We start from the raw sequence: 63739 nt of genomic DNA, 5'->3' as shown, positions 1-63739 counted from the left end.
GGTTCACTCCCCGAATGGCCGCGTCAGGCAGGTGTTGGCCAGGAGGCAGGAGCACCAGCTGGGTCTCCCATGAGTGGCAGCGGTGCAAGTACCTGGACCCTCTGCTGCCCTCCCAAGTGCATCAGCAAGAAGCCAATCAGAAGCGGGGCCATAATCTGCCGTTCCACAAGGCCGGGCCCTGAACACTTCTGCTGCACACCTCCATCCGGGCTTTGGGGTGGCCAAAGCAGCAGTATTTTCAAAGAAACCATTTTTTCCTGAGTGGTTCTCAACAGCGGGCTTAGAATATCCAGCACACCAGGTTGTAACACCGATGTGCTGTCACCCCGGCTTTGCTGTTCACTCGTGGAGATGGGCAGATCAGAGCTGGGGCGACCGAAGGGACTGGGGGGTTTTCACAGTGGTCAGTGAACACTGGCTCTTAGCCACCAGCTGCGAGCTGGCAGATTTCTGGCAATCCATGCCCTAGACGCATCTCCCCTCATCTTGCCCACTAAAAGCTCACGGCCTGGTGCAGCCTCTATCCCCGCTCCGTCTCCGGGTAACCTGCTGTGTTAGAGACACGGCTTCCTTCCTTCCACCTCAGGGACCGCCCTCTGCCCGCTTCAAACTCCCTGCAGCCTCCGTACCCCTCCAAGCCTTGACAGGTGAAGGCAGGGCTCACTGGGGGTTAGGCTTCGGCTCAAGGCAACGTTGCGCATGGCGTGACTTATCCAGGCCTTTAACACTTGCTCCGTGCCAGCTCTAGAACGTGGTTTCTTACCATTCATGGCCTCACTGCAGCAGCGTTTTTGCTTTTCACAAAGTTCACATGTAGTGTTTCCACTGGTTCACTCCCAATGGGCCCCTGCAGCCAGGCTAAGCCAGGAGCCTGGCACTCCTTCTGGGTCTCCCACGTGGGCAGCAGGGGCCCAAGCACTCGAATCATCTTCTGTTACCTCCCAGAACGCGTTAGCAAGAAGCTGGACCGGAAGCGAGGTAACCAGGGCTTGAACCAGCACGCCGGCACGGGAAGCAGGCGTCCAGGCAGAGGCCTAGCCCACTGCACACAAAGCCCACCCAAGGAGAAGCAGTTTTTTTTTTTTTTTTTGACAGGCAGAGTGGACAGTGAGAGAGAGAGAGACAGAGAGAAAGGTGGTCTTCCTTTTGCCGTTGGTTCACCCTCCAATGGCCGCCGCGGTAGCGCGCTGCGGCCGGCGCACCGCGCTGTTCCGATGGCAGGAGCCAGGTGCTTCTCCTGGTCTCCCATGGGGTGCAGGGCCCAAACACTTGGGCCATCCTCCACTGCACTCCCTGGCCACAGCAGAGAGCTGGCCTGGAAGAGGGGCAACCGGGACAGGATCGGTACCCCGACCGGGACTAGAACCCGGTGTGCCGGCGCCGCAAGGCAGAGGATTAGCCTGTTGAGCCACGGCGCCGGCCAGGAGAAGCAGTTTTAATTTCCTTCAAGAACTCCTGCTTAGCATTCACAACGTGGCAGCCTGGCACGGGCCTGGCTTTTCGCCCAGCTCGGCTTTCACGACCTCACTAGGCTCAGTCAATTCTAGCTTCTGGTTTAACCTGAGACACAAGACTCTTCCTTGCATCTGAACAGAGAAGGCCACTAAAGGGGTAGCACCTGGCCTGCTGCCAGCACTGTGTCTCGGGACAGGGAGCCACGGAGACAGAGGTGGGAAAGGGCTGCTTGGCAGAGGCGTCAGCACACACACATACCCAGTCTGCTGTCCTGTATGGGCATGGTTCGCGCTGCCTGTACAATAGTAACATCGGTAACCACTGGTCACCGAACACAGAACAACAATCTTTTATTCGTTTGAAAGGCAGAGGGCGAGTTTTTCCATCCACTGGCTCATTCCCCAACCAGCCGCAATGCCCGGGCTGGTCCTGGCCGTTGCCAAGGGCCTGAAAACTCCATCTGGGTCTCCCATGTGGACGTCAGAGGCACAAGCACGTGGGCCGTCTTCCACGGCTTTCCCAGGCGCATCGGCAGGGAGCTGGATCGGAAGTGGAGCAGCCAGGACACTGATGCTCCAATGTGGGATGCTGGCGTTGCGGCTTAACCCACTGTGCCACAACGCCAGCCCCAGACTTCTGAAATACTGAGAATTACCAAAATGCTGGTGGAAAACCAGCACCTGTAGACAGTTGCCACAATCCTTCAATTTGCAGGGAAAAAAATAAATAAAGCAAGCAATGCCGGCAAAGCATGACAACGCGAAGTGTGATGGAACGAGCGATGCTCGTGGCGTCGTCATTCTCCTTGAAGGAACTCCCCGCAGACAGCACAGTCAGGTCACGGGGTCACGCTCCAAACACCCGCAGTGGCCAAGGCGCCCAAGTCCCCATCTGCCCCCAGGACCTGCGTCAGTAGGAAGCTGACGCAGGACACCGCTACTTAACCCGCGTCTCAGCTACCAGGCAAACGCCCATCCTGCAGTGTGATCTAGGACTTCTTTCTTTATTGGAAAGGCAGAGAGGTCTTCCATCCGCTGGTTCACTCCCCCAGATGGCCACGACGGCCAGAGCTGGGCTGATCGGAAGCCAGGAGCCAGGTGTTTCCCCTGGGTCCTCCACATGGGTGCAGGGGCACAAACACTACTGGTTTCCCAGGCCATGGCAGAGAGCTGGCTCGGAGACTGGGATGCCGGCGCTGCAGGCGGCGGCTTTACCGCTCTGCCACAGCGCCGCCCCCAGGTACGTTTTAACCAGTGTATCTCGATCAGTCGCAGTCAATACACCAAGTAAAAGGTTGAGGCTCAAGTCTCCCTTCCATCTCATTTTACTCCTTTCAGCCTTCCCGAGGGATACCTGAACTTCTTAAAATTCCACTTGACCTAGAGCGCCTTGGAGTGCATTCTCACGCTTCTAGTGGCTGCTCCAGGAACCACACTGTCTGTGCACAATGACCAGAACCGCTGCTGCCGCTTTACATGCATGCCAGTTCCCACGGTGTACGAACCTTCTCTACACCTCTGGCCCTCACTCGTGCCATAATTTAGAGTTTCCTCTACACACACTGAGAACCACATCAGATAGTGGTGTAAAAACTTTGGCCTTGGCCATCAACCATATTTAGAAAACTCAGGAGAAAACTGTTCAAATGGTTTTTCCCCCAGAGGCTGTCTTTCCCTTGCTGCTTTCGAGGGCGTGTGGATTTCTGTCTAATTTTCAGAACTCTGTGATGTGATGTGGTGTGAGCTTCTCTGATCCTGCTTGAGGCTCACCAGGCCTCTTGACTCTGCAGGTTTCTATCTCTTGTCATTTCTGGGCATTCTGCTGCCATCATTCCTCCAACTGCTCACCACATCCTCCTTTTTTATTTCTGAGGCCTCAACACTGAGTGTACATTTTTGTTTACATTACCATAGATCTTTTTTTATTTTTTAAAAGATTTATTTTATTTGAAAGACAGAGTTACAGAGAGAGGTAGAGACACAGAGAGATCTTCCATCTGCTGGTCTACAACCAAATGGCCACGATAGCCAGAGTTGTGCCAATCTGAAGTCAGGAGCCAGGAGCCTCTTCTGGGTCTCCCACATGGGTGCAGGGGCTCAAGCACTTGGACCACCATCTGCTTTCCCAGGCCATAGCAGGGAGCTGGATCGGAAGTGGAGCAGCTGGGACTTGAACCTGCACCCATACAGGATGCTGGCGCCAAAGGCCAGGGCTTTAACCCCTGTGTCACAGTGCTGGCCCCTACCATAGGTCTCTGAGTTCCTTTGTTTTTTTAAAGCCCATTTTCGGGGCTGGTGCTGTGGCGTGGTGGGGAAAGCCGCTGTCTGCAGTGCCGGCATCCCACTTCCTATCCAGCTCCCTGCTATGGCCTGGGAAAGCAGTAGAAGATGGCCCAAGTGCTTGGGCCCCTGCACCCATGTGGGAGACCTGGAAGAAGCTCCTGGCTCCTAGCTTTGGATTGGCCCAGTTCTGGCCGTTGCAGCCATTTGGGGAGCAAACCAGCGGATATAAGACTTCTCTCTTCCTCTGCCTCTCTGTAACTACCTTTCAAATAAATACATAAATCTTTAAATTAAAAAAAAAAAAAAAAAAGCCCATTTTCAGGGCCAGTGCTGTGGTGTAGCAGGTAAAGTGGCCACCTGAGACTCCAGCATCCCATATGGGTCCCAACTGCTTCACTTCTGATCCAGCTCCCTGCTATCGCCTGGAAAAGCAGCAGAAGATGGCCAAGTGCTTAGACCCTGCACCCACTTGGGAGCCCTAGATGGAGTTCCAGGCTGCTGCCTGCGGCTATTTGGGGAATCAACCAGCAGAGGAAACCTCTCTCTCAACTCTGCCTTTCAAATAACAAAAAAATTAAAAGTAAACCTTGAGAAGGATGTTTGCGAGGGAGACTGCCAGAAGACCGCCATCTCCCGTCTGCTGATGCCCTCCCCAGGTGCCCACCGCTGGATCTGGGCCAGGCTGAAGCCAGCGCCGGAAGCTCACGAGTCTCCCACGTGGATGGCAGGGGCCCAGGCTCTTGAGTCATCAGTGCTGCTCCCAGGGTGCACACCGGCAGGAGGCTGAAATCGGCAGAGCAAGGCCCTCACTCAGGCCCTCCCGCACGGGGTGCGGGCACGCCAATAGGGCTCAACTGTCAGCTCAGACGCCAGCCCCCAGTCCATTTTCTTCTTAAGATTTTGTACTATCTCCACTGCCTTCCCAGGCCACAGGCAGAGAGCAGGATCAGAAGTGGAGCATCCCTGACATGAGCCAGGGCCCATATGGAATGCCGGTGCCACAGGCGGAGGCTCAACCTACGTCACAGCAGCGCTGGCCTCAATACTTTTTTTTCCTTTTAGATTTATTTATTTTGAGGCAGAGTTAGAGAGGAAGGGGGAGACACACACACACACACATACACACACAGATCTGTGATTTACTCCTTAAATAGCTACAATGGCCACGGCTGGTCCAGGCCAAAGCCGAGAGCCTGGAACTCCCTCCCACATGGGTGCAGAGGCCCAAGAACTCGTGCCGTCTTCCGCCGCTTCTCCAGGCACATCAGCAGGAAGCTGCATCAGAAGTGAAGCAGCCGAGACTCAAATGGTACCCGTACAGGATGCCAGCACTGCAGATGGCAGCTCAGCCCACTGTGCCAGCACCAGCCTCCCAGTCCACTTGCAATACCATAATGGAAATCAACCACAACCAACCAGTTTCTTCTTTCCTGAAGTGTATTACACCCATGAATGGAACTTCCGGCGAGGCGTTGGGCATGGTGGGCCCAGGAGCGCCGAGTCACCGCCAGACGCCTCCCAGACATTAGCGCTCACGTCCTCTCCGCGGCCACGGTGCCGCGAGCCCCGGGAGCCAGTGTGCAGGCCTGGGGCGGACAAGCAGAGAAGCCAAGGCAGATGCCCGTTTCCTGGCATCAAACCCCACAAAGGCCACTTCACACGTTTTAAGAAGCAACTGCTCCAAGATAGGAATAACAAACATTTATTCAGAAATGGGTCATACAGTCATCCCCTTCCCTTCCCTCCTCCTGGACAAGAGATGGACAGCTCATGAGGGCGGGCGGTGGAGGATGACGCTTGGCCCTGTTTCCCAAGATGACAACCTGTGAGCAGGGGAGGCAGCAGCCCTTCCTGCCTCAATGTACCGTACGGTCACCCAGGGCCACGAGGTCCCGAGGCCAGGCGGTGTCAGCCGAGCTCAGGGGAACTGTGCTAACCAGAGCCGCATGGCCTGGGAGTCTCAGGCGAGGCCCTGGCACATTTCCACCGGCACCCTCAGCAGAGTCCAAGCAGAAATCGGACCGCTGCCAGTGCCGGAGAAACCCAGGCCTACTGCTTCTGGGTGTTCTCGTGGGCCAGGAAGGGTCGGGTGGGAGGAATGTCTTCCAGCTGCTAAGAATTAGGTCTGTACCCACTGACGGGGGCAGGGGAAAGAGCAGCCATCTTTGAGGAACCAGGAAGTGGAGCGCGGCCAGGAAGCCTTCCTGGACCTCCCTGGCCTGGGCGCCTCAGGGCTGGAGGGCTGAAACAGGGGTCAGACGCTGGCTCCTTGCTGCCTGACGGATTTCTAGCTGCGGGAACCCCAACCTCCCCAGTGTGCCTTGCTGGGCCGGCACCAGGTGAGTCCTGAGAGGCTCTGAGCGCGTGGCTACGCTTTGCTCTTCGGCCTGCTCCCCAGCTCCCTCCAGCTCTGCCCGAGTCCCTCTATGATCCCCACAAACCAGCAGGGTGCTGCCGAATGACAGCAGGAGCAACATCACCTGGGCTTTACACTGTTCTAGAAACAACTGAGGCAAGAGACAGGAGCAAGCTAACAACTCTCATTTAAATAATCCCCCAAAGCCATGATGTTGAAAAAGAGGCGGAGCTCTGGATAGGCCCAGCTAGCTTTTGCACCCAAACTGGGGTGTATGAGGGCTACACTGGATGAGAACTGTGAGGCCAACACGCAAGGTCCCCCAGCAGGCTAAGAGGACACAGGGAGGACACAGGCACAGTGCAGGATCTCACTCTGGGCTGCTCCAGACAGCCCTGGCCTCCACTCCCGGAGCCTGGTGCAGTCTTCCTGGCAGGGCCTGGAGCCCCTCGTGCTAGGACAGGAGGCCTGTGCCCGGATCCCCACCCATAAGGTAGTGGTGGGCTCATGGCTCCCATCAGGACGGCGGAGTTCCCACGCACAGCTCTGCAATGCTAAGTAACAAAGGGAAGACACTGTCCCTCAACACCTCCTGCCCGCAAGCCAGTGGGGCTCGCACCAACGGGGTAAGAAATCTGCCTGGGGCTGAAGGGAGGGGAGGAACACCCAGAGAAACTCAAGCCTACCTTAGTGATGATGTGGAAGGGAGGAAACGCACTACAGGACATGTTAACATACAGGAGGGCGCAGGTGAACACAGCGTGGAATGGCCGGTCCCATCCAGTGAGGAAGCTCCACCCCTGGCGGCCTGCCCCGCTCGGGGGGCTGCAGTCCAACGGCCCCTTGGTCACGAGCTTTGCCTGGGGAGACAGGGCCACCCTCCTCTGCCTCACCCCCCTGCTCAGAGTTTGATTTTGAACTCTGTGGGCTGTGTGGTGGCCGAGGCTCCGGAGGACTTGAAGAGCGCCTTCAGGATGGTGTCCGGGTCCACTTCCGCTGCGGGGCTGGAGGAGGCAGCGTTCACCCTGCGGGGCAGCTCAGGGTCCCTTTTCACTGAGGGGCTGTCACTCAGTCGCCTGTGGGGAGCACAGAGTTAGGGCCTTCGTCAGTTTCTCCTGCGATGGGGAGGGCCGTCACTGAGTGTCTGTACGAGCAGGTTCCCGGCACAGATGGCCCTGGTCTCACTCCATCTCCCAGCCAGCATGTCACTTTCCTTATTTACTGCTGAGAAAACCGAGAGGCGGCTGCCGGGGCCTGGGTTAAGTGCAGGAAGCACTGCGTGCCCCTCCTCGCTGTAACACACTCTAGCCTATCGCACAACCCGAGACGCCTGAAGGGAAGAAATCCATTTACTCAGGTTAGCCCAGTGATTCCCAAACTTACTAGGTCACAAAACCCTAAGGCACGTTTTTAGAACGTAACTTTACACTTGGAACACGGTTTAAGAAACTTGTCCAAACCACGTAATTCACTGCCTAGGGTTCAGAGTCCGGCCTTTTCTATCTCAGTCTGGTTCAGGGCTGCCCACACGATCCCACCCACCCTGGCGGTGCAGCCTCCTCTTTGGAAACGCCGTCCTGCCATCGACAGTACATGCATCTCATCAACAGTCCTCAGTGTGGGTCAGGCGTGTGTGCTCCGGTGGCCAACGAAGTAACGGACCGCACCGCGCACTGTCCCGTCAGTGCCGTCATCCAGAGGATGCACACGCGTGCAAAGCAGGACACGAGGGACCTGCTCTCCACTTCCCTCCCAGAGTCTCAGCTACAAGGGGGGAACAAGGTCAGGATGCCACCCCTCAGTGTCCACCGGGGAAATGGAGACATAAACCATGCTGACTCAAAGCTGCACCAAGACAGGAGAGGGAATGGAATGGAAGACGGAGGCAGGCGCGAGACAGGCGTCTGTCCTCCATCAGGAGGAGACGGTGAGCAGTGCGTGAGCAGAGCGGCGCTGCACCCCAGCCCGGCCTTTGGGACTTACAGCAGGATGGGCTGGTCTGACGTGATGACGTTCCCGTTCATGTGAAGGTTGCACTTCATTGGCTGCCCTGCAGAACCAAAGAAAGAAAAGGCTCTGCTCTGGGGTCTCAGCCCCCCTCACCAAGGACAGGGCTGCCAGACACCAAGGAGCTCCCAGGAGCCGCCCTCAGCAAGCATGGCGGGCGCCAGGAAGCCAAGTGGCAACACATTCTGCTTCTCAGCCAGTGGGAGAGCAGCGAGAGAGAAACGGCGGCGTGCCCGCCCACTGTGAAGCCAGCAGTAGGGGCAGCTACAGGCAGAGCTGAGCGAGGAGAGGCTGCCACGGTCAGACTCTCCACGAAGGAGGCCAGGATGAGGGGTGTCCGCTGCGGCCGCTGCCCACCGTACCGTCCAGACACCGGTTGTTGTATTTCTTGTATGCGGTGATGGCATCGTCCTTCTTCACAAAGACCACCTCTGCGACCCCAGGATGGACCAGCCGAGCCCGCTTGAGGGCTCCACACACACAGAAAAGCTCCTGTAAAGAACAAGAGGGGATGGGGTCAGGAGGTCATTTCTGACGGCCTGTAGCTCGCACCCTCGACACAGGACTGGCTGAGGGGCAAGTTGTACTAGCAGGGAGAGGTCGCTCTGGGTGTCCGTGCCACCTCCTCAAGAGGGTCACTGTCACAGCCTTTCTCCCAGAGCTGTCCGGGAGAGAGAAGGCGGGCTCAACACCAACAGCTAATATGTCACCTGAGAGTCTGTGCGAACAGGACTCCGGGGTTCTACCCAGGACGACCACAGTCCTGGTGTGGCCAGAGATCTCCCAGAGCAGTCTGGGAGAGAGCAGGTGGGCTCAACACCAACAGCTAATATGTCACCTGAGAGTCTGTGCGAACAGGACTCCGGGGTTCTACCCAGGACGACCACAGTCCTGGTGTGGCCGGAGATCTCCCAGAGCAGTCTGGGAGAGAGCAGGCGGGCTCAACACCAACAGCTAATATGTCACCTGAGAGTCTGTGCGAACAGGACTCCGGGGTTCTACCCAGGACGACCACAGTCCTGGTGTGGCCGGAGATCTCCCAGGACACGGAAGCTGACGCCGAGACGAACGACAGAGGCCGACCAGCACTCAGCTCGCCTCTTCATCTGCCTGTCCCGGCTGTCATCGGGACCAATGCGGCTTCCGCAAGGTCCCTCAACAACTTGTTTTTAACAAAAGGAAACACGTTTACATCAAAACTGAAACGTCAGGTGTGAGCCCAATTTTCCTGTTGTTCCTTTACTGTTGCCTGTTTGGGCAGAACAGGAGGCAGAGCGCGTGCTCCTGGCACGTTCCTGAGTGGGGATGCTTCCAGGCGCTTAGTTTCTCACCATTAAGCATTTTCCAAGACCCTGCATGCCACGTGCCTGGCCAGTACTTCTGTAATGGAACGTGTTTAATTTCTATCATTTGTCGAGCATCAGGCAAGCAGGCGAGCTCTCCCTTCCCGCATGGGCTGTTCACCGCACCGCCAGAGCAGGAGAGTCCAGGCAGCTCGAGAGCCAACTTCCCGGTGAAGACCACTGACCAGCGTGGTGCGCAGCAGGGGCCGTTCCAGAGCCGGACAGCCAGCTCAGGGACAGTCCTTGTGTGATCTCATAGTTCAGAGGGCGCCTGCATGGCTACACGAGTGGTTCTGGGGGGTGTCTGCATGCAAACGAGCTTTGAAAGGAAGCTTTCGTTCACCAGGCACCTGCCAGCTTCTGCTCGTGTCTGCAACGGCAGGACAGGCAAGACAGAAGGGCAATTCAAAGGGGTCAACCGGCAGGTCCTACCCAACCCTTCTCACTCCTTTTACATGATGGTGTCATCAAGGAAAACCCCCAGAGAGGCAGGAAGTTCCAGAGTCTCAAGAGAGGCATCAAGCACTAGGTGCTGCCCAGCAGAACTGAAGGGGCCCACTGAGGACCCACCAGAGCACAGACGTCTCCTGCCCCGGACACCCCGCCAGGAAACCGGCCCTGGCTTGGACACTGCACAGGAGAGTGACCAGAGCCAGCCTGGCTGCTTCCAAGAACTGGGTCAACAGTCCAGCTTCTGGCGAACACCTGCCTTCCTTCTGGGGGGCGGGACTGTCACAGGCAAGGCAGAGTCACTGGGGACAGGCCCCAGCGGAAGCCCCGATCACTGCGTCCTCAGTGAGCGCCCGCCCCACCCCAGTGTCATCACTGGCTGCTGGGGGAGCACGCGGGTCCTGCGCAGCTGCGCCGAGGACGCGGAAGCTTGCGCCTGGTCTTCCCCAGCAACACCCAGTCTTGCTCTTGCTGAGTGACAAGTCTCAGCTCTGATACAACTACGTGCCGAGTCCTGGGAATCCCAGCAAATCCTGAAACCTGGGGGAGGCCCCGGGACCTCTGCCCTAAAACTGATGGGAGACTGGACACTGGCAGGCCGTGGTACTTACGACAATGTCCTCCTCGGTGACTCGGGGGTGCAGGTTGTTGACAGTCATCTTGGTGCCTTCCAAAGGGCTAAGCACAGGCTGCCACACAGACAACAGGGTCAGCAGAAGCCAGAGAGCAGGCGGCCTCTCACACAGCAGCACTCACTCCAGGCACGTGACCAGGAAGGCCCGGACTGTGCCCCAAGACCCCGGCACCCCTCACACGCCCACCACCCTGTGCTAAAGAGCGCAGGCCCCTCTGGGCTCTGGATCTCTGGCTGGCATGCTCCTCTGGCTTCCAGACCCCACACTCCCATGGCGCTTCCCCCTCCCCCTCCCCAGGGGTTTCAGCAGGAGGAAGCGCTCTCGCCTGGGCTTGGACACTGCACAGGAGAGTGACCAGAGCCAGCCTGGCTGCTTCCAAGAACTGGGTCAACAGTCCAGCTTCTGGCGAACACCTGCCTTCCTTCTGGGGGGCGGGACTGTCACAGGCAGAGTCACTGGGGACTGGCCCCAGCGGAAGCTGTGGTGACAGAGCCGGCACGCGCCTCCCTGCTGGCCCCGCTAGCCTGCAAGCTCTTTTAGGGCAGGGCCCCAGGTCTTGGCTGTGTATCTTCAGAACGGGAGGACCCTGGGCTCACACAGGCTCTCAGGTGGGATGGCCACCTCCAGCTCACCTCAGCGGGCGGCGGCTCCTTGGGGGGCTCCTCCTTGTTCACCAGCGTGCGGGACACGTTGGTCAAGGCTTTGGTTCGCACAGAGGCAGGGAGAGCAGGGGCAGTGTATGCGTCATTCTGCACCACTTTGGTGAGAGGGAGGGGCTTGGACACCGAGAACTTGGAACTGCTCAGCCCAGGCTAGACAAACAGGCAGAAAGGAACATCAGAGGCTGGAGATCCCGACTCCTGGGAAGCAGCCCAGGGCTACCAACCAGCTGAACGCATGGCCCTCGGGTGCCTCCCAGCTCCCCGTGTCCATCAGCGTCTGGAGCAAAAAGGGCTGTCCACTGCCATGACCTCCCACGGGCAGGCACGCCGGAAGTGCTGAAGCTCTGGCCGCTCCTACACAGCCCCAGCCATGAAACGCACCAGGAGCCACAGACTCATCCCCACCACTTACGTTCTAAAAGCCCTAAAGTTCAGGACCGGTCAGAAAGACCACAAACTGGGGGCCCAGTTCACTCTGAAGAGAAGACGCCCGTGCGGCAGGGCAGAGCTGGAAGGCACTGACGCAGGCAGACGCAACTGGCATCCTGGTCAGCTCACCCAGCGCCTCCACAGCTCAGGAAGCTCCCTTCCCACGCTGCAGTCCACGCCCCTCGCGTCCTCTGAGCCTCAAGAACCAGGACCCAGCAACCAGACTGCTCGGGCTCAACTCCTGTGTCCACTGCTTAGGAGGCCAGGGTTTATCTATTTATTTGAAAGGCAGAGTTACACAGGAGTAGGCAGGAAGAGAGGGAGAGAGGGAGAGAGGGAGAGAGGGAGGGAGGGAGGGAGGGAGGGAGGGAGGGAGAGAGGGAGAGAGGGAGAGAGGGAGAGAGGGAGAGAGGGAGGTCTTCCATCCACCTGTTCACTCCCCAGATGGCTGAAGCAGGGTCAATTCAAAGCCAGGAGCCTGGAGCTTATTCTGGGTCTCCCACACAGGTGCAGGGGCCCAAGGACTTGGGCCATTTTCTGCTGCTTTCCCAGGATCATTAGCAAGGAACTGGACTGGAAGTGGAATAGCTGGGACTTGAATATGGGATGCTGGCACTACAGGCCAGGGCTTTAACCTGCTGCACCACAGTGCCAGTCCCCTACCCACAACCCTTTAAGAGCCGAATCAGTAACCAGGAGACTGGTCACCACACACAGGGCAGTCTGCTCCTGAAGGCAAACAGTGGAGGTACCCGTCTCGAGAAGCTGGCCGGTCAGCCTGGTGGTCTCCCGGAGCCCCCGTGCTGCGCTTCTCCACTGCAGAACGATGACCAGCACCAGGCCTGGCCAGCTTGCCCTGCATGCAGGCACACCTGCTCAAGCCCACAGGTCAGGGGACATTGATCCTAACAAACTAACAAAGGCCTAGGGGATCCAGCCTGCACCTGCCATGGAGGGTCAGGGAGCAGGCAGCACGCCTGCCAGAGAAAGGAACTGACACTGCTTCTCGTGGCAAGACTCCCTGCTCCGGCTTGAGTGTGCCCTCCCAAACTCACACTGACATTCACGCTGCTGGGACAGTATTAAGTGGGACCTTGGGGCTGGTGCTGTGGTGTAGTAAGCTAAGCCTCTGTCCGTGGTGCTAGCATCCAATATGGGTACCAGACTGAGTCCTGGCTGCTCCATTTCCGATCCAGACTGGCCCTGCTCCGGCCATTGTGGCTGTTCGTGGAGTAAATCAGCAGACAGAAGACCTTTCTCTGTTTCTCTCTCTGTAACTGCCTCTCAAGCAAATACCAACACACACACACACACACACACACACGACATGTCAGAGGTGACTGCCCGCACGAATGGACTCAGGTGTCACCGTGGAGTGGGCCTGTTATCAGGGGGTGAATTCATAACGAGGTGTGGAGTTTGACCCTACTTCCCTGCTGCACATGTGCCTGCCTGCCGTCCACCGCAGGGATTTGCCAAGAAGGTCCCCACCACACACCACCCTCAATCTTGCACTTCCTTATCTCCAGAAACCCAGGCCCGGTCCACTCCTTGTTTATCACTCACTGCCTCTGGTGTTCCGGTACGGCAGCAGGAAACAGACTAAGACGCTCATTTTCTTTGAAGTGTAACACAGCAACTGGGAGCTGCAGCTCTAGGGCCCTGAGCAAACCACTGCACATCAGCCTTGACATTTCTAGCACCATGGTGTGGCCTCGTGCTGCCTCTGAAGATCTACGGCCCCAGTGAAGAAATATTTCTTCACCCAAGGTCCTTCTCTCGTCTGTTTCAAATTAATAAAAATAAGATGGAAAACAGGGAGAAGGCCACTTGGCAGAGCAGCTAAGACTGCACCCCACCCATGGCAGAGTGTCTGTGTTCCACTCCAGTTTCCCACGGATGTGCACCCTGGGAGGCCGCAGGTGACGGCTCCCATAGCTGGGTCCCTGCCACCCACGTGGAGACCCAGGATTGAATTCCAGGCTCCCAGCACTGGCCTGGCCTAGCCTGGGCTGTTGCAGGCATTTGGGGAGTAATCCAGTGAATGGGAGATCTCACTCTCAAATATTGAAAATGAATACATTTTTAAAAAGAAAGGCCCTGCTCCCCACAAGCTCTCCTACCCACTGACCCCAGGCACACGAGGGAAGAAAAGGTGAGAGCCGTACCGCGTGGTGTAGAAAGCTGCCCGAGGCTGCAAACTTCATCTGCTTGGCAGGCAGCGGAGCCAGAGCGTCCTCGTCTTCGTCCAGGTCATACAAGTTCTACGAACAAAGACACAGAAGCTAGTGCGGCACGCAAGCCCTCCAGAGACCTCTGGAGTAAGCACAGCAGGGAGGTGACTGCTGGAGTGAGCAAGGGGTCAAGGGAGAAGCAGACACAGGGACAGAGGTGCCTGGAGAGACAGTTCTGAGGCTTGGGCGCAGGTCCTGACCCCCCAAGCACAGGAGCCAGCGAAAAGCACCAGGTCCATCAGAAGCACCTTCGCACGAGGAGCAACACCCATCAAAGATTCCTGACGTCTGCTTACCGTCACACGTCCCTTCACAATGAGGAAAATGTTTCAAGAAAAGTATAGTTAAGTAATTCTGTCACTGGGTGAGCACCACAAACCTAGCCCGCTCTACAGCATGGCTGTAAGACAAATGCTATCGCCAGTGTGGGCTGTCACTGACCGGAATGCTATTACGCACCACGTGCCTGTCTGTCCTGTGGCATGCGAAGCTCATCTCAGGTAATCTGGTCTACAGAAGTAAATCCAAACTCTATAAAGAACTTAATCCACAAAGACATTCACAGCAGGACTTCTAATAGTGAAACGACAGCACAGTGTGTCTTAAATAAGCTGAATGTCAACTCAATAACTCGGTTACTAAAAATGTTTAACAAGCCGGCGCCGCGGCTCAATAGGCTAATCCTCCACCTTGCGGCGCCGGCACACCGGGTTCTAGTCCCGGTCGGAGCACCGATCCTGTCCTGGTTGCCCCTCTTCCAGGCCAGCTCTCTGCTGTGGCCCGGGAGTGCAATGGAGGATGGCCCAAGTGCTTGGGCCCTGCACCCGCATGGGAGACCAGGAGAAACACCTGGCTCCTGGCTTCAGACCAGTGCGGTGCGCCGGCCGCAGCAGCCATTGGAGGGTAAACCAACGGAAAAGGAAGACCTTTCTTTCTGTCTCTCTCTCTCACTGTCCACTCTACCTGTCAAAAAATTTAAAAAAAAAAAAAATGTTTAACAATAGATATGGAAACGTCACAGAAACATGGCTGAGTTACAGAGTGAAAACATAAAATTAGCATAAAATTGGCTAAGAATATAACTACAACCTAAAAAACGACGCGATACAGCAGCCTAAAGTGCCATTCGTGATGCCAGCATCCAGGATTCAAGTCAGCTCCATTGCTTCCAATCTTGTTTCCTACTGTTGCACCCAGGAGAGTGGATGATGGCCCAAGCACTTTGGATCTTGCCACCATGTGGGAGACTTGGATGGAGCTCCTGGCTCTGGCGTGGCTCAATCTTGGCTGTTGCAGCCATTTGGGGAGTGGACCAGCAGATGGGGGATTGCTGATTGACTGATCTCTCTCTGTCTCTCCCTCTTTTTTTTTTTTTTTTTTTTTTAAAGATTTATTTATTTTACTTGAAAGTCAGTTACACAGAGAGGGAAGGAGAGACACAGAGAGAGAGAGGTCTTCCATCCACTGGTTCACTCCCTAATTGGTGGCGATGGCTGGAGCTTTGGTGATCCAAAGCCAGGAGCCAGGAGCTTCTTCTGGGTCTCCCACACAGGTGCAGGGGCCCAAGCACTTGAGCCATCTTCTACTGCTTTCCCAGGCCATAGCAGAGAGCTAGATTGGAAGTGGAGCAGTCACGACTTGAACCGGTGCCCATACAAGATGCCGGCACCACAGGCGGCAGTGTAACCTGCTATGCCACAGCACCGGCCCCTCTGTAACTCTTTCTAACTAAATAAATTTTTATATAAAAAAAAAAGTCTTCTTGGGGCCAGTGTTGTGGCACAGCATGTTAAGCCTCAGCCTACAATGCTAACATCCCATATGAACGCCAGCTGTAGTTCCAGCTGTTCCATATACACTCCAGCTACGCACTGTGGGAGATAGTGGACAATGGCTTAAGTCCTTGGGTCCCTCCCACCCACAAGGAAGAGCTGGATGGAATTCCAGGCTCCTGGCTTCAGCCTGGCCCATCCCCAGCCATTGCAGCCATTTAGAGGAGTGAACCAGCAGAGAGAAAATTTCTGTTAAACCCTTTCTTTCTGTAACTCTACCTTTCAAATAAATAAAAATAAACTTTAATTTAAAGAGTTTCCTCTTAAAACTCACAGATTACACAGTCAAATGTGCTCTCCTCTGGCTTGGACAGAATGTCCCCCAAAGTCTTATGATAATGGAACAAAAAGGGTGATGGAATCCAATCATGGTAGCTGCAGTGGGGCTCCGGGCAGGGCCTGGAGTGGACCATTTACAGAAGGACAGACACACAGGCTCCCTTTGCTGGGTGTGAGTGCTCTGTGCTGCCCCAGCACTCTGGCAGCAGGAATGTCCACCAGAGGCCAAACAGAAGGCTCTCGCCTGATCCTGGACTGTGACCCTCCACAGCAGAAGCCAGAGAGCTCCTCCCTTCACAGGTAACTTGCCTCAGGGTACCAGTTCTAGTGACAAAGAGCTGTACTACATATGCCTTCTCCAACACTTTCAACTGGGAACCGCAGGCCAGGCCTCATCAAAACAGACACACACACACACATACACACTCTAAGTTCATACCCACACAGCAGGCACACGCACACACACTCACTCACTCATTCTACCTGTTTGGCCTGGTGGTTATTGACAACGTTGATTCTCATTCCAGCAGGATGAGCGTGAAGTGGCACCATGGCCTTCTGCTGTGGAACCTAGAAACACCCAGTGGTCACAATTCATCCCTTGGGGTCCACATGTGTCCTCTGAGGAGGGAGCCCTGGATGTTCATGCGGCAGGCCTCCGGTGAACCGCACTGGAGTGCCCCAGCCCTCAGAGCAGGACACCGTCCCAGACCACACGGCGATGCACGTCGGGCTTAGGGAACCTGGCTCAGTCAGTCTGCTGCCACTGCTGCTGTCCCCATGATCAAAGCAACCGTGCACATTAAACTACAGTTTCTCCTCTGTGCAGGGTGATGGCTGGAGGGCAGCAGACGCAGCTGGATCCCTACCCTGGTCCTCCCACGGACCAGCTGGGCGACCTGGATACGAATTTCCCATCTCCGAGACTCAGATTCTTTATACAACCGTGGTGAGGAGTAAGATGGATGCTAAGCGCCTGCCACGTGGCACACATTCACCAGAGGTGTCCCCGCTCACTTAGGAAAACCACTGCGTTTCCCCAGCGCGCCCCTTTCTCTGACACAGACTGAGATGACGCCTCGTGCTCCTCAGTTACCCAGTGAGCATGCACAGAGCGCCTTTGTGAGCAGCAACAGCTACCAGCACCTGGGAGAACGGCACGTCGCCCAAACACACCTGCCCAAATCTACCTGTGCTGTTGGCTTTCTGGGGAACTGTGCCAATGACCACAGCCTACCTGGATGGTTTTGGTGAGCTTCAGGGCAGGGGTCACCGTCCCGATGGGCGGGCTCATGAAGGCTGCAGGGGAACTCCTCTTCAAGCTGATCTTCTCCCGGGCGTCAGCCACCTGCCGGGGCTTCTGGGCCACGGAGCTCTGCTGCTTGCGGGAGTTGAGCATCTCTCTGGCATCCTGCACTTTCCCTTTGATCCGAAACCTGGCATCTTTCTGCAGGAGCTTTTCCCGGGCATCCTTGACTCCCAGCTTGAGCCGAGCATCTGCGAGCCCAATCTTCTGCCGGGCATCAAACCTCTGCTGGAAGGTGGCTGTGCGAGCTGCCGGGCTGACGAGGCTCTGCTGGATCCCAACTCGCGATCGCACACCTCCAGCTCCCGGCCTGGCACTGAGCCTGCAAATACAGATCGCCAATCTAAGTGGGTCTGGAGATCAACAGTAGCCCGTGGGAGGAGGACGGTGGTGACTCTGGGAAAAGAAGGTCCTGGAGAAACCAGAAAGCAGCTCCGCGCCTGTGTCCCACGGAACAATTAAGCTACATAAAGACCTCTTTCCTGGTCTCACGGCTATTACCTTTGCATCCGGCTTCCTGCTAATGCACCCTGGAGTCAGCACAGAATGGTTCCAGTGCTTGAAGACTGGGATGGAGTTACGGGGTCCTGGCCTCAGCCTGGCTATCAGCAGCAGTGATTCTCCCTGGACTGGGCCCCCTTAATCTTTGTGGTCCTCGGCCAGGAAAACCATTGGTAGTAGTGGGGTTATGCTTTGTGGTGACTCCAGAAACCTGAAGTTACATTTAGGGACCCTGGATGGGAACAGAGGGAACACGACCTCCTTAATAAAGGACCCCTCCTGCCCCAGGACCAACTGGCAGGTAAAGTGTCCCCAGTGACTTTTAAAAAATGCTTGAAATTCTCTTCTATTTGCCAATGATGCCCATCAAAGAGAAGAAACAGGCTGCTGGTTCAGACCAAGAGCTGCTAGGAAGCTCCCCAGATGCAACTGCTCACTCATCACTGACTCTGAAACCACAGATTTGGGGCCAGGCAGTCAAGTGACCACCAGGAACACAGCAGGGTATAGGGCTCCAGGCACCCCAAATTCAGGGGTACACAGATAGCCAAGTCACCCCACACCCCTCCTCCAGGAGAGGGAGGCACAGCCTCTGCAATCCGTGCCAAGTGGACTCCCAGAGGGCCATGGGAAAGCTTTCAGTGGCCCCGAGTGTCACCAGTGCTCCAGGAGGACCGAGTGCAGGTAAGCCCAGCACAGCCCACAGAGGGCAGTTTGTCTGTTCACGCAGCCCTGGAGGGCAGCTGAGGAGGCACCAGCTTTCCCCACAGCTGGCCCTCGGACACATCCCTTTACTGCTCCCCCTCACTTGGCACAGCCTCCCTGCTGCCCTGGTTCCTGGTCGTAGGCCCCCTCCCTAGATGGAGCAGTCGAAGCACTCGCCGTGCTGCACCACACTGATCTGTTGTAGGCCGACGTCTCCCACAGAACACGAGATTCTTGGGGGTGCACCCTGCACCCCTTGCCTGTATCACACCTCCATCACAGGAATGTTAAGGGTTCAACAAGCTTTTGCAGCCCTGAGCTCCTGTCAGGCTCTCAATCTCGGAGGCCAGCTGCCAACCATCTCCATCTCACCCAGACACAGGCCCAGCACCGAGCCCCAGGGGAAGGGAAGGACGGGAGAAACAAAGGGCCACCCAGCAGTCAGTCCTCCCTGACTGATCTGTGCCCTGCCAGGGGCCTGGCCTCCACGTACCCCTCTGCCGAGAGGGAGCCGGCCTGGCTATGGTACTCAAAGGATGCACGAAGGTCTCACTGGCTCCCAGCCTCCCCCTCCTGCAGGAGCCCCTAGGAGGGAAGCTGTTCTCTGACGGACAGAGCATTACAAGTGGAGCCCAGCTGGATCCGCAATGACAATGCTGGAAGACGCCCACCACAACAGAGTCAGACACATCCCATTCCAAGCCCAGTCTCTTCCCAAAGATTTCCTATCTTCTTTTATCTTCTTCAACTGTTACCTTCTCCCATCAATCACCAGGGCACCTCTCACTACCAGATGGCTCCTGATAATTATAACCAAAGGCACAGGGACCATGTTACCATCATAATACCATGAACTGGGAAAATCAAGACCCCGTAGCATCAATTTTACTTTGAAGAAGTTATCCAACTTTTTAAAAAAAGATTTATTTAGGGGCCAGCGCTGTGGCATAATGAGTAAAGCTGGCACCTGAAGCATCAGCATCCCATATGGATGCCGGTGAGAGTCCCAGCTGCTCCACTTCCAATCCAGCTCCCTGCTGGTGTGCCTGGCAAGACAGTGGAAGATGGCTCAAGTGCTTGGCCCCTGCACCCAGAAGAAGCTCCTGGCACCTGACCTCAGATTGGTCCAGCTCTGGCCGTTGCAGCCATTTGGGGAGTGAACCAGTGGACAGAACGTCTCTAGATCTCACTTTGTAACTCTTTTTTTTTTTTTTTTTTTTTGACAGGCAGAGTGGATAGTGAGAGAGAGAGACAGAGAGAAAGGTCTTCCTTTTTGCCGTTGGTTCACCCTCCAATGGCTGCTGCGGCCGGTGCATCGCTGATCTGAAGCCAGGAGTCAGGTGCTTCTCCTGGTCTCCCATGTGGGTGCAGGGCCCAAGCACTTGGGCCATCCTCCACTGCCTTCCCAGGCCATAGCAGAGAGCTGGCCTGGAAGAGGGGCAACCGGGATAGAATCCAGTGCCCCAACCAGGACTAGAACCCGGTGTGCCGGCGCCGCAAGGTGGAGGATTAGCCTGTTAAGCCACGGCGCCGGCCTGTAACTCTCTTTCAGATGGATAAATAAGAGAGAGTGAGAGGCAGAGAGAGACAGCTTCCATCCACTAGTTCACTCTCCAAATGGCCACAATAGCCAGGTCTGGGCCAGGCTGAGCTAGGAGCCAGGAACTCCATCCTGGTCCCCACATGACTGGCAGGGGCCCGAGCACTTGAGCCATCGGCTGCTGCTTTCCAGGAGCTTTATCAGGGAGCTGGATCAGAAGTGGAGCAGCCTGGGGCTGGCGCTGCGGTGTAGTGGGTAAAGCTGCCTCCTGCAGTGCCAGCGCCCCATATGGGCACCGGTCTGATTCCCGGCTGCTCTACTTCTGATCCAGTTCTCTGCTATGGCCTGGGAAAGCAGTAGAAGATGGCCCAAGTGCTTGGGCCCCTGCACCTGCGTGGGAGACCTGGAATAAGCTCCTGGCTTCAGATCAACACAGCTCCGGCCTTTGCTGCCAACTGGGGAGTGAACCAGCAGATGGAAGACCTCTCTCTGCTTCTCCTTCTCTCTCTGTGTAACCCTGTCAAATAAATAAATAAATCTTTAAAAAAAAAAAAAAAAAGTCAGCCGGTGCTGTGGCTCAACAGGCTAATCCTCCGCCTTGCGGTGCCGGCACACCGGGTTCTAGTCCCAGTCGGGGCGCTGGATTCTGTCCTGGTTGCCCCTCTTCCAGGCCAGCTCTCTGCTGTGGCCCGGGAGTGCAGTGGAGGATGGCCCAAGTGCTTGGGCCCTGCACCCCATGGGAGACCAGGAGAAGCACCTGGCTCCTGCCTTCGGATCAGCGCGGTGCAAAAGGAAGACCTTTCTCTCTCTCTGTCCACTCTTCCTGTCCAAAAAAAAAAAAAGTGGAGCACCCGAGACACAAACTGGTCCCCATATGGGATGCCAGCCCTGCAGGCATGCTACAACACCAGCCTGAAGTCACCCAGTATCACCAATCACTCAAGCAACAAAACATTACTGCCAAGAAAGAAAAGCAGAAAAAAGGGAAAATTAATGGAAACAATTATTTCAAACAAGGAAATCAACACCGAGATTCCTGAAAACAAGTGCCATAGTCCCGAACAGGGAAGGAATGGAGAAGGGGACAGATGCAAGTTTTCTGGAGCTCGCATTCTGTAGGGAAAACCCTTCATACGGAGTGGGCGCTCAGCGCCGTGGGTACAACGCCTGCAGCCCATATCAAAGTCCTGGGTGCACTTTCTGGCCCTGGCTCCTCACGCTGGCTTCCGGCTAACGCCGACTTTGGGAAGCAGAGTGCAGAGGGGAGGGGATCAGGTGGCGGCAGCCTCCACTTACTCAGTACTCCTCAACAGCTTTCCCTCTCTGACAGTCAGTAACGGCCGTCTCACGTGCTGTGTTCTGAGACTCCCCAGGAACAACATCCCAGCGGCCCCGTAAGAGACGAGAGGCTGTGAAGGTGATGAAAGGCTCTATAGTGAGTATGGATCCAGGGAGACCTCACTACAGCATGGCAGAGTTTGACATACACCTTTAAATCTCACAAGCCTGTGAACGAGGTCACTTTCCACATTTTATAAATGAGGAGAGATTTAAGGAGATTAACTATCTCAAGATCACAGAGTTAATAATGGTGAAAACTGGGTTTAAAGTTCACTGTATCTAGTGAAAGTACCAATAAATTAAGCATGAGTCAAAAGACCAGGGCAGGTGTCGCGGCACAGCAGGTTGAGCTAACGCTTGCCACACAGGAATCCCATATGGGAGCGCTCTTCTACCAAGATCGCTTCCTGCTAATGCGGTCAAAACGGCCCAAGTATGTGGGACCCTGCCACTCCTCTGGGAGATCAGGATGGAGTTCCTGTTTCCTGGCTTCAGCCTGGCCCAGACCCAGCCGTTGTGGCCCTCTGGGGTGAACCATAGGATGGAAGATCCTCTAGCTCTTCCTCCATTTCTCTGTTGATCTGCCTTTCAAATAATCTTTACAAAGAAGTAAAGACCAGGGTGGGTGTTGCGGTACAATGGGTTGAACGCCTGCTTGAGTGCCTGGGTCCCACACGAAGGCCTGGGATCAAGTCCCCCCTCAGCTGTGCTTGGGAGGCAGTGGACGACAGCCACCCAAGGGAGACCCAGACGGCATTCCTGACTCCTGGTTTTGGCCTTGCCCAGTCCTGGCCATGCAGGCATCTGGGGAGTGAACCAGCAGACAGACGATCCATCCCCCCCCGCCCCTTCCTCCCTCTGTTGCTCTGCTTCAAATAAAGAACGTAGTGAATTTAAGGGGAAAGGGAAGACTGAGAAGAAAAAAAAGGAACACTTCAACATGACAAATGTCAGTGCTCTCTCACGAGGAAGACCAGTAAAGCACTGTCCAGAGCCACGACACCGCACACCACAGCGTCCGGGTGTCAGCCCAGCCCCTGACTTCGCTTCCTGCGAATGCAGACGCTGGGAGGCAGCAGTGACCGTCCAAGGGAGAGGATCTCGCCACCCACGCCGCTTTGTTTCCTGCAGGCATAGAAGTCAACAGCAAACTGGAGCATTCACTATCTAATAACTGGAACTCGGAAGAATTAAGGAAAGGAAAACAAAAACAAAAGAAATACTCTCTATTACTAATGTCTGGTATTTTGGTTCCAGTACATGACTAAACCCTTCAAAAAAACAAAAAAAACAAAGCACACTGTGGGTGAGTCCTGTCCTCACAAGACTGCAGCCTCCCAGAATGCACTCACAACAGAGGACAGCAGGCACGCTCACACGGGGCCACCGTCACAACCCTGAATGGTGGGGACGTCACGGAGGCCCCGTGCGGGCACTTTAACCTCGACACGCATTGCTCAACGACAGATCTGTTGAGACTTGCGAGCTATGCTGTTAGCTGACTGCAGCCTTGCGCAAATACAACAGCCTGTACAGCCAGACAGCCGGGCCTCGTTAGGCCGTGTGGCACTAAGGGACCACTGTGGCACACGCAGCGATTGTTGACGGGAATGTCCTCCGTCAGCAAACAGCAGCATTTAAAGCTCGCTGGGGAGAGGGAACAGCATCCGCGGCAGCAGGAGCGGCCCGGGTGGGAGCGGCCCTTTAATGGGATGCATTCCATCTCCCTGCCCACACCACTCTTTCAATTCCTTTCCTGAACAGCTTAGGGGCCTTCAGTGTGGAGGCTTTTATTTATTTGTTTATTTTTGACAGGTAGAGTTAGACAGAGAGAGAGAGAGACAGAGACAGAGAGAAAGGTCTTCCTTTCTGTTGGTTCACCCCCCAAATGGCTGCTACAGCCGGCGCACTGCGCCAATCCGAAGCCAGGAGCCAGGTGCTTTTCCTGGTCTCCCATGCGGGTGCAGGGCCCAAGCACCTGGGCCATCCTCCACTGCCTTCCCGGGCCACAGCAGAGAGCTGGACTGGAAGAGGAGCAACCGGGACAGAATCTGGTGCCCCAACCAGGACTAGAACCTGGGGTGCCGGCGCCGCAGGCGGAGGTTTAGCCTAGTGAGCCGTGGTGAGGCTTTTTTATAATCAGGGCTCCCTCCCGCACGAGGAGACAGCTTTTCATCCCAGCAGGCAGCAGTGCTGCTTACAGGGCAGGCGTTAGTCATCAGGACTTTTCCAACAAACACTCCTGCTGGGGTGGATCTCTAAAACAGAGTCAGCCCCAAGAACTGCTGAGGGCTCCCCAGTTCAACCCCCCCGGCGGGGGGAGCCTGTGATCCAACCCCAACTTCTGCCTGCAGCCTCACCTCCCATCAACGTTCCAAATCACATTCTGTGCTTTTTGTCTTCTGTACGTGTTTGGGAGGGGGCTGGATTTTGAGTAAGTCTGTTTTTAAAAATGTACATAGGGGCTGGTGTTGTGGCGCAGTGGATAAAGCCACTGCCTGTGACTCCGGCATCCTGTACCAGTACCAGTTTGAGTTCTGGCTGCTCTACTTCCCATCCATTAGCTCCCTGCTAATGTGCCTGGAACAGCAGTGGAAGATGCCCAAGTGCTTGGAACTCTGCATCTACATGGGAGACTCAGATGAAGCTCCTGGCTCCTGGCTTTGGGCTGGCCCAGCCCTGGCCGCTGTGGCCATTTAAGGAGTCAGTCAGTGAATGGGAGCTCATTCTCTAACTCTGCTTTTCAAACAAATAAAATCTTTTAAAAAGTATCTATGGGGGTGCCAGTTCATGTCCCAGCTGCTCCACGTCTGATCCAGCTCTCTGCTAAGGCCTAGGGAAGCAGCAGAAGATGGCCCAGGTCCTTGGGCTCCCGCACCTGTGTGGGAGACCCAGAAGAAGCTCCTGGCTCCTGGCTTCGGATCAGTGCAGTTCCCACCACTGCAGCCAATCGGGGAGTGAACTAATGGATGGAAGACCTGTCTCTCTCTGCCTCTCCTTCTCTCTGTGTATAACTCTTTCAAATAAATAAATAAATCTTATTAAAAAAAAAAAAAGTATCTATGAGACCAGCGCTGTGCTGTAGCAGGTAAGGCTACTGCCCGGGCGCCAACTCGAGTCACAGCTGCCCCACTTCTGATCTGGTTCTCTGCTGTGGCCCGGGAAAGCAGAAGATGGGCCAAGTCTTTGGGCCCCTGCACTCACATGGGAGACGTGGAGGAAGCTCCTGGCTCTTGGCTTCGGATCAGCACGGCTCTGGCCATTGTGGCCATCTGGGGAGTGAACCAGTGGATGGAAGACCTCACTCTGCCTCTCAAATAATTTTTTTTTAAGTATCTGAAAAGCACAGAGACACAAACAAAAATGAATCTTCAACTCACTGGTTCACTCCCCAAATACCCACCACAGCCAGGGTTGAGCCAGGCCAAAGGCAGGAACTCCGTGCCACTGGGTGACAGGAACAACCACGTGAGCCATCACCTGCTGCCTGCTGGGTGCAACACACTAGTGGGAAGCTGGATTAGAGGAGTGGTACAGGAAGCAGGCATCCCCAGGCGGCAGCTGAATGCTGTGCGACAAGCCTGCCCCAGCTCAGTCCACGATGTCGCAGCGCAACTCTGCTTCCAGCTCCTCTCAGGCAAAGGCTCCACCGGACCCCGAGTCCCTACACCCTGGCTGGAACCTGGCTATATGTGTGATCAGGGATCAGGGAGTGCGTGTAAGATCTAAGATCTGGCTCTGTGGACGGCAAGGTCGCCCGGCTCAGGACAGATGCCTGTCCAAAGGACTCAGACCAAGGAAGGGGGGCCTAGACCACTCTGAAGCAGACCATAACCCACGCGGCTCTGCGGGTCCACACGTGCCTGTTACGGTCACTTTACAGGGAGACCACGTGGCTCAGACTGCTACGGGGGAACTCTGAACTAGGTGCTCTGGACACTATCCCCTTACCCGAGTTTCACTTCAAAACCTAATTCTTCTCCAAGTTACATAACAACTCATTTCCTCCTTTTTGTATGTAGGCCTACATTTCCATAATTTTATTTCAACAAGGAAAACAAGCACTGCCCACGAGGAGCAGAGCCCCAGCCTGGCCTGAGGGCGCACAGTCCACCCCCGTGGCTGCGAGCACTCCCAGACGGGACGCCTGGCCCAGAGCCGCGCATCGGCAGCACCCTCCTCCCTGCATGGCAGCAGCCAGCCGGCCACACGCTGGGGCTCACCTCAACAAACCACGGAGGGCCCCGCCCTGGCTGAGGTGATCACAACACTTGAACTCTCAAGGCAGAAACCAACAGGGGCGGCGAGGGCTGCGGGCGGCTGGTGCTCAGAGCTGAGCTGCCTGGGGTCTCTTGCCAGGCGGGGGCAAGAACAGCATCTCTCCAAACCACCCCGCCCGTTCGCTTGCCACTCATCACGAATCCTCTGACGATGGAGGGCCAGGTGTTATCAAACAGTGGTACAGACCTTTCCCGCCTTGAAGAACAAGAAACAGATGGCTGCCACGTGCGGCCTCGGGGCCCCAGGCAGAAAGGGACCAGACAGGGCGAGAGGCTGCTCGCTGCCACCGCCCGCCGCTCGCTGGTCCAGCTCTCGCCCAGCCACGGGCTCTTCCTGGGACAGCCACACTAGGTCAAAACCAAAGTTCGGGGCCGGTGCTGTGCTCAGCGGGTTAACGCCCCAGCATCCCATCTGGGCGCTGGTTCAAGTCCTGGCTGCTCCACTTCCGATCCAGCTCCTGGCTTAATGAGCCTGGGAAAGCAGAGAACGGCCCAAGTGCTTGAGCCCCTGCACCCATGTGGAGACCCGGAGGAAGCTCCTGCTTCAGATCAGCCCCGCTCTGCCGGCTGCGGCCATTTGGGGAGTGAACCAGCGGATGGAAGACCTGTCTACCTCTCTCTGTAACTCTTTCAAATAAATAAATCTTTAAAAAAAGTGACATTCTCATTAAAAAAAAAAAAAAAAGTCCCCAGTGAGTTCCTCAATGTAAGATGCACGTTAGACACTGCATTTCCTCCTACTCTGACATCCCATCACCTCCCCCCTTCTGGCTGTAAATGTTTGTTTATTTGAGATGCAGCCATTTGAAAGGCAGAGTGACAGAGAGGCAGATACAGAGACAGACTGACTGACAGGGTGTGAAGAGAGATCGTCCATCTGTCGGTTCACTCCCAATGGCCGCAACAGCCAGAGCTGCGCCAATCCGGAGCCAGGAGCCTCCTCCAGGTCTCCCACGCGGGTGCAGGGCCCCAAGGACTTGGGCCATCTTCTACTGCTCTCCCAGGCCACAGCAGAGGAGCAGCCAGGACTTAACCGCCGGCCCCTCCCTTACCCGGATAGAAGCCCTGGAGCTAGTTTCTGGCTGTGCAAATCAAACAACAGAGGTTCCTGGAAGACTTGTCTTCCACTGGGTGTCCTCCCTCCACACCTGCCCCAACCCAGTGCTCACCAACAGCAAACACTGCAGGCCCTCAGCCGCCAGGGGTCTCTGGTTGTCCCACCCCACAGTGCTCGAACGGCTGCCTGCCACGCCCCCCCCCCCCCCACACACACCAGAGCGGGGTCCCAGGGGCGGCTCCCATCCTGGTCCAGCTCCTTGCTAGTGACCTGGGAAAGCAGCGCAGTGGGTTAATGCCCTGGCCTGAAGCGCCGGCACCCCATACGGGCACTGGTTAGAGTCCCGGCTGCACCTCTTCCGATCCAGCTCTCTTTGTGGCCTAGGTAAAATAGTGGAAGACGACCCAAGTCCGTGGGCCCCTGCACCCGCCTGGGAGACCTGGAGGAGGTTCCTGGCTCTGGATCGGCGCAGCTCTGGCCATTGCGGCCATCTGGGGAGTGAACCAGCGGACGAAGACCTCTCTCTCCCTCTCTCTGTAACTCTGTCTTTCAGATAGATGAAATACATCTTTAAAAAAAAAATATATCTTAGCGAAAACCCCAGCCTTTAGCAATGACGACGACAAAAGCTAAGTCCGCTGAGCACCAACTATCTGTCCGGCTCCTCTCAAATCCCTTAAGCCATCAGCTCACCCAGAACGACCAGGCCTAAGGAGGCAAAGGGCCGGGACGTGGGTGTCCGACGACCCGCTTCACGACGTCCGCAAAGCGCGCGCAGGAGGACCCGTGCCGGCCGCAGGTGTCCGTGCGCTGCCCACCGCCCGGCTCTGGCCATCTCGCCGGCGGGGACGGCGCTGCCCGCCGGTGTGGACCCCGGGGCGGACGTGACAGCCCTGCCCGCCGGTGTGGACCCCGGGGGGCGGCGCTGCCCGCCGGTGTGGACCCCGGGGCGGGCATGACGGCCCTGCCCGCCGGTGTGGACCCCGGGGGGACGGGGCTGCCCGCCGGTGTGGACCCTGGGGGGCGGCCCTGCCCGCCGGTGTGGACCCCGGGGCGGACGTGACAGCTCTGCTCTCCGGTGTGGGACCCTGGGGGGCGGCCCTGCCCGCCGGTGTGGACCCCGGGGCGGGCGTGACGGCCCTGCCCGCCGGTGTGGACCCCGGGGGGCGGCGCTGCCCGCCGGTGTGGACCCCGGGGCGGGCGTGACGGCCCCAGGAGCTGCTCCTGGTTCCGCCACGCGACAGGCGACCCAGCGAACAGAGATCAGAGACGGCGGACACACCCCTGCCCTTCCGCTCCCCCCCAGCCCGCCAGGAGGCGCCCGGCGCAGGGCACAGACCCGACCCGGGACCCCCGGCGGGGGAGCTCGTTCCGGAGGGGCCCCGCGTTCCGCCGCCGCCCCCGGCCTCGACTTCCTCCTCCGCACGACGGGGGCACGGGCGGCGGGCCCAGCGTGGCCGAGGGGGCGCCCGGCGAAGTTCCCACGCTCGCGGCGCGGCTCCCCCGCGAAACTTCACTCCACTCGAGGCTAGGCGCCGCCGCGGCCGCCCGGAGCCCCGGGCCCGGTCCTGACCCCTCCGACCTGCCCCGGCCCCCGGCCCCGACCCCTCCGGCCCGCCCGGCCGCCCGGCCCCTCAGGCCCCTCCGGCCTGCCCGACCCCTCCGGCCCGCCCGGCCCCCGGCCCCGACCCTTCAGGCCTGCCCGGCCCCCGACCCCGGCCCCGGCCCCTCCGGCCTGCCCGACCCCTCCGGCCTGCCCGGCCCCCGGCCCCCGACCCTTCAGGCCTGCCCGGCCCCCGGCCCCGGCCCCGACCCCTCAGGCCCGCCCGGCCCGCCCGGCCCCCGGCCCCGGCCCCTCAGGCCTGCCCGGCCCCCGACCCCGGCCCCCGGCCCCGACCCCTCCGGCCCGCCCGGCCCCCGGCCCCGACCCTTCAGGCCTGCCCGGCCCCCGACCCCGGCCCCGGCCCCTCCGGCCTGCCCGGCCCGCCCGGTCCCCGGCCCCGACCCCTCAGGCCTGCCCGGCCCCCGACCCCGGCCCCTCAGGCCTGCCCGGCCCGCCCGGCCCGCCCGGGCCCCCGGCCCCGACCCCTCAGGCCTGCCCGGCCCCCCGACCCCCGACCCCTCAGGCCCGCCCGGCCCGCCCGGCCCGCCCGGCCCCCGGCCCCGACCCCTCAGGCCCGCCCGGCCCGCCCGGCCCGCCCGGCCCCCGGCCCCGACCCCTCAGGCCTGCCCGGCCCACCCGGCCCCGGCCCCGACCCCTCAGGCCCGCCCGGCCCCCGACCCCGGCCCCCGGCCCCCGGCCCCGACCCCTCAGGCCTGCCCGGCCCCCGACCCCGGCCCCTCAGGCCTGCCCGGCCCGCCCGGCCCCGGCCCCGACCCCTCAGGCCTGCCCGGCCCCTCCGGCCTGCCCGACCCCTCCTGCCCGGCCCGCCGGGCCCCCGGCCCCGACCCCTCAGGCCTGCCCGGCCCCCGACCCCGGCCCCGGCCCCGACCCCTCCGGCCTGCCCGGCCTGCCCGGCCCGCCCGAGCCCCGGCCCCCGGTTAGGGGCGGGCGAGCCCGGGCCCGCGGCGGCGACGCCGGCCTGGCCAATGAGGAGCGCGGCAGCCGCAGGGGGCGGCGCACGGGCCTCGGCGTCGCCGCCCGGGCCGCTCCCTCCGTCGCCCCAAGCGCCGCTAGGCCGCGGGCCCTGAGCCCCGAAGGAGGAAGGGCCGCTCACCGCCCCTTTGTGGCCGTCCCGCGCTTCCGGATGAGCTCGTCCAGCGAAATGTCCGCCATCTTGCGCCGTCCAGACAGCGGACAGCAGCCCGGGCTCCCTCAGCCCCGGAGCCCGCCCCTCCGGCCGCGACAGACTCCAGCGCTGCTTCCGGCGTCCGGCCGACCAAGTCTCGCGACAGCTCAAGCCTGGCAGGGACCGGAAGGGGCGTAGCGCTGCCCGTGAGCCTTCGCGACGCCCGCTGCTCATCTGCATACGGGGGCGTCGGAGCACTAATGATCTATTTTTTCGCCTTGGCGAGCAAATATCAAGGAAGCTGGCATGGAGAATTAACTAATAAGTAGGACAAACTCCAGGGGAACGGAGCTGTCCGTTTAGCGATCAATGCAGGGACTCACCGTAGCGTTAATGAGAATAGACTTTATTACCTAGGAAGTAATTAGTGCGTCTCTTTATGCCTTAAACTTATGAGTAAGGAAAATAACGATTCGGGGTGACGCCCGAATCCTCACTGCTAATGTGAGACGAATTTTTGAGCGGGTAAAGGTCGCCCCTAAGGTGACCCGCCTACTTTGCGGGATGCCTGGGTGTCGCGATCTGCCCGTCCCCTTAGCGCCCTAAAAACAGACGATGTTGGGGTTCGGGGTGCAGGTTCCGCGGCTTGGGTTTTCCGTGGCGGCGGCCGTGGCCACGCCCACAGGCGGGCGCTGGGCGCAGTGGAGGGTCCGCCCCGCTCCGCCGCCGAGAGCCGGTCCGAGGTCCACTTGGGGGTATTAAGTTGTTTACTGGGAAAGGGGCAGCGGCTGCCCCGTGCTCGGGCCCCGCGCACGCAGGCGACCCCGCGGCGGCTCCCGGTCCAGCAGACCCAGCCCCGGCCACTGGGGCGTGGCCAGCGGGTAAAGACCCCCTCCCCGCCCTCTGCGCACAGGAGCAGGAGTGCTTGGGCGTGCGCTGTGGCCGCCTCCCAGCTATCACACGGCTCAGAGCAACCCGGGATGGCGGGCACGCGTGGGCTCAGGGTGGCCGGCAGGTGCACGCGGGGGCTCAGGGCGCTCCACCAGCGTCCCGGACATTCCTGGGCTGAGTCCGGGCCGACACAGGACGTTGCTCCCGGGTGTGAGCAGCGGGAACTTCCAGCGGGGCCTCCGGTCTGCACGGAGCCGCAGGAACTCTGGCAGTGGACCAGGAGCTGCGGCCTGGAGGCTCCCGGCCCCAGTGGAGCCTGGGAGCCTGGCCTCGCCTAGACCCAGCCCCCCCGCCCCCGCCGCCAGGGGCCGAGGCTTGCGATTCCCAGGCCGAGTCCTGGGCACTGAGGAGCCCAGCGCTGCCCCGGAACGTGGCGACCCCCTCCCCCCACTGCAGGCACCAGGCCGCCTTGGGAACTCCCGCCGGCCCCCCCCCCCCCCGCTTTCCCCAGGCCCCTCGGGGGCCCTGGGCCCCCCATAGCTTCATCTGCACTGGCTTCTTGGAGCTGCTCCTAGCGTATTCCACAAGCCTGTTCCAACCTGGCCACTCCCGGTCCCCACCACGGTCCCACCCACCCCAGCAAGGCCGGAGCCTGCCCCCCACGTCCCAACCCTGGGATTTCCTGCTGCCCAGTTCCTGGAGCAGACCTCGTGCCCACCCATCACCCGATTCACCACCTTACAGACGAGGCCCGTAGAGTCCTGGGCACGGGGGGGGGGGGCACCACCGTACAGACGAGGCCCCGTAGAGTCCCGGGCACGGGGGTGTGTGTGTGTGTGCGCGCGCGCCTGCTGTGCCCCAGCCCCCACAGCCCCGCCCCCACCACACGGGGCGCTCCCTCCCCGGGAGCAGCCCAGGGCCTTGGCGTGTCCTGTGTGGAGGAGGGAAGAACCCACCCTTGGGGGCCACGGTCTGAGTGGGGCGGGGCAGGGGGTCGCAGCGGAGCCCCGGGGCTTTTCCTGGAAGGAACGGGGTGGGGGGGGGGGGTGAGGACGGCCACAGCCACTCAGAGCGCGGTCACAAACAGCCAGGGCCGGGCTCTCCAACAAGCCTGGCCCCCAGCACCCCAGAGTCACTTGTTTCGTTTCTGCTCCTTTATAAATGACTGAAAAAGGCGAGCGAGAGGCTAACAGCGGTCTAAAGGCGAGGCCGAGGCCGTGGGTCCCTGGGCCCAGAGGCACTGCTCAGACTTGGCCCAGGCTGGGCGGGCGCCCCCCTCCCCCACCCAGCACCCGCCTGTCACCCCACCTCCTCCCCAGTGCAGAGGCCAGGGTCCAGGACGGCGCGGGCCTGCGTGTGCTGCTTCTGTGCAGGTGAGCCGGGGCCCTGCGGCACGGGGCTTGGCCGCGGTGCGTGTCGGGCCGGGTGGCAAGGGGTCACGTGGGGGTGGCGTCCTCGCTGAGAACCAGTGGGGGCAGGGAGGACTCCTGGAGGGGCCGGCTGCAGCCCAGCTCACACTTGGCGCCACTCGCGGGGGGCTGCCTCGGCTGCTGGCCACCGGGACACGGGCAGACCAGGCTGAACCCGCGGCCCAGAGTGAGGCGCGGCCGAGGGGGACGGCAGGGCGGGCGGCGCGGGGTGGGCACGGCGGCCTCAGAAGGCGAAGCAGCGCTCCTTGGCGTGGCCCACGCGCTCCAGGTTGGGCAGGCAGGCGAACTGGATCATGGGCGGCGGCCCGCACATCAGCACCAGCGGCTCCTCCTCGGGGGGCGGCAGGTGGTCCCGGATCATCTCCTCGTTCACGAAGCCCTGGCTGTAGTCCCAGGCTGCCAGGCAGAGATCGGGTGAGGCACTGCCCGACGCTCTCCCCAGACCACGACCCTGCAGCCGGAGGCCACACACACGCCCTTCCCGTGCCCAGCCCCTCGGTGTGGCCTCTCACGTGGCCCTCAGGGCAGTGGTTCCTGAGCCCATTTAACAGGTGTGTACACTGAGGCCAAGACTCCACCATGGAGCTGCTGCAGGTCACAGAGGGCCCGAGCCCGGCCCAGCCCCAGCTGGCCGGGGCGACGGCACATCCCACTGCGGGCCCACTGACTCCGCCCACACCCAGGGCTGCAGTATATGCGAGATGAATAGTGACCTGGAGACGCGTGCCCCAGCACACAGCCCGCGAGCCCGGAAAGGCAGGGCCGGGACCCAGGCCAGGTCCAGGAGCCTCGCCGTGGCCCTGCCCCCTGCCGGACCCGCCCGCCTCCCTCCCACACACACAGTGCCGCTGTCTCCAGGCGGGCCACCTCCTCAGGCTACAGTGTCCCAAGGCTGGAAGGGCTATGGGTTCACCAAGGACCCTCAGGGACCGGCCGGCTAGGAGACCCCCAGCCAGCGAGCGTTGGGTCAGCAGGACTGGAACGCAGGAGGAAGGGGGCCCGGCGGCAGCAGAGCGAGGAAGGGCAGGCGGAGACCCACCCGGCTCCCCTGCGCCTCGGTTCCACGTGTGCACCTGTAGTCCGGGCCCCGCCCACCCCAGGGTGCCTCGCGGCCACCAGCTGAGCCAGGGAACCCAGGCTTAGGTTTGCCAGCCCTCCCTGGAGGTCCCTCGTGCTCGGGGTCTGAGGACACATGCTGGCCTCTCCAGGGACCCCTGCACCCGGGAACAGGCAGACCAGCTGCACGCCGCCTCCTCCGTGCCTCCTGGCCAGGGAGCCCCCGGCCACCTCCCGACCGCACAAGGACCCCAGCCCTGCCAGCGGGAGATGACGGCCAAGCAGACCCTGCGGCATGGCTCCGGCCAGGAGCCGCGGTGGTCAGAGGCAGCAGGGGTTCTGGGGGGGAGGGCAAAGGCAGGGAAGAGGGCTACAGATGGGCCGGGGCCAGGGGCTGCTGGGGCAGTGCCGCCCCTGAGGCTGCTCCCAGGGAGGCCCAGTGCTCCCCCAGCTGGCTGAGGGCGGGGCTGGCTCTCCCTCCAGTCCTGAACGCCAGGCTTTCCTGAATTCTCTCTTCGTAACCTGAAAGAGCCCTCGGCACCGACAGACACTGCCACGGGAGCCCCAGGTGCGGAGGGCGCTGGCCCAGGCCACAGCACCTTGCCTGATGGATGACACACACCGCACCACGCCGACCCCACGAGGCCCCAGCCAGCCTCGGGATGATGGAGAGAACTAGGCTGGGCCGTGGGTCCTCTCCATCTCACAGAAACGGTGAGCTAAGTGGCTGACCACATGTCCCCCCCCCCTTTTTTTTTTTGACAGGCAGAGTGGACAGTGAGAGAGAGAGACAGAGAGAAAGGTCTTCCTTTGCCGTTGGTTCACCCTCCAATGGCCGCTGTGGCTGGCGCTCCACGCTGATCTGAAACCAGGAGCCAGGTGCTTCTCCTGGTCTCCCATGCAGTGCAGGGCCCAAGCACTTTGGCCATCCTCCACTGCACTCCCGGGCCACAACAGAGAGCTGGCCTGGAAGAGGGGCAACCAGGACAGGATCGGTGCCCCGACCGGGACTAGAACCAGGTGTGCCGGCGCTGCAGGCGGAGGATTAGCCTAGCAAGCCACGGCGCCAGCCACGTTTCCCTTTTCACCCTGGCTGCTGGGAAGCTCAGAGTGATAGGGCCTGTCCACGGCAAGTGTGCTTCACAGTCCACATTTGGTAGACACCATTCTTCACTCACACAGGGGGTCTCTGTAAGCCCCCTAGATCCCTGTGGGAACACGGAGAGGGATGTGGACAGACAGCTACAGCTGGGCAACGGAGCGGAAAGTTCTGTTAAAAACTGCACGGGAGGGCCGGTGTGGCGGCCACCTGCAGGGCCAGCATCCTGGACAGCGCTGGTTCGAGTCCCGGCTGCTCCACTTCCCATCCAGCTCCCTGCTAACGCCCTAGGGACAGCAGCAGAGGATGGCTTGGGCCCTGAACCCACATGGGAGACCCGGCGAGAACTCCCGGCTCACCACTGGATGGAGTCGATCTCTCTCTCGGCCTCTCCTCCTCTGGAACTCTTCCAAGTGATAAGAGCAAACCCCGCGTGGGATGAGCCCGCCGGCCCACGCGCTGCCTCGGCTGCCGCGGACTTTGTCTCACACGCAGGCTGAGGTGGCTCTGCGGTGTCCACCAGCTCCCGGCCGCCCCCATTCCCACACTGACCCCCTACTGTTTCCTTTTTCAGCATCTACTCCAGCCTGCACCTGACGCTACAGCGACACCTCAGCCAGTCCCGAATCCCGGTCAAGGAGGGGCAAGAAACACACAGGAAGACGCTAGGAGCCCGCTTACCCCGCTCTTTTCTCTTGCCGGGGTGGGCTGCGTTACCAAAGGCCACCAGCAGGGGTCACCATCCCCGCCTTGCAGGACAACAGGGAGGGGCTGCTCCCTGGGCAGGGATCAGGGACACAATCGCCTGCTCCCTGGCCAGGAGCCTCCCCTGGGTGACCTACAGAACCCCAAGAGAGACGCTGAGCCATCTCCCATGCCCCTCTTAAGTTTCACGTACCTGACAGGCAGAGAGTGCTCCCACCTAACCAGCTGGCTCACCTCGAAAGGCCTGCAATGGCCCAGGGACCAAAGCCAGGAGCCAGGACCACAGTCTGAGTCCCGCGTGGACGGCAGGCGCCCAGCTCCGTGAGCCATCACCTGCTGCTTCCCAGGGTGCACCACGGCAGGCAGCTGGGGCTGGGACGGGGCGCAGGTGCTACAACGTGGGTGCCCCCACCCCCCCGCTGTACCCCGGGGTACAGACAAACGTTCCTTCCCTGGGGGCATCTGGCCCGCCGTGAGATGCTACTCGGGACGCCCGTGTCCAGTCGCAGTGCCCGGGCTGGAGTCCCGGGCCTGCTCCCACGTCCAGCTTCCCCCGGACGCACCCCACGGCAGGCACTGGTGACGCCTCCAGGACTCCAGGAGCTGGGTTCCTGCCCCCCACGTGGGTCACAGCCCCCGCTGGGTGGGCACCTGGAGTGTGAACCAGCGCATGGAAGCTCTCTGCCTGTATCTCTCTGCTTTCAAATAAACAAATACATTACATAAATAACTTTTAGATGGCATTTCCTTACTAGAAGAAATACAGCAGCTTTGACCCCTGGAGCCAGAGTCGCCGTGGGGCCTCCACTCCTGCCTCACTACAGAACCCAGCTCCCCTCTGTGCCCTGCCCCCCACCAGAACTAGTGGGGTAGATGGGGCTGGGCCAGCCAGAGGCCTTGGGCCACAGCGCTCGGGTCCACGAATCCAGCAGGCCCAGGCTCCCAGCCTGGAAGGCCCAGAGCCAGCTTGGTCAGCCCAGGATGGCGCCGCCCTCAAGGACAGGCCCGGCTGACCCAGGTCCCAGAGCCAGCCGCTCAGTCGTTTGGGGGTTGAGGGCTGCAGGAGCAGAGGGGGTGTGGCAGAGCGTCCTGGGCAGCCGGGACGAGTCCAGGGCACCCCCGGGCAGAGCGGGCTCCAAGCACGGCAGGACACGGGGCCCACGTGGTGCCCAGCCTCCAGTGCTTAGACATTTCCCCTGCGGCGCAGCTCCCTGGCCTCCCCGACAGCCGCTGCCTCGGCTCAGGGGACACCACGCCCCGTACCTCGATCCTGGGTGCTCCCACGGAAGCCTGCACAGCCGCCGTCTCCCGGCACCCACGCCACAGGGGCAGGGTCTCACCTCGGGGCGCGAGCCTGCCAGGGCCCAGGGGCCGCCCTCCTGCACCACCTCCACAACCCACCATGCAATGCTGGCCGCACCGCCTCCCCGAGCACGGAGCACGGGGCACCCAGGGTGCAGCCCCTCCTCGGGTCCGATGGCCGCAGGCAAAGCGCCTGGCCGTGCCCCAGCTGGGGCGGAGGGGGGTCCTGGCCCCAGCGCCCTCCAGCTGTGTACCTCAGGGCACTGACTTCCCCAGGAAGCCCCCACCCCGTTCCCCTCCGGGCGCCCAGGTCACGCCACCTCCCTGTCACCTGGCGTGAGGCCCCCACGCCTGCTCTCACCTTCAGGGGCTTTGTCCACCGTGTACCAGAGCTTGAAGCGGGCAGAGTGCTGGTTCCTCAGCTCCTCCAGCTCGGGCCGCAGCAGGATGTCCTTCTCGGTCTGCGGGGACGGGGATGGGCGGTCAGGAGGCTCAGGTGCCCCCAGCCGGGGCTGCTGGGGGAGACAGGCCTGCACCCCGCCACGAGGACTGGGAAGGGGTGGGAGAGGGCGGCCAGCACAAGGGCTTGGGCCTCTGCCACCCACGGGGAGACCCTGATGCCAGATTCCCTCTGCCTAATGGAATGCAATTTTTTTTTATAAAGATTTATTTTTGGGGGCCGGCGCTGTGGCGCAGTGGGTTAACGCCCTGGCCTGAAGCACCGGCATCCCATATGAGCACCAGTTCTAGTCCCAGCTGCTCCACTTCCGATCCAGCTCTCTGCTGTGGCCTAGGAATGCAGCAGAAGATGGCCCAGATCCTTGGGCCCCTGCACCCACGTGGGAGACCCAGAAGAAGCTCCTGGCTCCTGGCTTCGGGTCAGCACAGCTCGCTCGCTCGCTCTCTGCCTCTCCTCTCTCTGTGTAACTCTTTCGAATAAATAAATAAATCTTTAAAAAATTTGTTTACTTGAAGGTCAGAGTTAGAGAAAAGGGGAGCAACAGAGAGAGAGATCCACCTGCTGGTTCACTCTCCAAATGGTCGCAACGGCCAGGGCGGGGCCAGGGCTAGCCAGGAGCCGGGAGCTTCCTCCCGGTCTCCCCGCCCCGCAGGAGCAGGTCTCCCTTGGGGCTCCCGAGCCAGCTTTCTCATCTTCTTGTGACCAGGCAGGGCCTGCTGCCTTTGAAGCCCTGCGGCTCAGGCTCCCACTCCTTGGCCCCGTCGAGGCGTCCTTGGCCGTGCGCTCTGTCTTTGGTTTTGCGTCATTTTCTCCTGTGAACTCCCGCTAGGAATTCCAGCGTCACTTCAGCAAGAACGGACACGCGGACACTGCCGGGTCCCCGGGCCGAGGACAAGCTGCTCTGCAGGCCACTCTCTTGTCCTTCTCAGAGCCTGGCAGGCGGCGGGGGCCCACCCAGCGCCTCGCCCGGCCCGGCCAGAAAGCCCCCGCAGCTCTCGGGAGGCCGGTGCTGTGGCGCGGCAGGTTAAGCCACCCGGCCAGCTCCCTGCCAGTGCGCCTGGGAAGGCAGTGTGTGGTGGGCCCCTGCACCCGTGTGGGAGACCCGATGGAGCGCCGGGCTCCTGGCGTCCGCCTGCCCAGTGCCAGTCGTTTTGGCCTTTCAGTGTGTGAAGCAGCAGGTGGATGGCCGGTCCCTCTCCCCGTCTCTCCCTCTCTCTGTCACGCTGCCTTCCTCTTCAAACGGGCCACGGTGGGTCTCGGCCTCAGCGCTCAGCTCCGAGCCATGAAGTGGCGGCCGCTGGCTCCCCCGTGACGCTGGAGGAAGTGGGGGGGCTGCAACCCCCAGGACAGGGGCCCTGTCTCAGAGCCGGTGCAGCGGTCACTGAGGAAGGCTGGGGGCAGTGGCCGGAGGCAGCAGCTCCCAGCGTGACCAGGGACCCTCCAGGGCGCCCGCGAGGCAGAGCAGCCGTCTGCATTTTCCACTCTGGCTCCCCTAGAATTTCTGGCTCTTTCTCCCCGCGCCAGGGCCTGGTCAAGGCCAGCCTGGGTGGCCCTGGGGAAGCCCCTGCGGCTGTGCGGGGGTCCAAGGCCTCACTGCGCTCAGCTCTACCACAGGTGGTCGGTACAAAGCTTAGGCCAAGGACAAGCGGAACTGAACCCCACCTGGGGGGGGGCATCCCCTGTACCACACGCATAGCCAACCAGCTCCTTCCAGGAGAGGAGTGGAGCCCAGGGAGGGGCAGTGATTTGCCCAAGGCCACAGAGCAGGCCAGGGCAGGCAGGCAGAGGGCCAGGAATCTCGTAGGGCTAGAATCCCGCCCCAGCGTCCTGCGGCCCAGGGCTCTCAGCACTGCACGTGCAACTCGGGCCCCTCCAGCTGCAGGCCAAGCCCGGGCCCGTGTCTTCCCAGGCACGGTGGCTTCCAAGCTCTGCCCCTGGCGAAGGGAGCCCTCGGGACTGGAGGAAGCGGCCAGGGAGACGAGCTCTGGATGGGGGTGCTCGGGCACGCCAAGTTCTGGGTTCCGAGCCCTGTCCCCGCCTGGCTGCAGGGAACACTTACGGCACCCCAGCACCTCCAGGGGACACCCACTGACCTGGTTGGCAAAGAGCAGGTGGCACACGGTGTGGTCATCGGGGTCCTTCATGATGGCGCGGATCACCTGCAGCATCGGGGTGATGCCTGGAAAACAGCCAGGGGCCCCTGTGCGCTGAGCACCTGCTGAGTGTGTGCAGGTGGGCACCAGGGGCCCGGGGGCAGAGGTGCCGGGCCCGCTGAGCCTAGGCCCCTGGCCCCGAGCGCTACACCCCCCTCATGACCTCTGCCTCTCCCACTCCCAGCCCTGGCCTCAAGCTCCGTCCACAACACCTCCATGAGAGGCTCTAGGGCCCACCTACCGGTCCCTCCTGCGATCATGCCGACGGACTTCACCGTCCTGACGACGGGGCTGGACTTCTTGTCGGGACGGATGGCGAACTTGCCTGGGGGAGGAGAAGGGTGAGGCCTGGGTCCGACAGGTGGGAGGACCAGCTCCCACTGGATGTAGGGGCAGCTGCTGGACAGACCCCGCCAGCCAGGGAGACAGGGTGGAGGGGACGCTAGGGCCCAGAGAGGACCTGACACGGGCCCCACTGCGCATGGGCACTCCCGCCCGGGCCTTGCTTGTTTGTCCGCAGACGCTGGGCAAGCCAGGGCTGGTCCCAGCCGGACACAGAGCCCGCATGGGACAACGCCCCCCTGTGCAGGGGCAGCTGAAGCTCTGGAGAGACAGAGCACGCTCACTCCCACCCCCACTCTGCAGCTCCCCGGGCGATGGGGACCCCGTCACCTTTGCCCTGGTAGACCAGCAGCCCGTTGGGGCCCCTGAACTCAATGGTGTCTCCGATCTGCATGTTTTCCAGGTACTGGGACATCTTCCCTCCAGCGGGAAACTTGGGATGCGTGTCCTTGAAGTAAACCTGTAAGACACAGCCACACTCAGCCCTCAGTGCCGGGCTCCCGGCTGCAGGGGAGGGAATGGCGCCTGTGGCCTTCCCTCGGGGTGCCTCCATTCCCCGACCAAAACTTCCCGCACCCCCAGGAGTCTGCTCCACCCGGCACAAGGGAGCCCTGAGACCGGGCTGTGGGAGCCCGGGGGTAAACCTCCACCTGCCACACCGGCCCCCACGTCAGAGCGCTGGTTCAAGTCCAGGTGCTCTGCCTCCAATCTAACTCCCTGCTAAAACGCCTGGGAAGGCAGCAGTTGAGGGCCTGAATGTTTGGGGCCCTGCCACCCGCACGGGAGACCTGGATGGAATTCTGGGTTCCTGGCTTTGGCCTGGCCCAGCCCGGGCTGTTACAGGCATCTGGGGAATGAACCAGGAGATGCAAGATTTCTCTCTCTGTAACTCTTTCAAATAAATAAATAAATCTTTTTTAAAAACTAAATAAATTTAAAAATTTTTAAAAACAAAACCAGAAAAAGCGACCGGGCAGCGGGGGACGTGGGCCCCATCTGAGGCCTCCCTGTGGCGCCCCAGCCCCACTGAGCCCTGCACGGCTCACCTTGACCACAAGGTCCACGAAGCCCTTGTCATCGTCGCTGGAGACAGGCGTGTAGGGCCGGATGACCAGGCTACCATCGATTCGAGCCGACAGGTAGATGTGCTGGCCTGGGGGGGGGGGGGGCAAGCATCGCTCTGGGCCAGGGGCTACCTTGCAGGTGACAGCTCCGGCAGCCACCCCACAGCCCCGCCCCATGCCCCGCCTCTCCTTCCCCATGGGGATTCCCTTCCCACCCCATCCCAGCCACCGGTGTCCACACCCCGCCCCTGCACCCTCTCCCCAGGCCCAGGACAGCTACCACCTCCTCCCTGAAGCCTTCCTGCAGGGGCCCCCAGCAGGGGTGGGCGGGACTTACCGATGGGGAGGCCCAGGATGTGCTGGGGCGAGGGCAGTGCGAAGCGGAAGCGCCGGGTGTCGTGGTTGATCACCTGCAGGGAGGCCGGAGCTGCTGGATGGTACCCCCAGTGGCACCCCCCGCACGGAGGCCACCGTCCCTGCCCAGTGATGCAGATCCCATAGACGTCCACGCTGGGTCAGGCCTGCGGAAAATCCCAGGCGCGGGAGGGAGCAATCCCCCGGCCATCAGCTGGGGTGGCAGGAGGAACCCAGGGACTAGCCAGGCAACGGAGAGGCCGCACGTGCCCGGGCCGGGCCAGGACGGATGGGGGCCCCAGGAGCCACTGTACTTACAAGGCCAAGGCTGGGCAGTGACGGGGCAGCCCCCGGTGCCCAGGAAGTACTGAGCCCAAAGCCAAGCCTCCACCCTGCATGGGGTGGGCACCTGGACAAAGTCCAGACTAAAGCCAGAGTAGACCTTCAGCCAAGGCCAGGAACTACCACGCAGTGAGAGCTAGCCCGAGCTGACACCAAACCCCAGTGCCGTGCCTGCCAACCAGGGCTCCAGGAGGCCCCTTGGGGTCGCCCATGCACTCAGAGTGGCTAGGAGCAAGGCAGATGGCAGCTGAGCCCATTGTGCCACGTGCAGTGGTGGCAACCAAAGGCCACGGCCACGTTGGCAAGAAACCTCTCAACTCAGCCCAGGAAGAGCTCCCCAACCCCCAGAAGTACCCAGCGCAGGGCGGGGGTCCCAGGACAGATCCTATGGCTGCAGCGTGTGGCGCGAGGCCAACGCCCAGCGCCACCCAAGGAAGCAGGCTTGTGTAGCCGGTTGGCTGCTGTGCCCCAGAAGCCTTTGCGCTCAGGGAAGAGGGGGTCCCACAGGTCAAGGGCCACACCTACAAGCTGGCCTACTTTTGGAGAAGGAACGAAAATGTGGGCGACACCAATAAGGACCACACAGGGCAGCCTCGGGCAGTGCAGCCTACGGGGCACGGCAGAAAGAACCAAGCCCACAGCTGGGCACAGATGTAGGACGTCTGTCACGCGTCCAGCCGAAGGGCACCTCCCTGTGATGGAATGCTAGACAGTCGGCAAAAACACGAAGCAGCCTTGGGTTAAACATGCATTGTGGCCGGTGCCACGGCTCAATAGGCTAATCCTCCGCCTTGCAGCGCCGGCACACCGGGTTCTAGTCCTGGTTGGGGCGCCGGATTCTGTCCCGGTTGCCCCTCTTCCAGGCCAGCTCTCTGCTGTGGCCAGGGAGTGCAGTGGAGGATGGCCCAAGTGCTTGGGCCCTGCACCCCATGGGAGACCAGGAGAAGCACCTGGCTCCTGGCTTCAGATCGCCACAGTGCACCGACTGCAGCGGCCATTGGAGGGTGAACCAACGGCAAAGGAAGACCTTTCTGTCTGTCTCTCTCACTGTCCACTCTGCCTGTCAAAAAAAAAATGCATCGTGTGGCTAAATTAAAAAAAAATCAAATTAGCAAAAATAAAAAAGGAAAAAGAAAGGACCAAAATACACACACAGCTGCCCATCCACCCAGGGCGTGTGCACGAGACGCTCAGATTCTCGGACAGACGCTCAGACAGACACTCAGATAGACGCTCGGACAGACACTCAGACAGACTCTCGGACAGACGCTCGGACAGACGCTCGGACAGACGCTCGGACAGACTCTCGGACAGACGCTCAGACACTCAGACAGACGCTCGGACAGACTCTTGGACAGATGCTCGGACACTCAGATAGACGCTCGGACAGACACTCAGACAGACGCTCGGACAGACAGACAGACGCTCAGACAGACGCTCGGACAGACTCTCGGACAGACTCTTGGACAGACTCTCGGACAGACGCTCAGACAGACACTCGGACAGACACTCAGATAGACGCTCAGACACTCAGACAGACGCTCGGACAGACGCTCGGACAGACTCTTGGACAGACGCTCAGACACTCAGACAGACTCTCAGACAGACACTCAGACAGACACTCAGACAGACTCTCGGACAGACACTCAGACAGACGCTCGGACAGACACTCAGACAGACGCTCGGACAGACACTCAGACACTCAGACAGACGCTCGGACAGACTCTTGGACAGATGCTCGGACACTCAGATAGACGCTCGGACAGACACTCAGACAGACGCTCGGACAGACACTCAGACAGACGCTCGGACAGACGCTCAGATAGACGCTCGGACAGACACTCAGACTCTCAGACAGACGCTCGGACAGACACTCAGATAGATGCTCGGACACTCAGATAGACGCTCGGACAGATGCTCAGACACTCAGATAGATGCTCGGACAGACGCTCAGACACTCAGACAGACTCTCGGACAGACGCTCAGACACTCAGACAGACGCTCGGACAGACTCTTGGACAGATGCTCAGACAGACGCTCGGACAGACACTCAGATAGACGCTCGGACAGACACTCAGACAGACACTCAGACAGACTCTCGGACAGACGCTCAGACACTCAGACAGACACTCAGATAGACGCTCGGACAGACGCTCGGACAGACTCTCGGACAGACGCTCAGACACTCAGACAGACGCTCGGACAGACGCTCAGACAGACGCTCGGACAGACGCTCAGACACTCAGACAGACGCTCAGACAGACTCTCGGACAGACGCTCAGACACTCAGACAGACGCTCGGACAGACTCTTGGACAGATGCTCAGACAGACGCTCGGACAGACACTCAGATAGACGCTCGGACAGACACTCAGACACTCAGACAGACACTCAGACAGACGCTCGGACAGACGCTCGGACAGACACTCAGATAGACGCTCGGACACTCAGACAGACTCTCGGACAGACACTCAGACAGACTCTCGGACAGACACTCAGACAGACTCTCGGACAGACGCTCAGACAGACTTTCGGACAGACGCTTGGACAGACACTCAGACTCTTGGACAGACACTCAGACACTCAGACAGACGCTCAGACAGACGCTCGGACAGACACTCAGATAGACGCTCGGACACTCAGACAGACACTCAGATAGACTCTTGGACAGACGCTCGGACAGACACTCAGATAGACGCTCGGACAGACGCTCGGACAGACGCTCAGACTCTCGGACAGACACTCAGACAGACTCTCGGACAGACGCTCAGACAGACGCTCGGACAGACGCTCGGACAGGCTGCGCTGGGCACTCACTACCCCAGGACCTGGGAGGTGGCACTGCCAAGCACGCTGCACTTCAGGGGTTAAAACAAGAGAAACGGGGCCGGGGCTGCGGCACAGCAGGTTAATGCCCTGGCCTGAAGCACCGCCATCCCATATGGGCACTGGTTCGAGCCCCGGCTGCTACACTTCCGATCCAGCTCTCTACTATGACCTGGGAAAGCAGCAGAAGATGGCCCAAGTCCTTGGGCCCCTGCACCTGTGTGGGAGGAAGCTCCTGGCTCCTGGCTTCGGATCAGGGCAGCTCTGGCCATTGCAGCCATCTGGGGAGAGAACCAGCAGATGGAAGATCTCTCTCTCTCTCTGCCTCTCCTTTCTCCGTGTAACTCTTTCAAATAAATAAATAAATCTTAAAAAAAAAAAAAAAAAAACACAAGAGAAACAAATGCTGAAACAAGGTTTTCAGGCCTCCTGCGTAGCAGGTTAAGCCACTCCCGAGTGGGGGCGCCTGGGATGAGGGCGCCTGGGGCAGGGGCGCCAGGGGCGGGGGCCTCACCCTCCTATTCAGACCCAGCCTCCCACAAGTGCACCTGGAGGCAGCAGGTGATGGCCTCCACACCTGGGCCCCTGACGCCCCATGGGAGACCCGGGGGCAGTTCCTGGCACACGTGGGAGACGGGTGCACTCCTGGGCCCACGTGAGAGACGCGGGCGGAGTTCCTGGCCCACGTGGGAGACACGGGTGCACTCCTGGGCCCACATGAGAGACCTGGGTGCACTCCTGGGCCCACGTGAGAGACGCGGGCGGAGTTCCTGGGCCCACGTGAGAGACCCGGGCGGAGTTCCTGGGCCCACGTGGGAGACCCGGGTGCACTCCTGGGCCCACGTGGGTGACCCGGGGGGCAGTTCCTGGGCCCACGTGAGAGACCCGGGCGGAGTTCCTGGCCCACGTGGGTGACCCGGGCGGAGTTCCTGGGTCTTGGTTGCAGTCTGGTTGCAGCCGTTGGAGGAGTGAACTAGCTGATGGATGTCTTTCTCTTCTCTCTCTCTATTTGTACGTGGGTGACAGGGAAGCAGGAAGCTGGACTAGGGAGCCGGACACGGGACGTGGGCATCCTTAGTGGTGTCCTTACTGCCCCGAGTACATGCCACTTCTCTTGGGTTCCGACTCATCCGTGAACCCCAGGACAACTCCTCACACGTGCCCCACCAGTCATGGGGAGCCACGGGCCCTGCCGCCGCCGAGACCAGAAATGCGCGGGACACGGGCCGGGGTGAGGCCAGGCCCCGGGGCAGATGACTTTCTCTGCTCCGTGACTCAGTGCTCCCTGCCACACCCTGCCGGAGGGAGCCGGGGTGGCCAGGAATAGAATAGGGGGCGGGCTTCGTGCAGGGAGAGCACCCAAGTGAGGGCGCAGCAAGGGAGCCCGGGGCCAGCTCTGACTCAGGGGCTCTGACTCAGGGCTGGAGCCTGGGAAAACAAACTGCCAAGTGTGAGGAAACACGCTGCGAGAGCAGGGCGCACACACAGAGGCAGAGGCCGGGAGAGCAGGGAGCACTCACAGGCAGAGACGGGGAGGACAGGGTGCACACACAGGCAGAGGCCGGGAGAGCAGGGCGCACACACAGAGGCAGAGGCCGGCCGGGAGGACAGGGCGCACACACAGGCAGAGGCCGGGAGGGCAGGGCGCACACACACAGGCAGAGGCCGGGAGGGCAGGGCGCACATACAGGCAGAGACCAGGAGGGCAGGGCGCACACACCACAGGCAGAGGCCGGCCGGGAGGGCAGGGCGCACACACAGAGGCAGAGGCCAGGAGAGCAGGGTGCACACACACACAGAGGCCGGGGGAACAGGGCGCACACACACAGAGGCAGAGGCCGGGGGAACAGGGTGCACACAGACAGGCAGAGGCCGGGAGAGCAGGGCGCACACACAGAGGCAGAGGCCAGGAGAGCATGGTGCACACACACACAGAGGCCGGGGGAACAGGGCGCACACACACAGAGGCAGAGGCCGGGGGAACAGGGTGCACACAGACAGGCAGAGGCCAGGGGAACAGGGCGCACACACAGAGGCAGAGGCCGGGGGAACAGGGTGCACACAGACAGGCAGAGGCCGGGGGAACAGGGTGCACACACACAGGCAGAGGCTGGCCAGCCCGAGCAGAGAAGCCCCTGGCCTCAAGGCCCTGGGCACCCAGCCTCTCCCCACTTCCCCAAAAGGCCCGGGGGGTGCCGTCTACTCTGCCATCCCTGGGACAGGCAGTGAAGTTCAGCGAATGTTGTGTGGCCAGACAGCCCTGGGTCCGAGTGCCTTGGCCACACCCCGGTGGCCTTCGCAGGCGACTTCACCTCGCTCTCTTCATCTATAAAGGGGGCAGACGGGGCCTGCAGAGGGGCCGTGCCCCGAGCATGCAGTGGGTGCCCAGGGGCGGGGGGCCACCTACCTCCTTGTCCACGAGCCGCAGCGGGTACTTGATGTCCGGGCTCTCGAGGGTGATGGCCGGCGTGGAGCGCTGGAAGAGCTTCATGAGCAGGCTGTAGAGGAACCAGACTGGGGACAGCACCACTTGGCCCAGCTGCAAGGATGGGGTAGACCCGGCGGTCAGCTCCAGAGCCCTCCCCCAGGCACCTCCCGGCACAGCCCCCCCCCCCCATCCTCCTCCAAAGAACCTCAGCATCCCTTCCAGCGCCTGCCGGGAGGAGCCACAAAAGCCAGCCTCCTGCCACCTGCCGCTCTGATGCCCAGACCGTGAGAACACGTTCTTGGAAAAGCTCCCCTTCCCCGAGGAACAGGTGCGGGAACACAAAAGCAATGCCCTGGGCATGTCGCCCTTCCACTCGGCTGCTGGGAAGCCCAGGGTAAAACCAGTCCTGAGGACTCTGCCCCGGTGCCCCCCTCCTCTTCCTCCCAGAGTCCACTTCCCTGGTCCTACTAAGTGACGTCCAGTTCTAGAAGTTCTACTTAGACAAACAAATCAATAACAACCGCAGCTCAGGACAAATGGCTCTGCTCTGAACTCAGTCCCTTGGGGCTGCAGGGGGGAGGCTCCGCCCCCCACCCCACTCCATCCCCCTGCATCCCATGGGTCACACCAGTGAGGTGTGGGTGGACCGTGTCAGTTCTCCCGCATGAGGGCCACGGGGGTTCTGCACTTGGGTCTGGGGGGCATCAGGCGCTCTGCCCCTCACCGCCTGTGTGACCTGGGCAGGTCACTTCCTCTGGGACGGGAGCGCTAGCATTCCAAGCTCTGCCCACCAAGGCCAGCCTCGCCCAGGCACCAGCACCTGCGGCATGCCAACCTCAGGGGCTCCACCCGGCGACGGCCCTGTGAGCCCACTTCCCCCACGAGGGCAGCAGCTCACTCCCGGCACAGCTGGGAGGCCACCAGGCCGTGCCAGCCGCTCGCTGCCCACACCCTGTCCCCACAGCTCAGCCTCACACACACCCCAAGAGGTGGCCTGGGTGGTTTTAGACATGGAAAGCACGGGTCCCACGGCCAGAGCCCCTGCTCAGGGTCAGCGGAGAGGCCTGGGCTGCCCCTGCGGCTCCTCCCCAGGCTCAGTGTGTGCACGGGAGAGGGGCGGTGAGGACCGGGAAGGAACCAGGGCAGAGCTTGCCGGGGGCAGCCCCGCACCACAGCAGCCCTTGGCCAGTCCAGATTCTCTGGACCACACGGGGAGCTGGCAGCCAACGAGAAGGCCTCAAGGTGCCCCCATGCCCGGGGGTGTCGCAGGGGAGAGGCAGCAGCCACCGAGCACCTAACGCCCTGGAGGGCCCACAGCTGTCCCGGTGGTCATGTGACCGCGACCCCTACCCCCCAGGACACACGGAGGGACGTTCTCCAGGAACACTGGCCAGGACTCGTCCACCAGAGAACTGCCACGCTGGGGGTGGCGCTGTGACTCAGCAGCTTAACACTGCATCCCACCCGGGTGCTGGGTCCAGTCCCGGCTGCCCCACTTCCGATCCAGCTCCCTGTTAATGCGCCTGGGAAAGCAGCTGAGGATGGACCAAGCGCTTGGGCCCCTGCCATCCACGCGGGAGTCTCAGAGGAAGCTCCTGGTTTCAGCCTGGCCCAGCCTCAGCTGGCCATCAGGGGAGTAAGCCAGCAGATGGAAGCTCTTGGTCTGGAAGAAAGACAGAAAGACAGAAAGACAGAAAGACAGAAAGAAAGAAAGAAATGGCCAGCGCCGCAGCTCACTAGCCTAATCCTCTGCCTGCGGCGCCGGCACACCGGGTCCTAGTCCTGGTCGGGGCGCCGGATTCTGTCCTGGTTGCCCCTCTTTCCAGGCCAGCTCTCTGCTGTGGCCAGGGAGTGCAGTGGAGGCTGGCCCAGGTGCTTGGGCCCTGCACCCCATGGGAGACCAGGAGAAGCACCTGGCTCTTGGCTACAGATCAGCGTGATGCGCCGGCCGCAGCACGTTGGCCACGGCAGCCATTGGAGGGTGAACCAACGGCAAGGGAAGACCTTTCTCTCTGTCTCTCTCTCTCTCACTGTTCACTCTGCCAGCCAAAAAATAAAATAAAAAAATAAATAACAAAAACTAAATTTAAAAAAAAAAAGAAACATACACGGAGAGAAAGCAACACGTGCCCAGAACCCGTGTGCCTGCCTTATTTGGAAAAAGTATCATTTTTTTTTTTTTAAGATTTGTTTATTTATTGAAAGGCAGAGTTACAGAGAGAAAGAGGCAGAGGCAGAGAGAGGGAGACCTTCCATCCACTGGTTCACTCCCTGAAACAGCCGCAACGGCCACAGCTGGACCAGACTGAAGCCAGGAGCCAGGAGCTTCTTCCGGGTCTCCCACGCGGGTGCAGGGGCCCAAGCACCTGGGCCATCTTCTGCTGCTTCCCCAGGCCACAGCAGAGAGCTGGATCAGAAGTGGAGCAGCCGGGTCTCGAACCAGTGCCCAGATGGGATGCCGGTGGTGCAGGCAGCAGCCTAACCTACACCACAGCGCCAGCCCCAAGGAAAGAATGTCTTTGCTGACATCACTTTATGTGGATCCTGAGACGAGCGCACCCTGGATCAGCCACGTGGGTTCTAAATCCCTCAGAGAGGGGCGGCCACGGGCAGACAGGGGCAGAGGGGGCGACGCAGCCAGGGCCCCCCAGCTCCCAGGGAGGACGGCGCTGTGGGCACCGGTGTCAGCACAATGAAGGCACAGGCTGCTGCGTCCAGCTGCCAGGAAACCAACACAGAGGCCAAGGACCCAGGGCTGAGCATCCCCTGCGGCTGAGGTCAGATCACTGTCGGCACAGTGGCAGCCCCGCTCCCCCCACCCGACAACTATCCATGGCTCCACGAAAGGACGCCCTTGTTCTCGGGAGCGAGACGGTAGTTGGGGCGGGCAGACACACACACACGTCTAGAGAAATAACGCCAATGCTGGCCCCCGGGACGTACGGTGCAGGGCACCAAGAGCTCTTCATACATTGCCCCAGCCCCACTGCACCTCTGCTGTTATTCCAGCATTAGAAGGGGAGCCTCCGTACGGAGTTCAGAGCCGCTGAGCACAGCAGGTCACACGCACACTTGCTCTCGAGCCGGCCTGCTCACTGGCCCTCCCAGCGCCCCTCGCAGCACGTGACCATGTGTCCCCCTTACGGTGACCTACAGGCTCCCCTTTGCACCGTGGCTGCCAGGAAGCCAGAACCTTGCTTAGAGGCCTGTCGACTTCCTCTGTGGGGTCTCCCGTGGGCAGCACAGATCTCTCTCTATTGAGGACCAGGTGAGATGCCTCTCACCTCACAAGGCCCAACCCCAACACCCCTCCCCTTCCTGGAGGCCCTGCCAGGGCTCCCACCACTTGGGGAGGGTGCCCCAGGTGAGCCTCTAGGCCCAGTCTGGCCCCCGGCAGGGAGATGAGAAGGAGGGTCTGTAACCTGAGCAGTGGAGGCTTCTCCCGCCCCCTTCCTGGGGCCACAGCAACACAGCCGGCATCCCCCAGGGAAGGAGGGGCAGAGGCCCAGGCTCCCAAACCGGCCGGGCGGCTTCAGGTGGCCTGGCTGCGGTATAGGCCCCTATGGGGCCCAGGGCGAAATGCAGCTCTGCCAGGTGAGGCCTCGCCAGAGCCTAAGGAGGGTGCAGGTGCCTGGCCCACCGCCCGACCCGCCCGCACGGAGGTGTGCCTCCCACCCTGGGGCTCACTTCGGTCCTGGCTGGCCGCTGTGGACACTGGGGTCAGAGGCTGGGTTTGCGTCCCCGCTCAGGACCTCAGGCAGTCATTTTGGGCTGGCGAGGAGGGCAGCTGAGGCTGTGAAAGTGACCTTGCATGGGCACTGCTCCAAGGATGGGACGTGTGCTCCCCGGGGTCACCCCCCCAGGCGGTGGGTGCAGGAGACAGGCCCAGAGAGGGTGAGCCAGGCTCCCAGTGTCACCGAGGATCTGGTCAGCCCTGTTCTCGGACAGTTAAGTGACTTGGCAGCCATACAACCAATGGAGGCGGGGCTGGGGGGGCTGTCCAGTCCCAGGCCCCACCTTCCCGAGCTGTGTCCCAGGACAGGCCCCCTCTCTGTGCCTAGTCACAGCCCCTGCAGCCTGCCCCCTGCCCCAGATGCCCACAGGCGGCTCCCCCCTCCTCAAACACTCACCATGGCTCCCCACTGCCTGCCTTCAACCTCACCTCCCAGTCCTCTGCTCCCCGACACTGAGTCCATCTGGCTTCGGGCCCTGCAAACCCTCTACCTGAAATGGCTGTACGCATCCAACCAGCAAACTCCTACTCACCCTTCAGAGCCCAGCTAAATGTCAAATCCTCCTGAGGGCCCCTCACCCCTGGGAACTCCTGGGAGGGGAGGACGTAAAAGAAGCCATAAGCACGGGACCCGCTCAGGGAGAGGCTGCGTGAAGTCGCACTCAGGAAATCCGCACCGCTGGGGCCTTGGGAACAAACTCGGGACACCCAGAGGCAGCTGTGCTGGGTGCTGCCTGCAGCTTCTCGCGACACAGCTGTGTAAGTGCTGAGCCAAATTTAGTAACGCAGGACCTCCGCGGCCCCTTCCCCCACTTCCTCCCCGGGAGGGCCCTGGGTGGGGTCTGCACTCGGGTTTCCCACCTGGTGTCCCTCACCAGAACCAGCGCCTGGGAAAGACGCGAGAGCAGTGGTCCCTGGGCCTGGCCCCCGTCCGGTACAGCCCTTGAACCCCTGCCAGGCACCAGCCCCGGGGCTGGGAAGGGTGACGCCAGCTGCCCCCGGCCTGGAAGGCCCAGGGCCTGTGTGTCCTCGCTGCCCTATCCCAAGTACTCAGCACAGGGAGTGGCCAACGAGTGCTTGTGGAACGCATTAGTGAAGGACAACAAGGAGTCCCACTTCCCAGCCTCTCCCTGGCTCTTTGTCTGGAAGTTTCCAGAACCAGGGCGCGAGCCCAGACTCCACCCAGGCGATGGCAGGCACAGCCCATCCTGTTTGCCTTAGGAGCCCACTGCCCCCAGCCAGGCTCGGCCCTGCAGGAGCGCCTCCCAGCACTGCCCCCCACCTGCTAACCCCGCACAGGACACGCCTGCCTCTGGGCCCCAAAGAAGGATCCTGCCACCGGCGTCCGAGGTCTGCCCCAGCCGCAGGGCCACGAGCAAACCCGCGCTGCCCGTGAGCCCACGGCCGGGCAGGCGCCGTCACCACGCCCTCGTGAGGTGCACACCTGAGCTGGGGGCACCTCCTGGCCACGGAGGAACAGGTGGGCATTTCAGCCACAGAAACTCCCGCCTGGGGAAGCAGCTGCGGCCAGATCACCACTGTCCATCAGCCGGGCGGTCCACACACCTCGGTGGGCACTCCGGTGTCCGCTGCAGAGGACACGGGCCAGCAGACCCCCACCCTGAGGAGCGCGAGCCCGTAGGGGAGGCAGACAGCAGAGAAGAGGGGGCGCGCCAGCCAGGGGCAGTGCAGGTGCCAGGGCTTTGTCAACACCAAGCCCGAGCCCACCAGACTCAGGGGTGGGGGTGCGCTCTGTCCCCACGAACGTGAGAAGGGGGTGGGGGTGCGCTCTGTTCCCACCGACATGAAGTGAACCCGGGTCTGCTTCCCAGCCCCCACTCCGTCCACGGCACCAGCCCCACCCCACAGCAGTGGGTCAAGTAAACAGGAGGCAGATGGCTGAGGCCAGACCCTGCCCAGCTTCTCCCCGGCTGTGCCGCACACGCGCACACGCACACGCACACACACACACAGCTGCCTCCCAGTCCCCGACCTGACGCCCACAGCCTCGCTTTGCCTCTAACACAGCCGGGGGGAGACACACAGGTGCCACTGTCCTAAGACGCCCAACTCACCCACCATGGCCGAGAGTGCGCCTGGCCTTACCGCCCACCCACACCACACCCCGCCCAGCTGCTCAGCCCTGGAACTCTCCACTGGGAATAGGGCACCCGACGTGCCGGGGCCGGGTCTGGGGGAGGCAGAGAGCCCAGTCCTGCCCACATGCCAGCTCCCTCACCTCAGGCTTGCTCACCTGCTGGCCACCCGCCCACCGCTGTCCCTCCAGGGTCTGAGTGACCACTTCCCTCCTGCTCCCCACTCCAAGTGGCAGGAAGTGGGAGGGAGTGCAGGAAGCTCTGCAGCGGGGGGAGGGGGGGTCCCAGCTGGTCTTGGAACTATGTGGGGGGGCCCAGGAGGCGGGGCAGGTGGGTGCTCTCTCCACTCACCACAGGGGGGCTGGGCCCTGCTTCTCGGGGGCAGGGGTCCCACAGGGGACCGTGGGAACACCTCACGGACGTCACCTGTGGCACTGGTCTCTCAGGGCCGGCTGAGCACTCACAGCTGGGCTGGGAGGCAGGGGAGCCACTGTCTGGAATGGAGGCCAAACCCCAACGCTCTCCCCAAGTGACTGGCAGACTCCGGGCCTGGGCCCCCAAGTGTGGGCAGAGCCTCCACAGGGCCTGCAGAGCCCAGATAAGATCCCTGGTGCCCCAGGTCCCCGGCGAGCCCCCGTGCCAGGAGCCCCGCTCAGGGTGTGTCGTGGGCATTTGGCACCAAGCCAGGATTCCCCAGGGGATTTGGAAGGAAGCGGCAGTTCCTGCCCGGGTCTTTGATTGTCCTGTCTTTTTAAAGGTTTATTTATTTGAAAGTCAGAGGCACACGCACACACACACACATATACATATACACACACATCTTCCACCTGCTGGTTCACTCCCGATGGCCACAACAACCAGGGCTGAGCCCGGCCAGAGCCAGGAGCCAGGAGCTTCATCTGGGTCTCCCGCGGGGTGGCAGGAGCCCAAGCACCTGGGCCATCTTCCACTGCCTTCCCAGGGGCATCAGCAAGGAGCTGGATTGGAAGCAGAATAGCTGGGACTTTAAAAAGCCAGGGCTCGGGGCCGGCGCTGTGGCACAGTGGGTTAACACCTTGCCTGGAGCGCCGGCATCCCATACGGGCGCTGGGTTCTAGTCCTGGTTGCTCCTCTTCCAGTCCAGCTCTCTGCTGTGGCCCGGGAGGGCAGTGTAGGATGGCCCAAGTGCTTGGGCCCTGCACCCCATGGGAGACCAGGAAGAAGCTCCTGGCTCCTGGCTTCGGATCAGCGCAGCGCCGGCCATGGTGGCCATTTGCGGAGTGAACCAATGGAAGGAAGACCTTTCTGTCTCTCTCTTTCACTGTCTGTAACTCTACCTGTCAAATAAATTAAAAAAAAAAATCCAGGTTTCTGCCACTCACAGGGCACTGCCAGCAGGTTCAGCCAGGGGACAGGTGACAACGCAGCCAACAGCAGCCACAGGTGAGAAGCAGCACTGGGGGGGGGGACTGTAAACAGTGGAGGAGGAGGCGGATTCTGGGGAAGTGGCCCGCTGGGAAAGGCTGCCCTTTATCTGAACGCTCCCCAGAGTCCGGGCTCACCACATTTTAGGAACAAACGCCCTTTTGCTTGGCTCCCCAAGGAGAAGGCTCCTGGCACCTGGGTGGAGGGGGAGGGCACCAGGCCAGGTGGGGGCGGGGCACTGCCCTCTGCAGCCATCGCCTCAGGAGTCCATTTGAGGCACAGCCCTTACGCCACCCCCACCCCCTCCGCACAGCCTTTGTTTTTAAGAACTCAGAGGGAGCTGGCACCGTGGCGCAGTGGGTAGGGCAGCTGCCTGCGGTGCCAGCATCCCCTATGGGCACTGGATCAAGTCCAGGCTGCTCCACTTCCGATCCAGCTCTCTGCTGTGGCCTGGGAAAGCAGTGGAGGATGGGCCAAGTGTTTGGGCGCCTGCACCCACATGGGAGACCCAGGGGAGGCTCCTGGCTTCTGGCTTCAGATCGGCGCAGCTACGGCCGTTGTGGCCAATTGGGGAGCAAACCAGTGGATGGAAGTTCTCTCTCTCTCTCTCTCTCTCTGCCTCTCCTTCTCTCTCTGTGTAACTCTGACTTTCAAATAAGTAAATAAATCTTAAAGAAAGAGAGTGAGAAAGAGAGAGAGAAATCCGAGAGGAACTGGCCTGGGAAGGGCGTGAAGCCCTGGGCCAACCAGGGAGACGGCAGCCGGGGGTGGACTTTGGAGCCCAGGGCCCAGGGCCCAGGCTCCCTCGGAGCTGTGGGCCAGCGGCCATGTCTGAGCGGCATTTTTCATCCAACAGCACGGCTTCCCTGGGACAAGGGCATGGCCGGAGCCTAGCTGGCGCCTGACCCGTTACGGCCACGAGGGATCACGCAGCTGCTCAAAGGCAGACACAGACCCTCCGATCGGGGCGGGCGTTTGGCCTAGGGGTTAAGACACCTTCGTCCCACAACGGAGTCGAGGGTCCAGGCTCCAGCTCCTGACTAACGCAGACCCTGGGAGGCAGCGGCGCTGGCTCGCGTGACGGGGTCCCCTAGGCTCAGGTCCCCCTGGACTCAGCTCCCCGCTGGTGGTGTTGGCCACAGCTCAGCCCCAGACCCGGCGGCAGGCAGGCATGTGGAGTGGGAACTGGCAGACGAGAGCTCTGTCTTCTCTCTGCCTCTCAGACACTTAAAAAAAAGATTATTGATTGATTTGTTTGACAGGCAGAGCTACACACAGAGGCAGAGAGAGGTCTTCCGTCCGCTATTCACCCCCCAGATGGCCGCAATGGCCAGAGCTGCCCCGATCCGAAGCCAGGAGCCGGGAGCTTCTTCCGGGCCTCCCATGCGGATGCAGGGGCCCAAGCACTTGGGCCATCCTCCACTGCCCTCCTGGGCCACAGCAGAGAGCTGGATCAGAAGTGGAGCAGCTGGGACTCCAACCCACGCCCATATGGGATGCCGGCACCGCAGACAGGGGCTTAGCCCACTACACCAGAGCCCCGGCCCCTAAACACAGTGTAGGTAACAAACCTGGGATCCAGTGCCACACACATTCACAGAACGTACACTCTGACACGCGTGCTCCTAGTCACTCACACGGAAACACACACGTGCACACATGCATTCACACACACACACACCCCAGGTGACTCTAGAACGCTCCACGAGTGCGTGGATTCTGAGCCTGAGACCTCCATCACCTCGTCTCTCGGTGCCCTCTGGCAGGACCTTCTGCGTGTGCCCTCCGATGGCCATGGCACACCACACCTGCTCCGTCACGCCTACCTGCACACACACATGCACACCTGCTCTGTCACGCCCACCTGCACACACACGCACACCTGCTCCGTCACGCCTACCTGCACACACATGCACACCTGCTCTGTTACGCCCACACACACATGCACACACACCGCACACCTGCTCCGTCACACCCACACACGGCACACGCACACCTGTTCCGTCACGCCTACCTGCACACACACACACCTGCTCCGTCACACCCACCCGCACACACGCACACACACCGCACACCTGCTCCGTCACACCCACACACGGCACATGCACACCTGCTCCGTCACACCCACCAGCGCACACACACGGCACACACACACCCGCTCCGTCACACCCGCACACACACACACACCTGCTCTGTCACGCCCACACACACACCTGCTCCGTCACACCCGCACACACACACACACACACCTGCTCTGTCACACCCCCCCACACCTGCTCTGTCACACCCCCACACACACCTGCTCCGTCACACACACACATACACACCAGCTCCGTCACACCCGCACACACACACAGCACACACACACCTGCTCCGTCACCCCCCCACACACCTGCTCCGTCACACCCACCCACACACACACCTGCTCCGTCACACCCACACCCACACACACCCGCTCCGTCACACCCGCACACACACACACAGCACACGCACACCTGCTCCGTCACACCCGCACACACACACACACCTGCTCCGTCACACCCGCACACACACACAGCACACACACACACCTGCTCTGTCACGCCCACACACACACCTGCTCTGTCACACCCCCACACACACCCGCTCCGTCACCCCCCACACACACCCGCTCCGTCACACCCGCACACACACACACACACACCTGCTCCGTCACACCCGCACACACACACACCTGCTCCATCACCCCCACACACACACCTACTCCGTCACCCCCACACACACACCTGCTCCGTCACACCCGCACACACACACACCTGCTCTGTCACACCCCCCACACACCTGCTCTGTCACACCCCCCACACACCTGCTCCGTCACACCCGCACACACACACAGCACACAGCACACACACACCTGCTCCGTCACACCCGCACACACACACACACCCGGACACCCGCAGCCACGCGCCACGCTCCCCCTCACAGCCGGGCGGTGCCAGGGAGGCCCCGCGGCGCCGGAGCCACAGCCACAGCCCGGCCGCGCCCCGAGGCCGAGCCCGGAGCCGGCCACAGCCCTCCGGTGAGTCACCGCCCCTCCCGGTCGGGGCGCGGCCGGGGCAGGGGTCCCGCGCCCGGGGCCCGGCCCGGCGGTCGCGCAAGGCCGAGGGTCGGGGCCGCGCAGCCCCCGCGCCGCCCCGCGCCGCCCCGCACGCCTGGCCCTGCGCCGCCGGCGGCCCCGGCCCGCCTACCGTGCTGAGCTGGGCCCCCATGGTGCCGACGCGCCCGCTCCTCGCTCCTCGGCCGCCTCCGCCGCCACTGCCGGCCGCCGCCCCGGGCCACGCCCACGCCGCGTCACCTCGGAGGAGGGGCGGGGCCGGGGCGGGCCGGGGCGGGGCCGGGGCGGGGCGGCGCGCGGAGCGACGGGCGCGACCTCCGGCGCACGTGGCTGGCGGCGCGCGCTACGGCGGGGCTGCTTTGCGGCTGCGGAGTGGCCTGGGGCTGCGCGCGCCGCCTCCACGTGGAGCGGAAGCAAGATGGCGCCCTCTCTGCGGGCCCCGGAGCCGGACCCCGGGGTCCCGGCCCCAGGGCGCGGCGGACCCCAGCCCGCAGCCCCGAGCGAGCGCGGTGCCGGCCTCCCGAACGAGTGCTCCCTGCCGCCCCGGGCCCGCTCTGGCTCACGGCAGAGGGGCCAGGTCCAGAGGCCCCTCCACTCGGGCCGCCCCATAGGTGGAGTGGCCCCTGCGTCCTGGACCCGAGGACGCCCGCCGCCCTCCTGCAAGGTCCGGGCTGCCGCCGTGAGCTGTGGGTGCTCCGAGCGCGGGCAGAGGAGACACGGGTGAGTGGCGGAGCCCAGGGGTGGGCAGGCGGGCAGGCGGGAGCTCCGGGCCTGCTGTGGTGGGGCCCCGGGGAAGCAGGGTGGCGGCTGGGGGCAGCGGGCAGTCAGACCGGCACCTGCCGTGGGTGCGAGGGTCCGCCTAGTTCAGTGAGCACGCCCACAGCCCGGGCCGCCCTGGGACCGCACGTCCTCGGACGGCAGCAGGTGGCCCGAGCCCGCGTTCCCCTTTCTTTTCTCGCTCTGCACTGAAGATGACGAGCCTGGCTGTGGACGCGGCGTTGGCGTCCGGTTTCTCCCGGAGTTGGCAGGTGGCTGAGCCGGCTCTCTCCTGATCGGGTTCACAGGCTGTGGCCAGTTCCCACGCGTGCCTTTCCCTCAGAACACTCACTGCCTGGAGGCGGAAGACGGGAGCACCGGTTAGATGACGGGCGTCCACGCCGGTCCAGCCAAGAAGCCCGCAAGATCAGAACGGGGCGGAGCCTGCTGTCGTGCCCTGGGTGCAGGTTCTTATCTCAGAGTACCCGAGGAGACCCGTGAAGGTCACGGAAGGTCACTGAAGGGCAGAGGGCAGGTCCGTGCTCAGGAGGGGGAGGGGGTGGTGGACGGGATGAGGGCAGAGCCTTCTGTCAGGCGTCAGGTGCGTGGTGGGAGGCAGGGTGCCGACCCCAGGATTGCACACTCACGTGGGTACCCGCCCGCCGCCCCTGCCCTGCACAGAAGGGGGTGGGGCTGGGCGTGCACGCGGGGCTGTACCTACAGTCTGTGGTACTGTATACACTGGGCTGTACCGACAGTCTGTAGTACTGTGCACACAGGGCTGTACTGACAGTCTGTGGTACTGTATACACTGGGCTGTACCGACAGTCTGTGGTACCGCACACGCGGGGCTGTACCGACAGTCTGTAGTACTGTGCACACGGGGCTGTACTGACAGTCTAGTACCGTGCACGCGGGGCTGTACTGACAGTCTGTGGTACTGTATACACTGGGCTGTACCGACAGTCTGCGGTACTGTATACACTGGGCTGTATCTACAGTCTGTGGTACTGTATACACTGGGCTGTACCGACAGTCTGTAGTACTGTGCACACAGGGCTGTACTGACAGTCTAGTACCGTGCACGCGGGCTGTACTGACAGTCTGTGGTACTGTATACACTGGGCTGTACTGACAGTCTGTGGTACCGCACACGCCGGGGCTGTACCGACATTCTGTAGTACTGTGCACACGGGGCTGTACTGACAGTCTAGTACCGTGCACGCGGGGCTGTACTGATAGTCTGTGGTACTGTTATACACTGGGCTGTACCGACAGTCTGCGGTACTATATACACTGGGCTGTACCGACAGTCTGTGGTACTGTATACACTGGGCTGTATCGACAGTCTGTGGTACTGTATACACTGGGCTGTACCGACAGTCTGTAGTACTGTGCACACAGGGCTGTACTGACAGTCTAGTACTGTGCACGCGGGGCTGTACTGACAGTCTGTGGTACTGTATACACTGGGCTGTACCGACAGTCTGCGGTACCGTGCACGCGGGGCTGTACCGACAGTCTGTGGTACTGTATACACTGGGCTGTACCGACAGTCTGTGGTACTGTATACACTGGGCTGTATCGACAGTCTGTGGTACTGTATACACTGGGCTGTACCGACAGTCTGTAGTACTGTGCACACAGGGCTGTACTGACAGTCTAGTACCGTGCACGCGGGGCTGTACTGACAGTCTGTGGTACTGTATACACTGGGCTGTACTGACAGTCTGCGGTACCGTGCACGCGGGGCTGTACCGACAGTCTGCGGTACTGTATACACTGGGCTGTACCGACAGTCTGTGGTACCGTGCACCAACAGTCCTCAGCTCCTCACCGGCTCCCTACCTACATCAAAGGCCCCGATCACAAACGCTGGCCATCTCTCTCCCTACTAACCTGGCCGAACCATTTCATAATTGTTTCCTACATAAAGCTAACACTGATCATAATCAACATACTTTTTTTTTTTAAGATTTATTTATTTACTTCAAATGCAGACTTGAGAGAGAGATCTTCCATCCACTAAGTCACTCCCCAAATGGCTGCAATGGCCTGGGCTGGGCCAGGCTCAAGCCTGGAGCTCCATCCAGGTCTCCCACGTGGGTGCAGGGGCCCAAGGTCTAGGCCATCATCTGCTGCTTCCCAGGAGCATTAGCAGGGGCAGGATGGGAAGTGGAGCAGCTGGGATTCGAACCAGCGCCCATACGGGATGCCGGCGTCGCGGGGTGGCTGCACCCCAACAGGGACCCCTTGGCGTACATTACCGGAGCACTTTTCTTGCTGCTTGCATTGAGCCCGCTGCCCACCAAGGTGATTTCCCTGTGAAAACACGAAAGGGCCTTGGGGAGCCAGGCCAGAGTGAGCGGGCAGTCTGTGAGCTGGAGCGTCCACCAGCCCTGCATTGGCGCGTGATCGCCTTACCTTACCAGGTTATTACGTCCATTTTCCAGCGACGCACCTGTGTCTCACCTGGGAGCAGGAGGAAGAGGGACATGGGGGCCAGGTGGAAGTTAAAACTCCATAGGCCTGCGCCGCGGCTCACTAGGCTAATCCTCCGCCTGCAGCACTGGCACCCCGGGTTCTAGTCCCGGTCAGGGCGCCGGATTCTGTCTCGGTTGCTCCTCTTCCAGGCCAGCTCTCTGCTGTGGCCAGGGAGTGCAGTGGAGGATGGCCCAGGTGCTTGGGCCCTGCACCCGCATGGGAGACCAGGAGAAGCACCTGGCTCCTGGCTTCGGATCAGTGCTGCGCGCTGGCTGTAGCGGCCATTTGGGGGGTGAACCAATGGAAGGAAGACCTTTCTCTCTGTCTCTCTCACTGTCTAATTCTGCCTGTCAAAAATAAAAAAATAGAACTCCTTCATGTGGGGTGCCATTCAGTCCCGGAAAGCCCCCTGCACACTAACACTGACCCCAGACTCCAGCACGCTGGGTAGTTAATCCAGGCACCACCACTCCCTCCTCAGGAGGCCGATCACGCGGGAGGGGCCCTTCCTCCGGGTCTCCCCACAGGCAGCACTCCGTGTAGGGAGCCCCACGCTGGCCGCGGATGTTTCTGTTCACTCCTAAATAAATCCTGCTCTTACTGGGCGCGGTATGTGTCCGTCTGCTTTGAGTTCTTGTGTCTGTGGGGCAGGGAGCTGGAAGAAAGGTTAAGGTGCTCCGGCCGTTAATGGCAGTCTGGAAGCCGACCTGCACACTCGGCCTGGCTTGCACTGACCGGCGTGGATCCCTGCTTAGCTGAGTGACCCCCAGGCCTGTGGCCACGTGTGGACTCAGGAGGTTGGCGCTAACGCCAGCACTGAGGGCAGATTTTGTGTGCTTGGGCACACCCTGTGGTCAGAACAGTGGCCGTGACCTCCAGGCCTGTCCTCTGGCTGGCCACGTGCCCTGGTGAGACACTGGCCCAGTGGTGGTTGTTTTGCCTGATGGTTGATCTGGGCCTCGGCTCCCAACAGATTGCCTTGCAGTGCCCGAGTGAGGCCAGGACTTGGTACTTTTCAGGGGCTTCCTGTCCCCTGTCCTCCGAGCCCTCCGCTCCCCTCTGAGCTGTCTCCGTCCTGCCTGTGACACAGCAAGAATTCGGCTCAGGCTCCTCAAGGCTGGACAGCTGACGTAACCAGGAAGAACGATGCAAGGAAGTAGGCCTTGGGGGAGGGCAGGACGGCTGTAGGCCTTGGGGGAGGGTAGGACGGCTGTCCCGGTGCTTTTGGGTGCTTTTCTCCCATGCTCATTAACGAGCACTTCCAGAGTGGGCGGGGCTGGGGCTGCTGGCTGGAGCAGGCTTCCAGGGTCAGGCTGGACACCTGCTGGACAGCATCCCTTTGACCCAAGGCCTGACTGTTCACAGCCGGTGACCGAGTCTCGCAGTTCCAAACATTGCCCTGGAACCAGCGCCTGGGGTTCTTAAACAAGCGTGATGTGTCTGTTCAAGTGTAGTTCCGGTTAGTCACAAAATCAGCAGTCAGCTTTTGTCTGAATGTGGAAAGGTCAAGGAAGATGTCTTTTTTAAAAAAAGATTTATTTATTTGAAAGGCAGAGACTTTATGCCTTCAAATGCCAGGGCTGGACCAGGCTGAAGCCAGGATCCAGGGACATCCGGTTTTCATCATGGGTGGCAAGAACACAAATGTCTGGCCCATCATGTGCTGCCTCCCAGGCCCGGAGCAGGAAGCTGAATCAGAGGCAGAGGTGGGCAGGCTGACGCAGGTGCTTCAAGAACGTGCGTTAGGCCATCGCCGTGGCTCACTGGGCTAATCCTCTGCCTGCGGCACCAGCACCCCAGGTTCTAGTCCCGGTCGCTCCTCTTCCAGTCCAGCTCTCTGCTGTGGCCCGGGAGGGCAGTGGAGGATGGCCCAGGTCCTTGGGCCCTGCACCCCCATGGGAGACTGGGAGGAAGCACCTGGCTCCTGGCTTCAGATCAGCACAATGCTCTGGCCATAGCGGCCGCTTGGGGGTGAACCAATGGAAAAAGGAAGATCGATCTCTCTCTCTCTCTCTCACTCTCACTGTCCAACTCTGCCTATCAAAAAAAAAAAAAAAAAATGCGTTAGCAGGGAGCTGGGTGGAATGGAGCAGCCAGGACTTGAACCAGCACTCAGGGAATGCCTGCCCCACAGGCAACAGCTTAACCTGCTGCTCTGACCGGCCGGCCTCTCCCCTTCCCCATGTTTGCCTTATTTGGACATGTTTTGGCAGTTTTAGCCTCTGATTGGCTGAACACGGCCGTGATTAGCCAAGACTCAGCTACTTACAGGAATATGGTCTCAGGTAGCAGGTCGTTGACGTAAACTTAGATTACAGTTCACTAAGCATGGAGACAGCTTTTTTTTTTTTTTTAATAAATTTTGTTTTTTGCTAGTTCTTTTTTTAAAAATGTTATTTATTTATTTGAAAGGCAGAGTTAGAGAGAGAGAGAGAGCAAGCTTCCATCTGCAGGTTCAGGATGGCCAGGGCTGAGCCAAGCCGAAGCCATGAGCCAGGAACTCCATTCAGGTCTCCCATGTGGGTGCAGGGTCCCAAGGGCTTGGGTCATCTTCCACTGCTCTCCCAGGAGCATTAGCAGGGAGCTGGCTCTGAAGTGGGCTGGTGTGGCAGGCGGCGGCTTAGCCCACTGTGCTCCAGTGACAGGCCCCTTCCGGTACTGCGTTCTGCAGTCTGTGTTTACCCAGACTTTTTGTTTGGAAAAATATTAGAAGTAGAGGCCGGCACCGCGGCTCACTAGGCTAATCCTCCGCCTGCGGCGCCGGCACCCCGGGTTTTAGTCCTGGTCAGGGCACCGGATTCTGTCCCGGTTGCCCCTCTTCCAGGCCAGCTCTATGCTGTGGCCCGGGAAGGCAGTGGAGGATGGCCCAAGTGCTTGGGCCCTGCACCCCATGGGAGACCAGGAGGAAGCACCTGGCTCCTGGCTTCGGATCGGCGCAGCACACCGGCTGTAGCGGCCACTTAGGGGGTGAACCAACGGAAGGAAGACCTTTCTCTGTCATTCTCTCTCTCTCTCGCTGTCTAACTCTGCCTGTCAAAAAAAAAAGATTAAAATATTAGAAGTACAGAGAAGCTGGAAGAGCAACACAGTGGGGGCCAGCATTGTGGTCCAGTGGGTTCGGCTGCCACTGGAAACACCCATGTCCCATGTGGGAGTGCCTGGGTTCACGTCCCACCTCCACTTCTGAGCCAGCTTCCTGCTGGTGTGACAGTTAGATGGGATCATAGGCAGTTAGCTGGGGGCCGTAGCGGAATGAGAAAAGGGGGAGTCCCTCTAAGAGTGGACAAGAGGGGCCAGCGCTGTGGCACAGTAGGTTAAGCCTACACCTGTGGCGCCGGCATCCGATACAGGTGCAGGTTCAAGTCTGGCTGCTCCTCTCTGATCCAGCTCTCTGCTGTGGCCTGGGAAAGCAGCAGAAGATGGCCCAGGTCCTTGGGCCCCTGCACCTGTGTGGGAGACCCAGAAGAAGCTCCTGGCTTTGGGTCTGCTCAGCTCCGGCCGTTGTGGCCATTTGGGGAGTGAACCAGAGGAAGGAAGACCTCTCTCTCTGTCTCGCTGTGACTCTGCCTCTCAAATAAATAAAAATGTTAAAAAAAAAAAAAAAAAAAAGAGTGGACAAGATGCACGCTTCTCCCCAGAAGCTGCCTTTAGCAGGCCCAGAGTGCCGACCCCACGCTTCTCAGTTTCTGGTTTTATCAGGAGAACAGAGAGGGTGCCTGTCCACCCCCGATGGCTTGGTGTTAGCGTGAGCAGCTAGAGATGACGGTGCCCGCCCTCTGATGAGAAGACTCTGCTTCCACCAGTTTCTGGGGTCGCCTCTCTTGGAGCCCCCCTCCCCCCGGCTGCCGAGGCAGGAGGTTTCTGAATTAAATAAGTCTTGCTGTGCTCGCTTATCCACGTGGAAATTCTTCCACCGGAGACAAGAACCAAGGTCGCCATTTTCCCCATAACACTGGTGCACACCTTGGCCACAGCCCAAGATGCCTCCGGTAGTTGGGCCCTTGTCACCCACGTGGGAGACCTGGGTGGAGCTCCAGGCTCCTGGCTTCAGCCCTGGCTGTTAGGGGCAATGAACTGGTGGGCGGAAGATGTCTCTGACTTTGTCTCTCTCTCACTCTGCCCTTCGGATAAATACGGTTTTAAAAGTAAAATTGCTTACTTACAAAGAATAGTACAGTGGACAACTAGATTCACCAATTGTCATCTCTCACACACCCCAATCTCCCTGTCTCCTTATCTGCTGTTGCGGGACCCTTGAGGGTTAGCTGTGGGTCGGAGACCCTTACAGCCACAGGAGA

At 60.8% G+C, this 63739-nt stretch overlaps 2 protein-coding genes and 1 non-coding gene across 6 annotated transcripts; 1 reads left to right on the top strand and 2 right to left on the bottom strand.

The window, feature by feature from the left end:
• Nucleotides 1-5417: 5417 nt before the first annotated feature.
• Nucleotides 5418-29568, bottom strand: POLDIP3 (DNA polymerase delta interacting protein 3). Of its 4 annotated transcripts, XM_062202743.1 has the most exons (10): nt 29412-29497; nt 17772-18003; nt 17202-17592; nt 16448-16534; nt 13788-13883; nt 11161-11340; nt 10505-10582; nt 8463-8592; nt 8077-8143; nt 5418-7169 (listed from the first exon to the last, which is right to left on the bottom strand). In XM_062202743.1, exons 2-10 carry the CDS (start codon nt 17777-17779, stop codon nt 6995-6997), a joined length of 1212 nt encoding a protein of 403 aa, XP_062058727.1. In that variant the 5' UTR covers nt 17780-18003; nt 29412-29497; the 3' UTR covers nt 5418-6994. The 4 variants fall into 4 exon arrangements, with proteins under 4 accessions (XP_062058727.1, XP_062058726.1, XP_062058725.1 ...); XM_062202742.1 differs by lacking the exon at nt 17772-18003 and having other exon boundaries at nt 29412-29567; XM_062202741.1 differs by lacking the exons at nt 17772-18003; nt 29412-29497 and adding an exon at nt 24562-24696.
• A 294-nt stretch (nt 29569-29862) lies between these two features.
• LOC133769314 (U12 minor spliceosomal RNA) lies at nt 29863-30012 on the top strand. The gene has a single exon (XR_009867186.1). It is a non-coding gene; the product is annotated as a U12 minor spliceosomal RNA (small nuclear RNA).
• Nucleotides 30013-31446: 1434 nt separating this feature from the next.
• On the bottom strand, nt 31447-56424 carry LOC133768293 (NADH-cytochrome b5 reductase 3). The gene is made up of 9 exons (XM_062202745.1): nt 56335-56424; nt 45854-45985; nt 40263-40335; nt 39908-40014; nt 39192-39321; nt 38761-38844; nt 38460-38545; nt 36268-36367; nt 31447-32140 (listed from the first exon to the last, which is right to left on the bottom strand). The coding sequence occupies exons 1-9, from the start codon at nt 56353-56355 to the stop codon at nt 31968-31970; spliced, it is 906 nt and encodes a 301-aa protein (XP_062058729.1). The 5' UTR covers nt 56356-56424; the 3' UTR covers nt 31447-31967.
• Between the last annotated feature and the right edge of the window lie 7315 nt (nt 56425-63739).

The sequence above is a fragment of the Lepus europaeus genome, chromosome 10 (assembly GCF_033115175.1).
Source record: "Lepus europaeus isolate LE1 chromosome 10, mLepTim1.pri, whole genome shotgun sequence".
Taxonomy (NCBI): domain Eukaryota; kingdom Metazoa; phylum Chordata; class Mammalia; order Lagomorpha; family Leporidae; genus Lepus; species Lepus europaeus.
Note: the sequence above shows the minus strand (reverse complement) of the source record. Positions and strands in the feature narration are given on the sequence as shown.

Bases quoted from the DNA above. Each gene is read 5' to 3' on its own strand.
- POLDIP3 (XM_062202741.1), bottom strand. From the start codon at position 24,629: ATGGCCACAATGGCCAGAGCCGTGCTGATCCGAAGCCAAGAGCCAGGA. The intron at 16,535-17,201 runs GTAGGCTGTGGT...GGGTGTTTCTAG, and splicing joins AGCTCACCAAAACCATCCAG to GTTCCACAGCAGAAGGCCAT. The intron at 8,144-8,462 runs GTACGGTGGGCA...TTGGTTCTGCAG, and splicing joins CAACAACCGGTGTCTGGACG to GGCAGCCAATGAAGTGCAAC.
- LOC133768293 (XM_062202745.1), bottom strand. From the start codon at position 56,355: ATGGGGGCCCAGCTCAGCACG. The intron at 38,845-39,191 runs GTGACGGGGTCC...CTCCTCCCCCAG, and splicing joins GCTGGTCTACCAGGGCAAAG to GCAAGTTCGCCATCCGTCCC. The intron at 38,546-38,760 runs GTAGGTGGGCCC...GCTGTTTTCCAG, and splicing joins CATGATCGCAGGAGGGACCG to GCATCACCCCGATGCTGCAG.